General features: G+C 37.0%; 2 protein-coding genes across 8 annotated transcripts; one reads left to right on the top strand and one right to left on the bottom strand.

The window, feature by feature from the left end:
• Positions 1-7,605: 7,605 nt before the first annotated feature.
• Positions 7,606-33,341, bottom strand: LOC149936867 (uncharacterized). 3 transcript variants are annotated; one of them, XM_090153291.1, is made up of 6 exons: positions 33,314-33,341; positions 32,869-33,000; positions 17,771-18,253; positions 13,898-14,221; positions 11,864-12,074; positions 7,606-8,192 (listed from the first exon to the last, which is right to left on the bottom strand). In XM_090153291.1, exons 2-6 carry the CDS (start codon positions 32,962-32,964, stop codon positions 7,693-7,695), a joined length of 1,614 nt encoding a protein of 537 aa, XP_090009417.1. In that variant the 5' UTR covers positions 32,965-33,000; positions 33,314-33,341; the 3' UTR covers positions 7,606-7,692. The 3 variants fall into 3 exon arrangements, with proteins under 3 accessions (XP_090009417.1, XP_090009419.1, XP_090009420.1); XM_090153294.1 differs by lacking the exon at positions 7,606-8,192 and adding an exon at positions 8,794-9,260; XM_090153293.1 differs by lacking the exons at positions 32,869-33,000; positions 33,314-33,341 and adding an exon at positions 32,684-32,717.
• Positions 33,342-38,595: 5,254 nt separating this feature from the next.
• LOC149936866 (uncharacterized) lies at positions 38,596-45,619 on the top strand. 5 transcript variants are annotated; one of them, XM_090181303.1, is made up of 6 exons: positions 38,602-38,687; positions 38,827-38,894; positions 40,095-40,163; positions 41,184-41,225; positions 41,305-41,344; positions 42,004-45,619. In XM_090181303.1, the coding sequence occupies exon 6, from the start codon at positions 44,523-44,525 to the stop codon at positions 45,570-45,572; it is 1,050 nt and encodes a 349-aa protein (XP_090037429.1). In that variant the 5' UTR covers positions 38,602-38,687; positions 38,827-38,894; positions 40,095-40,163; positions 41,184-41,225; positions 41,305-41,344; positions 42,004-44,522; the 3' UTR covers positions 45,573-45,619. The 5 variants fall into 5 exon arrangements, with proteins under 5 accessions (XP_090037432.1, XP_090037429.1, XP_090037430.1 ...); XM_090181304.1 differs by lacking the exon at positions 41,305-41,344; XM_090181305.1 differs by lacking the exons at positions 41,184-41,225; positions 41,305-41,344.
• The last annotated feature ends 17,198 nt before the right edge of the window (positions 45,620-62,817 follow it).

Raw genomic sequence — 62,817 nt, 5'->3', positions numbered from 1 at the left:
CTGCGAATTTCTTCAATTACACCGCGACTACCGACGGAATTTTCGTCTTCGTTTGTGACCACAAACAGGCATCCATTCAACGAAGAGCGTCTTCTTTCGCTTGATATCAGGCACGACCCAATCGGATACGTTGCACCTTAGGTAACAAAACAAAATATTATTATTAAATTATTATTTAACAGCTTTATTGTACCCTCGGTTTCGATTATTTCAAATATTTCAATTATTCAATTCATCTAATTATCTAAATATTAAACAACAAGTATTTATCTATTTAAGAATTTTACTATTTAAGAATGTTACGACTTACGAATGTTACTATTTAAGAATTTTACTATTTAAGATTTTTACTATTTAAGAATTTTACTATTTAAGAATGTTACGACTTACGAATGTTACTATTTAAGAATTTTACTATTTAAGATTTTTACTATTTAAGAATTTTACTATTTAAGATTTTTACTATTTAAGATTTTTACTATTTATGAATTTTACTATTTAAGAATTTTACGATGTAATAATTTTACGATGTAATAATTTTACTATTTAAGAATTTTACGATGTAATAATTTTACTATTTAAGAATTTTACTATTTAAGAATTTTACTATTTAAGAATTTTACTATTTAAGAATTTTACTATTTAAGAATTTTACTATTTAAGAATTTTACTATTTAAGAATTTTACTATTTAAGAATTTTACTATTTAAGAATTTTACTATTTAAGAATTTTACTATTTAAGATTTTTACTATTTAAGATTTTTACTATTTATGAATTTTACTATTTAAGAATTTTACGATGTAATAATTTTACGATGTAATAATTTTACTATTTAAGAATTTTACGATGTAATAATTTTACTATTTAAGAATTTTACTATTTAAGAATTTTACTATTTAAGAATTTTACTATTTAAGAATTTTACTATTTAAGAATTTTACTATTTAAGAATTTTACTATTTAAGAATTTTACTATTTAAGAATTTTACTATTTAAGAATTTTACTATTTAAGAATTTTACTATTTAAGAATTTTACTATTTAAGAATTTTACTATTTAAGAATTTTACTATTTAAGAATTTTACTATTTAAGAATTTTACTATTTAAGAATTTTACTATTTAAGAATTTTACTAAGTAGATGCACATTGAGAGTCCTGGAACACGGGGTGAAGATGGAATTGAGGTGGAATTGAGGTGGAGTGAGGTGGGATTGGGGTGTATGTTAAAACCCGTAGAAAAGCAACATATGTTATTTTGCCGTAGTTTTTTCGATAGATAAGATAAGATATTGATATCATATGCATTTAAGAAATAAACTGGTAAATAAGGCGATGTCAAAAACGTCATCTGCTAACCTCGTATCACAACTTGAAGACAAAGCCTAGTAAGTAATTTTAACATGTTTTCAATAGATTTTCGTATTAAAAATATTTATTTTAGAAGATGCCTTGTATAATTGAAGGAAATTTTCTCCGTGCGAAAGGAGACTACATCGTGAAAGAATTGGCGTTTCTCTTGACGGAAACGGGGGAAAAAGCAGTCTATCATTTCAAACCCCCATTCCATTACAGGGATTTGGATGCCAAGGACAAGTGAACCAATGCGTGGATCACCCGTAATATTTGCAACCTGCATTGGGATGATGGGGAGATTGAATTCAACGATTTATCAGATGTAATGGCAGTCATTTCCACCAAATCAACGCTATTCTACACAAAAGGTTTGGAGAAAAGTATGATTTTCTCCAAACTTTTAACACAAAATGTTGTAAACTTGGAGGACAAAAATTGTCCCAAGTATAGTTCTTTAAAAACAATTGGAGAGGAATATATATGTAAAAATCATTTTGAAAATATTCATTGTTGTGCCCTGTATAAATCAAAACAATTAACAGATTTTTGCATTGAAAATATTTAATAAAACAATTAGTTTGTTTATTTTCCTATAACCCATTCACCAACGTTTAAGCTATATTCATAGACATATCTCAAGTCCATACCCATGAACTGTGAGATGGCATAGGTAAGTGTGAACGTGAATTCCGATAGGTTAAGCAAATCTAATTTGCATGGGGAGAAAAGAAATTTAGGCTTTCATTTCTTCACAAAATCCATTCAGCAATCGATTTTGGATGATATTTGTAAACACTGGAATTTTAATGACGTTTTAAAGATTATTCCTAAGAGTTGAAGCGGTTCCGATAAAATAAAATTATTTTATACTCTTTAAAATATTCTTTGGAATATTTCCTCAAATTAAAAACCCCACGATTTCACCACGTTTTGACATTTGCCAATCAAAGAAATATCAATTAGAAAGTTTCCAACAATCTTTATGAAAATTGTATCCATTCTCTCTCTCCCTCGATTGAGACAAACTTCAGCTGCTACAATGGAAGAAGTCGATATGAGTGTCACCAATCAAATTCTAAGGTTTTCGGTAATTGAAAACAAAATGTCTTTCAGAATGCTGGCGGTAGTTCTTAAAAAATATAAGAGATGGTACCGACGCAAAACGGAAGTAAACCATGAAAAACAGTTCATTGATGTCCATCTGGCGACCTTTTTGAATATAGGTCTTATTTTTCAACGTTTGGGGAAATATTCACGTAATTATATAAAGGTTAGCCCAATTCAAATATTAATAAATCTGTAAAAGTGTTCCAATAATTAATTTTTTTTATTCTATTTTTAGATCGAGGAACGTACAGTCGACGTAACCGAAGAAGAGGAGGAGGAGGTAGAGGCTCTTTTTGCTGTTTTAATGGGGAGGACCCCGCTGCAAACCCTATACCGATAAACCCTACACCTGGTACCAAAACCGTGCCGGACGCTCTGATGTTGGCCATCGAAGCGTTAAACGCCCCATCTTCATCAAGAGAGGTCCTGAAACGACCAGGTGACGTCAAAGAAAAAGCAATAAAAAAAATAAGAAAAAATATATTGAGAATAACGAACTCCAAAACAGAGTTAATGAAAACCAAATGTAAATAAAATAATAAAAATTTCTTATTTGGATTGCAATATGTTGATTTTAATTACACATACCCAAAGCGATAAATTTTAAGTATTTTTCTATTTTAGATTTTAATACGTTTGGTTTTTTAATTGAACGTCTCCAAAAAGATAGACTTTATCAATGTACTCAAATCAATTCCCGTATATAAGGTCTGCACAATTTTTTCCCATCTGTAGTCGCTATTTTGAACAGATTCAAACACATTGGTTAAGTTCTCACGATGTTTTCTTGCGTGTTATGCGCTAAAGAGTTTAGTCGGAAAGACGCGTTAAAACGTCATGTTAATGAACAACACGGGAAAGTAACATTTAATTGTGTAATTTGCGGAAAGTCTTTCACGCGGAAGGATAATCTGAAACGTCATTCGTTGATTCATCGGAGGGATAACGGAGAGGAGGTACAGACCAACGCATCAACAGCTGAGGATCTAAACACCCTATCAACATCGGACGGTATCCGTCACCCTTCTTCCTCGTCTCTCGCCACAACCACCCCACCTACTCAACCTGCTACCTCACCCACCCAATCTACCCCGTCCATCCTTCCTACCTCAACCACCCCACCTACCCAACCTCCTACCTCACCCACCCCATCTATTCCATCCATCCTTCCTACCTCAACCACCCCTCCCACTAACCAGGGTGACGATTTTATCAATTTTGATGACCTGGATTTCCCGGATGAAAATGATGAGATTTCTTTGGATGCTGAAGTGGTGGAAGCTTTGAATGGTGCAGTGACCTGTTCCCGCTATACCCCATCTGAAAATGTGATAGACCCGCACAACCTCATCCAAGAAATCGGGAGCTGTCTCATCGACTATTTGAAACACCGTTTACGTAGGAATGGTATCAAGTGGTACATTGTTATCCGAGCGTGTTTCACACGTGACGTAGCAGACGGTCAGAGCGTGGAGGTACACCCGTATTTCCGAAGTCAAACTTTTACAGCATTGACACCTGATGAGTTACCTGACCATGTTAATGTGGGTGAGAATCAGATCATCAAAGCGATGGAGGAGTTCGAGGATATGGGTTCCGGATTTAAAATTCAAAATATTGAGTTTTTTCAAGTAGATATTATTAAATATCTACCATTAGTAGCCGGAACCTATATTGAACTTCCAACTGAAATTCAGAACGGAAAAGGAGTGCTTAATGTCAAATCTACGGATGGGAAGTGTTTCCTATGGAGTGTTTTAGCACATCTGTATCCCGCTAAAGAAAATCCTCACCGTGTAACTAATTACAAACAATATGAAAATGTGATAAACTGTTCAGATATTGAGTTTCCATTTGTTTTGAATTCATTGAAATTAGAAGCATTTGAAAAAAAGAACAATTTATCCGTGAATATATTCGCATACGACGACGGTGTTTTCCCACGTCATATCAGCAACTTTAAAACGTTCAAAGAACGTCAGATAAACCTCTTATTCATAGTGAACGGAGGGATTCATCATTTTTGTTTGATTAAAAGTTTAAGCAAACTTTTATCAAAATTCACAAATCACAATAGTCAATCGTTTTACTGCCATTATTGTTTACATCGATTTACAGGTGTTAATGCCGAGTTTAACCATAAAAAACACGAATCAGAGTGTAGCGTGTATGATCCACAACGGATCAAATTACCCTTTAGAGAACCTGTATTACGGTTTAAGAAATATGAATGGAAACAGAGGGTTCCATTCGTTATCTATGCTAATTTCGAATCCATTCTCAACAGGATAAATACCTGTTAACCCAATTCGAAATTATCTTCAACAACTAAACTACAGGAACACGTTGCATGTGGTTTTAGTTATGTGGTGGTTGGACCCGGAGGTAAGAAAAGTTTCATTTAATTTTTATATTTTTACTTATTTTTTTATCTTTAAACAGAACCAAATCCTCCCGTTAGTTATCGAGGTACCGATGCTATAGACGTTTTCCTCGAAAGTTTGAAACTGGAAGAGGAGTATATTAAAGTCGAGTTGAAGAGTAACACCCCCATGAATCTTTCACCTAAGGAGATCGAAGAAACTCAGGGTTGTACTAAATGTTACATTTGCAACATTTTTTTGTTCGGATGAGGATGTACCTGTACGAGATCACTGCCATTATTCTGGTATGTAATCAACTATTTTAAGATTGAAACAAAGTTATGAAATTTTTTTAACCTAAATATAGGACGATTCCGTGGCATGGCTCACAATGCATGTAACTTAAAACTCAAAGTTGTGAAATTTATTCCTGTGGTAATGCACAACCTGCCCAGGTAATAAGTTCATAATCAAAATGTAAAACAAATTTCCGAAAAGAATAATATATATATATATATATATATATTTTTATATTTAGATACGACGCGCATTTGATCATGCAACGGATCGGTATACAAAAAGAAAGGAATCTTTCCTGTATTCCGTCAAACACAGAAAATTTCATCAGCTTCTCTTTTGGAACATTTAGATTTTTGGATTCATACCGGTTTCTACCAGATACTCTCGCAACATTAGTAACCAATATCACTAAGAAAGGACCTGACCATTTCAAGATTCTAAACCATTTTTACCCCCCGGAACAAGTGGAACTTCTATTACGTAAACAGGCTTATCCGCACGAATACATGGATAGTTTCGAGAGGTTTAACGAAACGCAGCTACCATCGCGAGAAGATTTCTACAGCTCGCTAACCGAGGATAAAATTAGTGATGAAAGCTACAAACACTCGGTACTTTAAAACTTCTAAATGATAACAATCAATCTTAATTTAACAGTCATTTATTATCACAAAAATAGGAGACTTCCATGATCTGTACGTGACAGTCGATTCTCTCCAGCTGGCCGATGTTTTCGAAAATTTTAGGAGCACTTGTATGGACGATTACGGTTTGGACCCTGCCCACGCGTTCACAAGCCCGGGATTCGCTTGGCAGGCGGCGCTGCACATGACTAAAGTTGAAATGGACTTATTTTTAGACCCTGATATGCACCTTTTTATTGAAAAGGCGATAAGGGGTGGTGTAAGTATGATAAGTCATCGATTTGCTCACGCGAATAACCCCTATATTCCGGAAACGTACGACGAAACAAAACCTAATAATTATATAATGTACTTAGATGTGACTAATCTTTACGGTTTAGCGATGTCATTCCCTTTACCGATTTCCAACTTCAGGTGGGTTTCACACCTAAACCTCTTAGCGTACACCACCCAGTATATTTTAAACTGCCCCGATGATTCCCTAGATGGTTTTATTTTAGAGGTTAATTTAAAATATCCGAATGAGCTTCACGAATTACATAACGATTACCCTTTAGCTCCAGAATCTATTAAAATTAGTGATGATATGTTTTCAGAGTACCAAATTCAAATGATGGAAGAATTAGGTATCCCAATTAAGGATACTCTCCCAAAACTGACCCCTAATTTATATGATAGAGTTAATTACGTAGTTCATTTCCGAAATTTGAAATTTTATATTTCAAAAGGAATGAAACTCGTATCGGTCAATCGTGTATTAATGTTCAGACAAAAAGCCTGGCTCAAGTCGTATATCGACTTTAATACTGAAAAACGTAAAGCCGCTACCGACGAATTTTCAAAGAACTTATATAAACTTTTGAATAACAGCGTTTTCGGAAAAACTATGGAGAATCTGCGTAAGCAGATTAATTTTTATTTGGTAAACACCCCGGAAATGGCTGTTAAGAAAGCATCGTCCCCCGCGTTTAAAAAGTTCACTATATTCCATAATGAACTGGTTGGGATAGAACATTTAAAAAAATCGCTTCTGCTTAATAGACCTATATACACAGGTTTTACTATTCTGGAGCTTTCTAAATTGATTATGTACGATTTCCATTATAATTACATAATGAGCAAATACAGGGGGTGTGTACGTCTTCTATTCACAGACACAGATTCTCTCACATATGACTTTCAAACGCAAGATATTTACAAGGACTTTGAAAAAGAGTCGGAGCGGTTTGATTTTTCAAACTACCCAACAAATCATTTTCTTTATAGTGATAAGAACAAAAAGGTGTTGGGTAAAATGAAAGATGAATTAGATGGAACCCCGATAGAGGAATTTGTTGGTTTGCGCTCAAAAGTGTATAGTATACTTTCTAAAAAGGGGGGAAAAAACTTTGAAGGGGGTTTCAAAACGTGTTGTCAAGAAATATATAAGTCACTCTGACTATCGCGCTTGTTTGTTTAACAAAACAATTTCTGTTAATTCAATGAAACGCATCATGAGCGACAAACATCTACTTTTTACAATATCCCAAAACAAGGTTTCCCTCAACCCGTGCGATAGTAAGAGATATATTTTGAGTGATGGTATTAGTACGTTGTCATACGGACATTGTCAGATAGATGCTATTGAAGAAAGATATGGTGAATAAATATTCTGGACAAACATTTTTGTAAAATATTTTGTTTTTTAATCAATATTTGTTATTTCAATAAATTTATTGAGTAATTCTTGTACATAAATTCAGATATCATACAATCGTTTGTATTTTTATTTTTACTAAATCTTTGTATTAAGAAGTTTCATTCTATTTTTCTAATAAAAGTTTTTTGTTCAGAGTACAAACAATTTTACTAATAACGATTTCACAAAACCTTTTCGCAAGAAATGATTGACCTGAATATAGGGAATTAATTACAGAATAGTTTTAATTATTTATAGCTTCTAAGAGGTGTAATTCCACCCTCAGATCCCACTCTATCATTAAACAATCATTCTGTATTTGGGAAGGGTGCTCTATTTCACAACCGTAACATTTTTTCTTTATATAAATTTGATTTTCCACATTTTCGCTAATAAGATTATAAACACGTTTAACTTCATTGAGATAGATGGAAAGTTCATCGTACACTGCAACTAGTTTATTCCATGAAGATTTGGCAATAGTTAAGCCTTCTTTACTGGGGAATAGCAACCCGTATAACGGACCAGTTCCGTGGTACATTTCTCGGATGTTGAGCATTTTCTGGCCTCGGTAATTACCCAGTTCGATTCGTCTAGTCGTCGATCCTTCGAAGAACCATGTAGATCCATTAGCAGATTTTGTGTTGAAGAATGATGTGATGTTTCCCCGCTTCATCCACAATTGGTGAAATTCGCTTCCAGTTAGGGTTATCCCACTTCTACCATCTATCACTCCAAGGCGTACTTCAGTAAATATGCAAACATGATAACAATTTTCAATTGATCTTTTAAATGTGTATGTTATCAATATCTTATCTTTCAAAAAACTACCACGAAATAGCATATGTTGATTTTCTATGGGTTTTAAAATACACCTCAATCCCACCTCACTCCACCCCCCCCCCCACCCCGTGTTCCAGCTCTCCATCAAACATTCACCACACTTTATGAATTAAAATATATTAACTAATTTTGAAAATTAATATATCTACTTTCATCGCGCAAACACTACCCCCCCACCCAGGAATCAACTATTTAGTGTTCATAAATTACATTTAAAATCGTAAATGTCGTTAGATAATATTCAACTATTTATTTTTAACAAATTACATTAAAATAATTTTATTTGTCTATAATAACATTTGCTTCGTCTTACAAACAATTTTACTTACAATAAGTTCGCAGAAATTATTTTCCAGAAACGTTTTACCAGTATACATCATATTGATTTCTGAATAATTTAAGTTACTAACAGCATCTAAAAAGTGCAAATCGACTCTTTGATACCACTCCATCATTAAACAGTCATGTTGTAATTGGGACTCGTGCGATATTTCACACCCGTAACACATGTTTCGAATAAATTTACGTAGTTGATTTTCAATATTATCACTATTAAGATTGTGAACTCGTTTAACCTCATTAAAATATACTAAAAGTTCATCATAAAGTTCAGTAAATTTCTTCCACGACAAATAAGTGATCGCAAAGCCCTCTCTGGTGGGGAATAGCGTTTCTTCAAGCGGTTCAGTCCCGTGACACATTTTTCGTATGTTGAGAATTTTCACGTTTTGAAAAATACACAGATCTATTTGGCTGGTCGTTGATCCCTCGAAAAACGACGTAGAGCATTGGGAGGACTCGGCCTGAAAGAACGACGAAATTTCTTCCCGTTTCATCCATAATTGATGTAATTCTTCTTCTGTTAGCTTAATCCCCTTTTTCCCATCTATTGTTCCGAAAACGATTTCACAATCCGGTGTAACAGTGATACCTTTAACTTGGGATATGGGAAACACTTTCAGTCCATTCCTAAATAATGTAACAGGTTTACAGTTAAAATCAAATAAAAAAAAATAACCAAATAAATATACATATATGTTAAGAGACAAATCATTTTATTATGAACAGATTTTATACTTACATTTTTTAAGGTTTTCTAGGGATTGCTTCTATTTCAGTGAAAAACTCTTCAAATGTGGTTTAAACATTGAACAAGCCCCCTCTTTTTATACCCGCAAAGTACTTAAGGATTCTATCTTATTGATTAAAATTGGTCTTAAAAAACTTTCCATTCTAAGTACCCGCATTTTAAACTGCATTGTATTACGTGTATGTGGATTTACTCGGTCCTCATCTCTCACCTAGGTTAACAAGAACATATCACTCTTTACAACTTACATCATTTCAATACATTTTCAACTTATTCCATACTATATTTAAATCGCGAGATAAAGAGAAACAAGCCGAACCTTATCAATATCTTATCTTATCTATCGAAAAAACTACCACAAAATAACATATGTTGCTTTTCTACAGGTTTTAACATACACCCCAATCCCACCTCACTCCACCTCAATTCCACCTCCACCATGGGAGAAAACACCTAACATATTGTGGATTTACTCGGTCCTCATCTCTCACCTAGGTTAACAAGAACATATCACTCTTTACAACTTACATCATTTCAATACATTTTCAACTTATTCCATACTATATTTAAATCGCGAGATAAAGAGAAACAAACCGAACCTTATCAATATCTTATCTTATCTATCGAAAAAACTACGGCAAAATAACATATGTTGCTTTTCTACGGGTTTTAACATACACCCCAATCCCACCTTACTCCACCTCAATTCCACCTCAATTCCACCTCACTCCACCTCACTCCAGCTCCACCCCGTGTTCCAGGACTCTCAATGTGCCTCTACTTTACTATTTAAGATTTTACTATTTAAGAATTTTACTATTTAAAATTTTACTATTTAAGAATTTTACTATTTAAGATTTTTACTATTTAAGAATTTTACTATTTAAGAATTTTACTATTTAAGATTTTTACTATTTAAGAATTTTACGATGTAAGAATTTTACTATTTAAGATTTTTACTATTTAAGAATTTTACTATTTAAGATTTTTACTATTTAAGAATTTTAATATTTAAGAATTTTAATATTTAAGAAGTTTACTATTTAAGATTTATATATTTAAGTTATTAAGTATATAAGTATATAAGTATATAAGTATAGAAGTATAGAAGTATAGAACTATAGAAGTATAGAAGTATTTAACTATTTAAGTACTTAAGTATTTTAGTATTTAATGATTTAAGTTAACTAACTATGATTGTAGGTGGGGACTTTCCTTCCATGTTCAAACAAACTATATCGAGGAGTTTGCTACAGCGTTATCTCCCATTTGATGTTAAAGAGCCGGATGATTTTTTAAGATTTTAAGCTACGGGTGAGATATACTATTCATATATGGATTAAAAAAAATTTCAAACCAACCATTGTATGCAGTGAAATAACGATACATAATATATATTTTGAAAAATACTATCTTAAAGTACAAGACATTACGTGCCAGTCAAGCCATTAGATTAATAAAATAATTCCTTCAACTCATAAATATACTGAAGGGTATGAGTCACTTTGAAATCTATGAATTTATTGAACGATAGCGGATGAAACTACAATTTTGAAAGCGAAGGTGACTTTTTCGCTGTGGCCAAAGTCGGCTATAGAGAACCGTGAGCTCGGAAATTTCTGCTGAATTTTGTACAATTGAAAGAGTTCTCGGAAAAAAGATATTTCAAGTGAAACTCGGACTAATTCAATAACCCTCGGTTCTACAACTTTTGCCTCCTATATAATTTTACTATTTTTGACCTTGATAATTCTCATCTCGACCTTTTAAACGGCGATGTTTAGAATTCGCAAACGCAGACCACAAATATGAATTTCTCACTAATTCCTGATAAATTTCAAATGTTGAATAGATGGAATATAAATAAAGTTAAATAATAGTCAAATCCAAAAAAAACGTTCTTCGAGTGTTCATCATTGACATATAAAAAGGGTTTATTCTCTAACGATGGCCTGATCGAGGTCAAGTGCCCTTATTAAACTTGACTCTGCTCTGTAAGTTTTTTTGTTGTAAAATTTTGGGATAACTAAGTAAATTACCCTGCCAGTACGGAGGCCTAAAAGTCTTTTAAGACTTGGCCCTATTACGACTGATAATGTATGCTTTGAATGACTATAATAAAAATTGAAAATTGAAATAAAAAAATTAGTCATTAGTAAAATGCAGTTCGACTTAATCGGTGAATTTGGTGTACGTATATTAAATACTATTATTACTCAACCAAAATATTTATAAGAAAACCTTTCTGACTGAAAAAAACTGTATTTAAAAACTTTAAATTACTTCAACGATAGAATTATATAGCTCAATTTAACAAGAAAATGTTGATATATCATTGCCTACACTCGAGCTGAGTGATTTTCACACCAAAGGATTATCCTTGAATTATTTTGATTGATTTTAATTGATTCGTTAACTTTTGAATCATCAAAAAGTTACTATATTTGTGAAAGAGGGGCCCCCTAGACTATATTTTACGTACCTGAAGTCTCTTTGTCTACAAGTATCGCTTTTGCGGTGACTTGGAACATAGTTTCCCATCTTTTTGGATCTGGGTTAGTTATTTCGTCAGAAAAAAACTTTTCCACTTCTTGAGAATCAACAGATTTGTTCAAAGAAAACTGCTCATCCCAACTTTGATATGCTGAATTTGACGAAGATATCACAATATCAGAGTCTGATCCAAGATTAAACTAAATTGGAAAAATATATAAATATTGTATATATAGTACATTTCTATAGATATTTTAAATAGATATTCGCCTGCCAGTACCTGGTGATATTATTTAAGAACGTATTGAAGTCCCTAATTGTAACATTAGCCGCTGTTACCACGTGGATGATACTTTAAGAATAGCCACGACTAGAAATTGGAACCATTGAGTTGGGAAAATTAATCTAGAGGTCCAATCAAAACGTCGGATTTCAGTATTTCGCGAAACAAGGTTTTAAAAAATAAGAATACAGCCGTCTGCTCCCAAATGACGAGAAAACGTTATCATGCTACCCGTGGCGCCGTCTATCTCTCAATGGTTCGTTCAAATAAGACGCGTTTTCCGGCAAAAATATTTTGTTTTAAAAAAAAATGGATGGCGCCACGGGTCATATGATAATGTTTTCTCGTCAGTTTAAAGGAGACGGCACATTCGTAATTTTCAAAAACTTGTTTCGCGGGGAGCAGATTTGATTGGATCTCTAGATTAATATTCCCAACTCAATGATTGGCACCCAGTGCCGTATGGAGGATAAAAAAACAATCCCAGATTAGCTGGCTAGGACATGTTTTATTCATATTGTTGAATCAAAATGACGAAAAGGTTTTCTACCGCCTTAAACCAAGATCCATTTGATAGTAAATTTAAAACATTTTAAAACATTGATATTAAAAAACAATTAACCTCTTGGACACAGGATTTGAATCTGAGTCAGTGAATAACAAAACATTTCTATGATTTTAAGAATTTTAATTTTTTCCGTCAATCAGTTTCAATCAGATATTTTCAACTTCTGTGAAAACTCTGCAAAATCTTAAGCGCACCTTAAGTTTTCTCCCCGCTATACGAACCAATACCAGTAAAAAGGTTCATTTATTTCTTTTAAAAGAACCAGTATACCAGCAGGTAACCTATAGGAACCAAAACCAGTAACAAATTGCATATATTTCTGAAAAAGAACCAGTATACCAGCAGGGAACCTATACTAACTAAACCCGGTAAAAAAGTTCATTTATTTCTGGTAAAAGAGCCTATGTACCAATAGGGAACCTATACGAACCAAAAACCAATAAAAAAACATTTATTTCTGGTAAAAGAACCAGTATACCAGCAGGGAACCTATACGAATCAACACCGGTAAAACGTTCATTTACATCTGATACGAAGCAATTACAGTAAAAAAGTTTATTAATTTCGGTTAAAAAACCAGTATACCAGCAGGGAACCTATACGAACCAAAGCCAGTAAAAAAGTTAATTTATTTTTGGTTAAAGAACCACTATACAAGCATGGATTCTATACGAATCAAAACCGGTAAAAAGTTAATTTACATCTGATAAAAAACCTATATACCAATAGGTTACCTATAGGAACCAAAGCCGGTAAATATATTCATTTACTTCTGGTAAAGGAACCTGTACACCCGCAGGGAACCAATACGAACCAAAGCCGGTAAAAAAGATCATCCACTTCTGGTAAAAGAACTAATTTAGCAGCCCTCGATATCCCACTACAAGAAATAAGCCTATGGTGTTTGTTGATTGGACTCGTTGGAGCTAGTACCACGAGACAATATAAATAATTTTTTAATAGATCATGAATTAAACCATAAATGTCTTTTTATTTGGTATTGAACAAGCTGATTTGTTTTCCCCTTAGATAGACTTGCACGTTTCAAGAACGTGCCTTAGTTTATTAATCCACGAATACCATAGTAAGTGTTTAATTAATATAAAGACTTGTGGCGAAATTTAGAGCATTACATTACATTACGATAATAAATAAAATTAAACTTGGCTTACCAGGGAGTTTTGATCTTTTAAATTCAGAAGCTGAATTTCCGCACTAGGTAACTTATTAAGATTTGATTTCGCTCTGCTTAACTCTTGTTCCAATTTATTAAGTTGGTATCGGTTGTTGTCCAGTTGATTTTTTTCTACCTGGCTAAGTCCACCGGGAGAAGTCGACTTGCTTTCAATATTTCCTACTTGGCTTTGAACGTCTTCAATTTTTTCGAGAAGAAATACTGCGTTTCTAAAATCTTTCTTTAAACCTTTATCTTTTATTTTAGAAGGATCAATTTCCGGATTTGCGATAAAAACATTCCTCTCTTTGAGATCGTTAATCTGAAAAAATATAGGAAACTATTCAATAATTTTATAACTATATAACATTTCTAGAATACAAATCGGCCCTCGAATGCTCCTAATAGAATTAAAATGTTATATACAGAGTGTTTCAAAGGTTTTTATGCAAAAAGTTTAAGGAGTTGCCTGTTTTTTCCCCATTTTCCTACGATGAGTTTAAAGAAAGCAAGAGCGCTTCAAAAGGTGGCCTACTAGCCCCTGGAAGTAGGCTGCAACAAGCACTAAACCCAGCAGCATAGAAACGCGAACATTAATGTTTGGGTTCGTGTGATAGGTAAAAATGGACTTTGTAAACAAATCGAGGTAACCAGCGTAAAAAAGTAAACTTAAACAGTATATAAAGTCCCTGCTGCTTGGTTTTGCGATTGTTGCAGCCTACTTCCAGGGGCCAGTAGGCCACACTTTGAAGCTCTCTGGCGCACTTTTTACTAGTCGTAGAAAAATGGGGGAAAAACCAGCATACTTCTGAACTCACCCCCTACAACTAATTAAAATTTTGCATATCCTTTTGAAACACCCTGTATAATGAGACTCATTTATTTATGTAAACTTTGATATTTGAACAAAGATATCTCCAATAATATTATCCCAATATTTGTTACTTAGTAGTAGAGGAATATTGTTATAGTAGAACCGGCACTGGCCGTTTATGATTTAACGCAGGAGTTCTTAAAGGTAATAATATTGAACTTGGAACGGCATCTGTTAAAACTAAATGTAGACATTGTTTATTTTTTTTTGTGAATTTGAAATCTTCATATCTTTTTTTTTTGTAAAATTAGTAAAATAGTTTTTGTTAACGTAAAAATACCACGTGACACAATGTTTTTCATTCGCAAATCGATTTAGCTCTTGACATGTAACGTTTCTAGTTATAAATAAATTTATATTACTCGAATAATAACTACAGCGTCTTTTGAATACGCCTTTGTCGACGCGAGACGTCATCGATTAAAATTTTAAATTTGTACATAAGATGGCGGCGAATCAAAACGATGTTTGTTTTCAGGGAAGTTAGCATCATGGTTAATAATTAATTTTGGTTTTTTAATTAAATTTTGCCTCCACAGGTATAGCAATAGATTTCGCTTCCAACACTACAATTTACAGGTGTGTGTAAGGGTACGTCTACGTCGAAATGGCAGTTAGATAACCCTATCTTGTTGACCTCATGTTTAACTAGGAGCAACAAACAGAGCAACCCTTACAAGGAGTACGCAACCCGTCAAGAGTCGTTCATTTTCTTGCGTACAGTTTCCATTGGATAGACGCTTTAGCGCCTGCTGCCGTCGGAAGGGGAAAATTCGGAAATTGTCTTCCCTCCCGCCCGTAAAACATTCAGTGTAAAGGCTTGTCTAATGAAATTTGTACACAACCCTGCGTTAGCGTGTTTAAAGGCTAGCTGCGTTCTCCTTTTGTTTGTTACTCCTACCTGTTTAATTGATAAATTTCCTCGAATTCTGTTAATTTTCAAAGATACATTTTGCATTCTGTATTTAATTCTGAAATTTGACCAATTCGGGTATACATCTACTTTCCCTGCAATAGCATACGTCCCGTCAACCCATAATTATTAGTGATAACAGACAAATTGTGCTTTTTCGAACGACTCCGAAAAATCTATACAATACTTAAAATGATTAATAAGAATGATGTTTCTTGTGCTTGTACAAAAATAATAGTATTTTACAACTTTGTTAAATTTGCATATTCCAAAAACTTTATTTAAACAAGTTGGCAAGCCAAAATATACCTCTCCTCGGAAGAATTGTCCCTAGTGGTATTAATTTCTCGAGATAACCCTTAAAGATATATCTCCGCAATTTAGAGTTATTTGTTAAACATATTAACCCATTTCTATCCCGCCCGGTATAAAATTTTTATTATAATTAAAATAATTGAGACGAAACGACCAATTTTAATTTATTCAGAATATCATAAGTTAAGTAGTTACAACAGTAAGTTAGACGTACTATAACAATGCACAATTGAATTAAACCCTTTTACAGAACAAGTTTATCAGTTAAATATAATACGAAGCAAATTTTAATGAAATAAATATCTACAGAGGCTTTTTGGAATTACTCGCTTACGAAATACTTGCCGCATCTTTAACGCTCATTTTATTTCAACACTCGCCCTTGATGAAGATACCGTAGATATCTGGTAGTGGACGACTCGTTCACTTCCTGTTGACGTTGTGACGCATACCACATGAAAAAGACCAATGCCGTCCAATTTCCAATATCATATAATGACTCGCACACCCAAGAAATCATTGACTGCGTTAGAAATCGTAGATATCCAAATATCCACACCAAATGTATTTACAAGAAGCAAAAACCTTACCATCAACAAAGCACAGAGAGCCACTTGACTAACCGCCAGCTTTTAAAGCAATTAACGTTAAATTATCTCCTTTGAATTAACAGAACTATATATAGGTCGTTAAGAAAGTGGACCACCCACAGGGTCTACCCTTTATCCCTCTAATCTCGGCTGACTGCGCTAAAACAAGATTTAACCTTTAAAAAATACCAGATTAGGCCTTCATAAATTCATTAATAAAAAAAGACTTTATTACCTATTATGCTTACGATGCCTGTCTTAATTTCAGTGAATCTAAGCAGCTATCGGTGGTTCTGTGGTAGAGCGCTCGACTGCCAAGCCGAATGGTCTGGGTTCGAAACCTGGGTGGCGCATTTGTTTTTAATCAATAGAGAAACGCTAAATTAGAATTTCTTCGATGCAATAATTTCAATTTCAATTCTATTTCAATTAAACCAAAATTTCGTACTCTATTAAATACGCTTCCGATAAAGCTGAAGGTCTAATTTTCAATAAGGCGTAACAAGTGTCGGTGGTTCTGTGGTAGAACGTCCGCCTGTCAATCAGGAGGTCTCGGGTTCAAATCCCGCCCGATGCGATCGCAAATTGATACTAAGACGAATACCGTGTACAACTGGTGGAAACCCTGCCATTGGACGTTGAGATGTAGCATTACACTCAGCACTCGGTTCGTCCCAAAGTCATTAAGAAGAAGTTGGAGAGAAAACGCCCATATAAACACAACAGACTCAACATGCACATCCATCAGAACACAAACACAACAAATTCAACACTCACAACCTACGCATAAACATTACAAAAACCGTAATACACCAAACCGTCACGACGGTGAGCGAAAAAACACCATCCAAACCAAACCGCAAATGCATCCGTTAACGCTCACCGTCACACGGTGGTTTTGCCAACCCTTTGAGAAACTGCGTACGCAGTGATTACACTTTGCGCCGAAAATGCGAACGCGTTCGCAGTCCTGACAGACAGACACACCCACAGACCCACCCACAGACCCACCCACAGACAGACACGGTCGTTGTATAACCCCTCCTAGGGGACTTTGTCCCCTCGGAGAGGTAAAAACATGAAGCTTAAAGTGGGTTCAGCTAGGTCATCGAAATATTTATTTATGATTTGGCCGTTTTAAATTAAACAAGTGATAAATAAACGAAAAGTGGAATTTACCTTGCTCTTCTTAAGTGCTCTTCCAATTGCAATCGAATCCGCGTCGCTTAGGCCAAAGTCTTTGAGCAAAAATTCGTATCTTTTCATTTCTTGGTCAATCTTTGTCAGATCTATCCACAGATCGAGATCGTCCAATTTCGGAATATGAAGCGTTTGGATGTTGGCAGCGACGACCAGAAAATCTGCTTTCTTGGAGTACATAACCGATACCGTCGCCATCTTCCTCGAAGTCTCGTCAATGTACTTCCACAATGTGACCTTCATTTCGCCGATAGTCATCCGTTTCAGAGAGTCGACGTTATCTTCTACTTCGTCGACACCATCGAACAAGACGATGAGATAATCTCGTATCATTTCTAACGAGCTGTTTGACATCGCTTCAATTCGCGCCTTTACGCTAACATGCCGGTCAGACTGAATCTCTGTGAGAATGGATTCCGCCAATTCTCTAGTTTCCAATTTCATCTTTCCATTATCTTCAATCTGAAAATGACAGCTATAATAAACTAACGTTTTATCTTGATGACCGCGCGCTATAGCACCGGGATATTTGTATATATATATATATATATATATATATATATATATATATATATATATATATATATATACCAGCCGGAAACTATCTGTGTAACACTTGGAACATCTAAGGAAGACTATGTTGGCGAAACAATAGGTGTGATTTACGTCTTACATTCGACTTACAAGGAGAGTACCTGAGGTGTTTATTACCAACTTTGTTCAAAGTCCGGCGTAATATGATATATGAAATTTACCAAAAGGAGACGTTGCACTAGCCATTCGAAATGCCATGGCAACCGAAAATATTTTTGACACTTAAAACAAAATAATCTCCATTTGAAAAGAATGGGATTTGAATATAACGAAATGGGCAATAGGTAAATTTCATCAAGTTTGGGTAAATTGGAACATTTTTGGGGTAAAATTGTAACACTTTTTGGGTAAAATAAGGAAAAAATCTTATTTTGGGCAAATCGAATGGGTAGTGCAACGTCTCCTTTTGGAAATTTCATATCTCATATAGGTTTACATTACGCCCGACTTTGAAAAAATCGGCAATAAACTGCTCGGGTACTCCCCTTGTTAAATTAGACCCCGCCCGTTTCTCCGGATGAACCCTTTAATATTCTTAGTGTACACGTGTGTAGTTTCCTGATACTAGGATTCAGTACAATCATAAATTTGTAATATGTGTCTTTTGAGAGAAAAATCACCCGACCTACGGAAATACTTGTTTCCAGAAAATGGCGATATAGGGTAATAATGAGAGCGCATGGTTACAAAAAACACCCGAATTGTTCGGAATTGGTATACAGCTCTGAAAATTGGTATACACGTGCCTTCAACTATACTCTCGACTACCTAATTTTTCTTTTTCAAAAAATAAAAAGTATCAGTTTCACCGCATCTCCGCAACTTTAGAAATAAAAATGGTAAATCGCGTGTAGCTCGGGTGGTAAGGTGGTAAAGTTATGGATTTTTTTATTTTAGGCTTAGTTGTGGTTGCCATGGAAACTCGATATAAAAAACATGAAATCTAAAGAAAGCGGGAAAATTGGAAAAAAAAATATATCGATGTGGTTCCATATCAAGTTTTAAGTAGCACTGTGACACGTATCACCATAAAAAATCCATAACTTTACCACCTTTACCACCCGAGTTACACGCGATTTACCATTTTTTATTTCCATAGGTGCGGAGATGCGGTGTAACTTAGAATATGTCTTTTTAAAAACACGACGATGCGCGCGGCCTCGGCAACAAGCGGGTTTTTTTGCTTTAAATATTTTATCCAGTAGGTGTTTTTGAAAAATAAAAATTAGGTAGTCGAGAGTATAGTTCAATGCGCGTGGATATCAATTTTCAGAGCTGTATACCAATTCCGAACAATTTATCACCATGCGCTCTCACAATAATGGCGAGGGGCTAACCACTTTCCAAATAATTCTGTACACCGATTACAGGCATATGAAACTGAGCACAGCCTTTGGTAATAAGTTACGTAATCACTATAGTATATGTAAAGCTTCAACATTTTACACCAACTACGTGGAGTGATCAGCTTCTCGGGAAATTGATAAATTGTTAACCTTTGGTAAAATATACATAAAAGTTGTTGGGCCGATATCGAGTAAGTGTCACATTCTACAAAATTCCAATTCAAAAAATAAGATTCATCTTAACTATAAATATTTTGAACATTGCAAGTGTGTCCTCCAGTTTCAGAATCTGAACAAAAGTGAATCGCAATCTAATTTTAAGTATAAAAGATGCCGATCCCTTGTTCATTGGGATTTTGGATACATTACTGTTTCTTTTCGTTAAAATGACGAACTGTAAGACCTTTCAAAATTTCCCAAATACGTTTTGAAATAAATAAAAAATTTGTAAGCCTTATCCTGTCAGTTTGAATTAGTCTGGCATTTAGTGTTGTTATTTGTAAATAAATTATTAGAAATAATCGAATTTACGGTGTGTTTTCCTTAAAGCAATAGAATATCGTGTATTTATAATTTTAATTAATTTTGTTATAATTTTTTTATATATATGTAGATTGTTGAAAGTGCTTTAAAATGCTTAAAGCCTACCTAATCTAAATTACAAAAAAAACTTATATTGAGGCAGAGTGAAATACAGAAATGTTAATAATACTCTCGTTTGCAATTACCTACCAAACTTGAAACTACACTTAGCGGAAATTGCGGAATTCATCTTCTAGGGATCACGCCAAGCTTCAACCAGTTGCATGGCCGTATAAACGACTATCTTAATTTAACGCAAGAACAGCGTTAGAAAAAATTGAACGGTTGCTTTGTAATAGTCCTTTAAATAAAAGATCATACATAGCCGATTATAGAGTTTGTGCTGCTACTGGACATATCTATGGTTTCTCTTTATACTGCCGAAGCTGAAATTTTCTATGCATAGATCAGGCAGCATTGTTCAACAGGGGGCAAGACAGTCAGAGAGGGGTTTATTTAAGCGCCTATTCACTTTTAAAGGTTGTCAATTTTCACAGCAGCGCCGTCTTTTGAAACCAATGCAGTGGCGGCCTAAGGGGGGGGGGCGGTCCGCCCCGGTACCAGAGCAGCAGAGGGTGCCATCGGAGAAGCTCGAGGGGGGGGGGGTGCAAATCAGAACGATTAAATTTAAAGAAGACGGACCCGTGTAAACTTCTGCACGGTCCTGGGGGTGTCATAAAACACTGCCGCCGCCCCGGGGACCCAGCCTTCTTAAGCCGCCACTGAACCAATGTCACTGAGAAATCGTGTGATATCGTAAAAGTTCACCAAAACGTTTTAAAAGGTTCAGTTAGCTCCTCCCCTTTAGTCATGGACTCGGCTATATCTTCCCGCTCCCAAAACACCTTATTCCGTAGCCCCATCCTCAAAATTACAAGTTTGTTTTTGCGTCTTTATTTTCTGCCGGTAGAGTACCGAGGAAATTTTTATTAAAATAAAACGTCGATAAATTTATAGCTATTCAGATTTACACAGAAACGAAGATAACTATTATGAAACAGTTAAACGTACTTGGTAATTTAATGTTAAATTTTTTCTTTTTAATTACGGTCTTGGTCAACTTTTAAAATGAAAGTAAGTTTGGTTTTTAAAGAAGGTTAACTAAGCTAGTTCTTCATTGCGCTATATAGACTATACTCTGCTGCAACCTTATAGAAGCGAATAAATACTAGAACAAATAACGCCCGGATATTACACGTATAACGCAATTCCAGTAGACAACGGCGGGAATTTCGATATCGTTTTATATTTAGGTGCACTTTGACGTAACAAAGGGGTTTAATGCCAGATGTATATAAGGGAGAACATCATCTTCCTACATTCCTAATGAAACATGAACCATCGCTGGATCTCACCGACTTTTCAAAATGCGCTCGGATGTTAAAATAATAGGCCTTTCTATAAAGTAACATTGGCCTTCTTGTTTTGATGTTGCTACTGCGTCACGGGAGACGTATCGATGGCGTTTTTTTTGACGAAAAGCCCTGGACATAAGGATAAATTCGACGAGGCAACCTGTTTTTAAGCATAAACTGAACTGAACTTCTACGTATTTCGTGACGAATGAGCTACATAAAAACAAGTTCAGCAAGCGTAGCTTATTTTATGGAAAGGGCTATTCGATTTTTGGCAACTTTTTATAGGGAAACTAGCTAGTTGTGTGTATCGAGGCACTTCACCCCAGTACGCCCCCAACCCCTTTTTCCCATGGGATAATTTCCGTGCCACCCTTTTCCCCATAGTTGAACCACCGCAGTAAGGCACCCTCCCCCTTTAACCCATGCGAGAAATTCCGTTTCACCCTTTTCCCCATAGTCGACCTCCCCCCCGTATGGCCCCCTCCCCCTTTCCCCATGCGTTAATTTCCATGGTACCCTTTTCCCCAAAGTAGAGCCACCCCAGTAAGGCCATTCCTCCCCTTTTCCCCCATGTGATAATTACCGGGGTACCCACCTTCCCCTTTTTCCCATGTGATAATTACCGGGGTACCCACCTCCCCCTTTTTCCCATGTGATAATTACCGGGGTACCCACCTCCCCCTTTTTGCCATGTGATGATTACCGGGGTACCCACCTCCCCCTTTTTCCCATGTGATAATTACCGGGGTACCCACCTCCCCCTTTTTGCCATGTGATGATTACCGTGGTACCCTTTTCCCCATAGTCGAACCACCGCGGTAAGGCCCACTCCTTTTTTCCCATGCGATAATTTCCATGGTACCCTTAACCACATAGTCGACCTCCCCCGTAAGGCCCCCTCCCCCTTTTCCCATGCGATAATTTCCATGGTACCCTTTTCCCCAAAGTAGAACCACCCCAGTAAGGCCCTACCTCCCCTTTTTCCCCATGTGATAATTACCGGGGTACCCCCAGTAAGGCCCACCCCCCCTTCCTCCCCCTTTTCTCCATGTGATAATTACCGTTCCTCCCCTTTTTTCTCATGTGATAATTACCGTGGTACCCCTCTCCCCCCTTTTCCCATGTGATAATTACCGTAGTACCCTTTTCCCCATAGTAGAACCACCCCAGTATGGCCCTTCCCCCTTTCCTTCCGCTTTTCCCCATGTGATAATAACCGTTCCTCCCCTTTTTTCTCATGTTTTAAGTTCAAGTTCAAGTTTATTAATTGTTATCATTAGAGTTACATTTTAAGGTTTAAGGGCCAAGTCATTAGTGACTTATAATTACCGTGGTACCCACCTCACCCTTTTTCCCATATGATAATTACCGTGGTACCCACCTCACCCTTTTTCCCATATGATAATTACCGTGGTACCCCTCTCCCCCCTTTTCCCATGTGATAATTACCGTGGTACCCTTTTCCCCATAGTTGAACCACCCCAGTAAGGCCCTTCCTCCCCCTTTTTCCCATGGAAACTCGATATAAAAAACATGAAATCTAAAGAAAGCGGGAAAATTGGAAAAAAAAATATATCGATGTGGTTCCATATCAAGTTTTAAGTAGCACTGTGACACGTATCACCATAAAAAATCCATAACTTTACCACCTTTACCACCCGAGTTACACGCGATTTACCATTTTTTATTTCCATAGGTGCGGAGATGCGGTGTAACTTAGAATATGTCTTTTTAAAAACACGACGATGCGCGCGGCCTCGGCAACAAGCGGGTTTTTTTGCTTTAAATATTTTATCCAGTAGGTGTTTTTGAAAAATAAAAATTAGGTAGTCGAGAGTATAGTTCAATGCGCGTGGATATCAATTTTCAGAGCTGTATACCAATTCCGAACAATTTATCACCATGCGCTCTCACAATAATGGCGAGGGGCTAACCACTTTCCAAATAATTCTGTACACCGATTACAGGCATATGAAACTGAGCACAGCCTTTGGTAATAAGTTACGTAATCACTATAGTATATGTAAAGCTTCAACATTTTACACCAACTACGTGGAGTGATCAGCTTCTCGGGAAATTGATAAATTGTTAACCTTTGGTAAAATATACATAAAAGTTGTTGGGCCGATATCGAGTAAGTGTCACATTCTACAAAATTCCAATTCAAAAAATAAGATTCATCTTAACTATAAATATTTTGAACATTGCAAGTGTGTCCTCCAGTTTCAGAATCTGAACAAAAGTGAATCGCAATCTAATTTTAAGTATAAAAGATGCCGATCCCTTGTTCATTGGGATTTTGGATACATTACTGTTTCTTTTCGTTAAAATGACGAACTGTAAGACCTTTCAAAATTTCCCAAATACGTTTTGAAATAAATAAAAAATTTGTAAGCCTTATCCTGTCAGTTTGAATTAGTCTGGCATTTAGTGTTGTTATTTGTAAATAATTTATTAGAAATAATCGAATTTACGGTGTGTTTTCCTTAAAGCAATAGAATATCGTGTATTTATAATTTTAATTAATTTTGTTATAATTTTTTTATATATATGTAGATTGTTGAAAGTGCTTTAAAATGCTTAAAGCCTACCTAATCTAAATTACAAAAAAAACTTATATTGAGGCAGAGTGAAATACAGAAATGTTAATAATACTCTCGTTTGCAATTACCTACCAAACTTGAAACTACACTTAGCGGAAATTGCGGAATTCATCTTCTAGGGATCACGCCAAGCTTCAACCAGTTGCATGGCCGTATAAACGACTATCTTAATTTAACGCAAGAACAGCGTTAGAAAAAATTGAACGGTTGCTTTGTAATAGTCCTTTAAATAAAAGATCATACATAGCCGATTATAGAGTTTGTGCTGCTACTGGACATATCTATGGTTTCTCTTTATACTGCCGAAGCTGAAATTTTCTATGCATAGATCAGGCAGCATTGTTCAACAGGGGGCAAGACAGTCAGAGAGGGGTTTATTTAAGCGCCTATTCACTTTTAAAGGTTGTCAATTTTCACAGCAGCGCCGTCTTTTGAAACCAATGCAGTGGCGGCCTAAGGGGGGGGGGGGCGGTCCGCCCCGGTACCAGAGCAGCAGAGGGTGCCATCGGAGAAGCTCGAGGGGGGGGGGGTGCAAATCAGAACGATTAAATTTAAAGAAGACGGACCCGTGTAAACTTCTGCACGGTCCTGGGGGTGTCATAAAACACTGCCGCCGCCCCGGGGACCCAGCCTTCTTAAGCCGCCACTGAACCAATGTCACTGAGAAATCGTGTGATATCGTAAAAGTTCACCAAAACGTTTTAAAAGGTTCAGTTAGCTCCTCCCCTTTAGTCATGGACTCGGCTATATCTTCCCGCTCCCAAAACACCTTATTCCGTAGCCCCATCCTCAAAATTACAAGTTTGTTTTTGCGTCTTTATTTTCTGCCGGTAGAGTACCGAGGAAATTTTTATTAAAATAAAACGTCGATAAATTTATAGCTATTCAGATTTACACAGAAACGAAGATAACTATTATGAAACAGTTAAACGTACTTGGTAATTTAATGTTAAATTTTTTCTTTTTAATTACGGTCTTGGTCAACTTTTAAAATGAAAGTAAGTTTGGTTTTTAAAGAAGGTTAACTAAGCTAGTTCTTCATTGCGCTATATAGACTATACTCTGCTGCAACCTTATAGAAGCGAATAAATACTAGAACAAATAACGCCCGGATATTACACGTATAACGCAATTCCAGTAGACAACGGCGGGAATTTCGATATCGTTTTATATTTAGGTGCACTTTGACGTAACAAAGGGGTTTAATGCCAGATGTATATAAGGGAGAACATCATCTTCCTACATTCCTAATGAAACATGAACCATCGCTGGATCTCACCGACTTTTCAAAATGCGCTCGGATGTTAAAATAATAGGCCTTTCTATAAAGTAACATTGGCCTTCTTGTTTTGATGTTGCTACTGCGTCACGGGAGACGTATCGATGGCGTTTTTTTTGACGAAAAGCCCTGGACATAAGGATAAATTCGACGAGGCAACCTGTTTTTAAGCATAAACTGAACTGAACTTCTACGTATTTCGTGACGAATGAGCTACATAAAAACAAGTTCAGCAAGCGTAGCTTATTTTATGGAAAGGGCTATTCGATTTTTGGCAACTTTTTATAGGGAAACTAGCTAGTTGTGTGTATCGAGGCACTTCACCCCAGTACGCCCCCAACCCCTTTTTCCCATGGGATAATTTCCGTGCCACCCTTTTCCCCATAGTTGAACCACCGCAGTAAGGCACCCTCCCCCTTTAACCCATGCGAGAAATTCCGTTTCACCCTTTTCCCCATAGTCGACCTCCCCCCCGTATGGCCCCCTCCCCCTTTCCCCATGCGTTAATTTCCATGGTACCCTTTTCCCCAAAGTAGAGCCACCCCAGTAAGGCCATTCCTCCCCTTTTCCCCCATGTGATAATTACCGGGGTACCCACCTTCCCCTTTTTCCCATGTGATAATTACCGGGGTACCCACCTCCCCCTTTTTCCCATGTGATAATTACCGGGGTACCCACCTCCCCCTTTTTGCCATGTGATGATTACCGGGGTACCCACCTCCCCCTTTTTCCCATGTGATAATTATCGGGGTACCCACCTCCCCCTTTTTGCCATGTGATGATTACCGTGGTACCCTTTTCCCCATAGTCGAACCACCGCGGTAAGGCCCACTCCTTTTTTCCCATGCGATAATTTCCATGGTACCCTTAACCACATAGTCGACCTCCCCCGTAAGGCCCCCTCCCCCTTTTCCCATGCGATAATTTCCATGGTACCCTTTTCCCCAAAGTAGAACCACCCCAGTAAGGCCCTACCTCCCCTTTTCCCCCATGTGATAATTACCGGGGTACCCCCAGTAAGGCCTACCCCCCCTTCCTCCCCCTTTTCTCCATGTGATAATTACCGTTCCTCCCCTTTTTCCCCATGTGATAATTACCGGGGTACCCCCAGTAAGGCCCACCCCCCTTCCTCCCCCTTTTCTCCATGTGATAATTACCGTTCCTCCCCTTTTTTCTCATGTGATAATTACCGTGGTACCCCTCTCCCCCCTTTTCCCATGTGATAATTACCGTAGTACCCTTTTCCCCATAGTAGAACCACCCCAGTATGGCCCTTCCCCCTTTCCTTCCGCTTTTCCCCATGTGATAATAACCGTTCCTCCCCTTTTTTCTCATGTTTTAAGTTCAAGTTCAAGTTCAAGTTTATTAATTGTTATCATTAGAGTTACATTTTAAGGTTTAAGGGCCAAGTCATTAGTGACTTATAATTACCGTGGTACCCACCTCACCCTTTTTCCCATATGATAATTACCGTGGTACCCACCTCACCCTTTTTCCCATATGATAATTACCGTGGTACCCCTCTCCCCCCTTTTCCCATGTGATAATTACCGTGGTACCCTTTTCCCCATAGTTGAACCACCCCAGTAAGGCCCTTCCTCCCCCTTTTTCCCATGTGATAATTACCGGGGTACCCTCCCCCTTTTCTCCATACGAGAATTTCCGTAGTACTCCCCTCCCCCTTTCCAACGTGAGAATTTCCGTGGTACCCTTTTCCCCCCAAAAATAACTCAAACTCGCAGTCGTACCAAACTCCCCTGTACCCCTTTAAACCCCCTGTATCCAATGGCTGATGCATAAAGGCCACGGGACTAACGTACGCCTAGAGAGCCACGGGACTTTCAAATGGGAACGACCCCGAAACCCCCCCACCCCACCCCGTTTCCGAAACTCACAGACCTTCTGAAACTACTCCATACGATCCCCCCTCCGAAATTCGCGGCGGAAAGAGAGAAAATTTCGGGTGTATCGCGAGTTGGGACAAACACGGCCAACTCTCAGGGGCGACAGATTTTGAGAAAATAGATAGTCGAACCACCTCAGTAATGAAGCGAAAGGCAGTTTCGGTTTCCCTCTGTTCCGCGGGTCGCATTTTCCTCGCCGGCCCGCCTCCACCTTCCTTACTGACTAACCAAAAGCTCGAACGACGACGACGAAGTGGTTTTTATAATATAGATTATGGTTAATAAATGAGTTAATATCCCTTTGCAGTGTTTTTTTTATTTTGTATGATCATGCGAGTAACACAAGCGGTAAATTTTTAGCCGTGGTTTTTGCGGGAAAATATCTTCCTTGGAAAACGGCCTCGATTATGTGTTGAATTTGTATTCCCTGGGAGGGTATTTCTATCGTAAGAGCACTATTAGATACTTCTGTCATTTTATACAGTGATATATTTAAAATTAATGAATATAAAAATTTTAAATCAATAATATATGTTTATTTATGGTCTACGAGTGAATTCTACCTCTATCTGATTAGAAGAATTTAAAACCACTTTTGCATAGTAAAAACGGTATTTATTTTAGAATAAACATAAAATAAAAACGTTTTTATTTTATGTTTATTCTAAAATAAATACCGTTTTTACTATGCAAAAGTGGTTTTAAATTCTTCTAATCAGATATTTAAATGCATAGGGTTGGACTAACCAAATCGAATTCTACCTCTGTAAGCGAGGTTTCTTGAGTTCAGAGTATGGGTATGGAACCAGATGTAAATGCGCAGTTTTCAAGCTTGTTTCTTAAGCGTAGTATTGCAAAGTGTATTTAGTTTTTGGCCAGGCTGCTCAATAGCACCGAAGGCTATGATGTTTCAGATACATCAAACGCCTAATTTTGTGGATTCTTAATTGCCCAAATTGATATCGCGAGCGTAAGTGCTTCTCTAATGACGTATTATTTACATTTCTAAGTTTAACGGTTTCAGAGATATCAAATTGCTCATATTACAAGCCTTCTCCTGCCGAAATTTGTATTGCAATAGCAAGGATTCGATTAAAGCTTCTAATCGATTCTCAGATAACAGGATTTTGAAAATAATTTTAATAAATCAGATATTAGATTATCGGCATTTACGATCAGATCAGTTGATATGTAACAAAATGCACACCAGATAGTGTAAATCCGAAGTTAATCTGAATTAATTGTAAGCTGACAGAGCGGAAGTGAGCTATCGATTTTACACATACCACATTGAAATTCCTTCCGGAATTTTAATCACTGTTCATTCAGATTTGCTTCCACAAGATAATATATTAACTAAAAGTGTTCAGTTAAACAAATCTAGTGAGATAAATTATAGTATGTTAGTTCAGATCGGTTAATGTCTATAATGTTTTAGATTCAATTTGAGATCCGATTGCTTGTTGGAAGAATCTATATAATAAAAAGCTGTTGGTTGGGTGGTAGGTTCAACCGTCAACCGATTTTGGAGATTTATTTCTCGGTTTTCTGACGCTTTTCATGCGCGCGTTCCGGGCGCGAGGGTCACGGGGCATTTTTTACGTACGCTACAATTCGCGTTTTCGCATCGAGTAGGCTTCGATTTCCGATTTGATTTTTAGTTTCTTTATTACAAATTTTCAAAAGTGACGCAAATGTCAGTTTCTAAAAATGCTCAAAATCTGTCGCCCCTGAGAGTTGGCCGTGTTGGTCGCAACACGCAATACAAACGAAATTTTCTCTCTTTACGCCGCGGATTTCGGAAAGGGGGAGGTGGGTACCCCGGTAATTATCACATGGGGAAAAGGGGGAGGTGGGTACAACGGTAATTATCACATGGGGGAAATGGGGAGGGGGTACCCCGGTAATTTTCACGGGGGAGGGGTACCCCGGTAATTATCACATGGAGAAAAGGGGGATGAAGGGCTTTACTGGGTTTGTTTTACTATGGGGAAAAGAGTACCACGGTAATTATCACATGGGGGAAAGAGGGAGGTGGGTACCACGTTAATTATCACATGGGTAAAATGGGGAGGGGGTACCCCGGTAATTTTCACATGGGGAAAAGGGTTAGGTGGGTACCCCGGTAATTATCACACGGGGGAAAAAGGGGAGGAAGGGCCTTACTGCGTTGGTTCGACTATGGGGTAAAGGGTGCCACGGAAATTCTCGCATGGGTAAAAGGGGGAGGGTGCCTTACTGCAGTGGATCGACTGTGGGCAGAGATGGGCAAAAAATCATTTGGCGAATAACGAATAAATTACTAAATAACAAAATATCTGATCATATTTATTCGTCGATTGACAGGGCTAAATATTTTAGGTATAGTTATTTGGCAATTAAACAAATATTTTGCCGTGGTCTTATTTGATAAATAATTTAAAACATAATATTTTCGATTATTATCTGGAAAATAATATTTTACGAATATTTCATGAACATTCATTTGTTAAATTGTTTTTTTACAAAATATTTTCAGTCATTTATTTCGCGAAATAAAAAATGGAAATACTTTCTTTAATTTAAATAACGAATAAGGATTTTAGTTAATCGAGTAAACGCAAGGTTAAAAAAATGCTTATCGCACTATAAGGAGTAAACTGTTGCGGGATATTTGACTTCTTGATAATGGCAACTTTTAACGCTAATGCCACCGACAAAGCACCTCCAGTTAGAAGCTTTGGACGCAGTGGCGTAATGAAAATTTCGAGCCCCCGCAGGATATCAAAAGGCCCCTTTATAAAAAAAATGTATTTGTTATAAAGTATTAGTAGTGTCGTAGTAAATGGAATGCAATATATAATATATCTATTTAAATTAAAAACCGCGAATTTCATTTATTAAAATTTGAAAATTAAAATATTATATTCAAAAGCTACCTTTAGATATTTTTTTACGATTTCTACCGTAGGATATTGAGTGAGATTGAATTTCAGTATTAGTTAAAGCCTGTCTTTTGTTCGTCCCGTAACCCATTTTTCTTGTAAAAATACTTAAAACGAAAGGGCCCCCTAGTTTGTGAAAATGAAACCCGACCCCCCCCCCCGCGTTCGCGGGGTCTGCAGGTCCTTAGTTATGCCACTGTTTTAACGATGCTACGGAAATTATGGGGTCGGTGGTATTAGATTAATGTTTTTATTAATTTACTGCCCTTCCGTACTTTTTGCCTTGGGTAAATGATACCCCTAGCTACCCTGGCACCCGGGGCGGTCAGTCCTCCCCCTTATTCCGCCACTGCTACAATCCTTTTCTCGTGATCTACGAATTTCAATCTTGGAATGTCATATTATCGCGTGAAAACCAAATTCACGTATCTTCGTAAGGTTTGTGTATATAGTAAAGGCAAATGATGCTTTCAAGTAAAAATTAGTAGCATTAATTAAATAATTAATTAATAGCTACAGTGGCCGGCGCTAGAACAGGCGAGCGAGGCGAGCGTCTAGGGCCTCGCACTTAGCGACACGTTTTGTGGTCCCCACACCTAAGGGAACTTTTAGGGGTCCCCTTACTTAGCGGCACTTATTGAGGTCCGTCACTTTTTGGGGTTCCCGTACTTTGCGGCACTTATTCGGGCCTCTCATTTATTCCTTCGCAAAACATGTGTGTTGTGAGAAGGGGCCTCGCTCACATGTCGCTGCCTCCCCTCCGACCGGTCTGCTGTACCTTCGCTGTGCCATTAAATAGTGACCACCATTGCTGGGTAATATTTATACTCTTTGTTAAAATAAAAATGGTGTCGACAATTGTATTTCGTCTCTGACACCAGAATTAACTTTAAGTCTTTGGAATTTGTATTGCATTTTCTTACAAATTGGCCATATATTCAGTTATTTTCCTTGAGTCTAGCCCTGTCAAATAAAAATAATTCGTTATCTACAAAATAAACGGAAGCTATTTTTGACGATCTATTTGTAAACTACGCTAACCCGAAATATCTGATGACAAAATATTTCAGTCTTCTTTATTTGCAAAATACATTTATTTCAAATGATTTAATAAAACAGATATTTTGACCTTTTTATTTATAAACTTATTTTATTAAAGAATATTTTCCTACATTTATTTAAAATATTTTTCTCTAAATAAATTAATTGTAACGTTATTTATAAATAACAACTGACAAGAAAAAATTTATTCGTTATTCGCCAAATGATTTTTTGCCCATCTCTGACTGTGGGTAAAGGGTGCCACGGAAATTATCCCATGGGAAAAAGGGGTTGAGGGGGGGGGGGGCGTACTGGAGTGTATATAATATAAACCTGATCTGACTAACTGATTAGCTTCAGTTATCTGAAAATTATAACCTGAGATTAAAAAAAATTGCACATTACCGTTTAAATCGTAAACTAATACAATTGGATGACTAGTTTCGCGATTATGCGTTTATTCTACGATGCGTTTGCATAAACGCGAAACTAGTCGTCCAATTGTTTACGATTAAAACTGTATTGTGTAAATAAAGTTGTGTTTCTAAATTTTTTTATCTGAGTTTATACACAAGTCGCTTTACATATATTTCTATAATTAAAACCTGATTATCTTGAACGGTTTATTTTATTTTAATGGACGCTTATGCTTTTTAATTTTCTTAATCCCGATCTTTGGCTGCTATTTAGTAAGAATAGTTTTATTAACTAAATAAATTTCGAATTGATGGCAGTAAATTAATTTACTCAATATATATCTAGGGGCTCGGTAAATCTCAAAATCAAATTGTTGGTTTAGCGACCGTTCTAATATAATAAAACCAACTGTTTAAGGCATCAAGGGAAAGAGGCACTGTTGAAACGTTCCATTGCCAGATTTACGATGAAAAAATCAGTAAACGCCCCAGCCACTGACGCAAACAGACCTGTGACAAACTACGGTGAGCGGGCCTCAAAGAATAAGGGGACCCTAAACTATTCTGAGGGATAAAATGGATCTCGTGATAAGTAGGCGCCCCAAAACGAGTGTTCCGTTGGGCCCAGAGACCTTAGTTACGCAGCTGGGTGCAGCTAAATAAGGTTCCGATATATATGAAAGTCTTCTTCGGGCCCTGGCCATTGTAACAGTGTACCTCGCGATTTAGGGTAGCACCCTGTACAAAAGAGTACCTAACCGAAGCTCAAGCAAGCAAATGAAATGCTAACAAGTCTCCAATGTTTTAATAATACGTCCGAACAAGGAAAAAGTAAAGTGATTTACTTTTCAGAGCAATTATTATTCCTTTTGTTTGAATTTTTGCGGATGCACTCTGACACTGCTGTAGGAAGCGATGACAAAAACACATTACTAGATAGCTTTAATTGAAATAATGAGATCATCAGTTACTTTGAAAGGTAACACCTTAAAAGGCATGTCATATATCTAAATCAAAAACATTTACGCACCACATTTCTGCCATCTGGAAAACTTGGATCTTCGCTAGTGACAAATGGTAGCCACAAAGAATTCAAAATAAAAAATAAGCAAATACTCGACTTCATTTTAGATTTCGTATATCCATAGACGAGGAAATTCACCTGCAAATGAACATAATCCTTATTACAAACCCCAACGAAAATTAGCGCATATTTATGCTTCGACAAATTTGTCAACTTTACTAAAAAGATAAATTCAATGTCCAAAATGAAACAAAAAATAATGAATGGAAAAATTTTAGTTAATAAATTGTTAAAGTCTTAGGTAACACAAGATATCAAGGGCATTTAAGTAGACGCAAAAATTACCAGGCATACTGGGTAAAATTTCTTTCGGGAAACATTTGAGCGCCATCAAACAATAGATATACGTTTAAAAATAGTCACTTGGTTCTAAAATTGCTTTAAAGTTTACCGTTGATCAGTGACTTCCAGCTTCATTAAATAAATCTTCAAAAGTTTAACCTTTAAAGAAAATTTCGTGGCAAGTTATGTATTTAAATATTTATTTTTTAAAATAGAAAAAAGTTTAATTTGTTAAACATGATTAAAGGATGACCCGGACATTAGTATTATTATTGTGATAGTGATGTTAAGTCTCTGACTAGAAAATTGTAAAAAAATGAAGACTAGAACACGTTTTAAATCGGTATACGCCTATTAGCGCAGTTCCCGTTAGCGCAGTTCCCATTTGCGCGGTTTCCCAAAAGCGCAGTTCTCAAAAGCGCAGTGTCCCAAAACCGCGGTTTCCAAATAGCGCGGTTTCCCAATAGCGCGGTTACCCAAAAGCGCAATTCCCAATAGTGCGGTTTCCCAATAGTGTGGTTCCCAATAGCGTGGTTTCCCAAAAGCGCGGTTTCCCAAAAGCACGGTTTCGATTATTAGGATATGTATATAAAAATTAATGAAAATAAACCAAAGGAAATTTAAAGGAGATTCCCACCACCCATGGTCTCGAGGTAAAGCGTCCGAGTGCGGTTTAGGAAATCCGAGTTCGAATCTCCGTTGGGGAAAGTATGTTCAAAAGTATATTTCGATAATTTCGATTAATTATCCAAGTTTCAGTGTATATAACTTTGAATATGGAATAACTAGGTTAGGTTAGCCGGGTGCGCCGCAGGCGTGTAGGCACTGTACGTTAGGTTAGGTGTTTTCAACCCATTTGTTGAGATAGGGCTTACGAAAATCATATTCTAAAAATGGATTTAGTTTATTTTTGGGAATAAAATAAGGGATTAAACTTGAAATTTTTTTGACTCTTTGTTTTTTAATGGGAAACTGTGGCGGTGGAAAATCACATGAGGCCCCACGCTTTCGGGAAAGTGCGCAAAAAGGAAACCGCGCTATTGGGAACTGCGCAAATGGGAACCGCGCTTTTGGGACACTGCGCTTTTGGGAAACCGCGCAAATGGGAACTGAGCAAATGGGAACTGCGCTAGTGGGCATAAACCTTTTAATCTAGGCTTAGTGAAGCAGCGCCTATGTTTTGACCACGGCCAATCCCGATCGCGGAAGCACATTATAGAAGTTGGTAGTGCTATGACGATTTTCCGGGAAAATCTTACCAAGTCTGCTACGACCAAAACAATTTATGCTATCGCCTATTGGAAAATGGCCAAGATCTCAGCCCTCAAGTACCCAAAATGGTATAGCGACCGCAATAACTGAATATTTCTTATCGATTATTTTTCTCAATAACGAGAACAACCACTTCAAAATCCCTCAGCCCGTGAGTGCCCAAACTGATACATTTTGTTCATAATTTAAATATAAACAACCATTAAGTTTATCCTTGAACTCCCTCCCAAGTGACCTATAGGGTCTGTCCGACGTTTTGCGCGGGACCACCTTTGCCCTAACTTTGACAACTAAGACATTCCAAACTATATCCTTCCCACCCTTGTTTTTGTATTATCATTCTGTCTTTTTTTACTATTTATGCAATTTAATCCACTATAGCTTAGCAATCGATGTATTTATTAACTAAATAAATTAAGTAAACTCCAAACCGTAAACGCTTCATTTATCAAAATCGACTTACCCAATGGAATTCAACGGAAACAAAATTCAATCACTTTCCATAGATTCTAAGCCTGATACAGAAATGCTCAGAAACAATCTATCCACATTAATGTTTAGTATTAATTTGCTCGTTTGTAAATGTTAAACTATCTCGTTTAATCGATTTCTGTCGACGGAAATCTTGACGGAATGACGACCATAACGACAAAGGCGAAAATATTTTCTTTACTTTACGCGCCTAATTTTCCGTCGAAAGAAATACGAAGTTCCAATTTGCGCTGATTTGAATATCAAGGAATATGAAGTCGGGTAAGTTATCTAAATATAAATGTCTTGTAGGCTAAAAACGGAAGACTAAATGACATAATGAAGTATTTCAGATAGTAAAGACGGAATTCAGTTTATCTCTGAACATTTAATGCATCCGCCTGGTGACAGATTTGAATTCAGTCGTTGCTATCTGCTGTAATTTATTAAAACTTCTGTTTTCAGCCTACGCCTTTTTTATAAAAACTTGTGTTACAGTGGAGCCAAGGTCGTTGCTGGGGTGCTTTACGACAAACTCGCGAATTGTAGTTGAAATATCTAAAAGTTGATTAGAAATATTAAAAGTTTGATAGTGAGATATACCAAGAAATCTTCATAAGCTGGTTTCACACTCGACGGAAAATATGCCGGAAAGACGATAATAAACGCCGAGCTGAAAATTGATTCCCATTCGATATACCGCTAACGTTCAACTTTACGCTGCTATTTTCCGTCAAGTGTGAAACCAGCTATATACAATTTATTTTTGACGTTCAAATTAACCAACGTTCCAATGTTAAACCTGGTGGCGGAAATTGTGATCCACCATAAATATGGAATTTTACACTCCCTTTAAATTAGCCTCAATACTAAATTATTTTTTTGACTGCCTTTAACACATTACCATGTTTGCTTTTATAGACAGTATACCTACAAGTAGGGATCGATCTTAAAATTAATTTGTAACGACCATACCACAATGGCTCTAGTAAACATTTGGATTAATAACAAAAATGAGGTAAAATAGTAATCAATGAGGAGTAATCGTTTATGGATTTAGAAAGTTAGAAATTCTTTTGGGTTTTGGACAGCTTATAAAATATCACTATAGAATGTTATTTACTAGGATATGATTTAATAAAAATTATTCCGCTAACAAGTCAGTGAAACTCAGGATGTGTATATTATTAGGCTGTATGAATAATGATATTAGACAAAAATTATCATTGCTTTTCCGAAGTTTGAAATAAAGGTTTTTGGCCAAGTTGTATAATAGGATTTTGGTTTTTATAACTGTTTTTCAATTTTACTGTTCATTTTTATTTACTATTCTTGGAGGCCATCACACTTAGACTATCTTCACTTAAAATAAAGGTAGGAACCACTTTTGATATATCCTATTTTCAAAGGTAAATATTAATTCTCATCAAGTTGGTATGACTAACCAACCGCTGTCCAAGAATTTACATTCAAATTGACTGACAAATAGGCCCTTAACGGGTCACGATGTGCAATAACTGGTGGCTTTACCAGGGAGTCGGGATCGGGCTCCCTCAACCCATAAGGGTGGTGGCGCACAAGGATATGTTAGCCTTGGTCAAATGTGCAACGTTCTGGCGGAGTTGGTTTCCAACTGCGCGGTGCCGGGTCTCCGAATGAGGCGCTGTGGCCCGTTGGGTCTAATTGTACTGGTCCACTTTATGGTGCCTTCACTTCCGGCCGATGGATCCCGTTCTGTGTGAGTCGAGTGTCTGTTGATGATGCTATAGCATCCACCGTTATACACACAGCTGTGAGTGAAGTGGGCAGTGTTGGTCCCATTGATGAGCCTTTTGGAGGGCTGGGTATCAGCTGTAAGTTTCTCTGGCTGCCCTTGGCTGTTCCGTCACTCGCCCGGGCTGTTGACATTAGCTAAGGGCGTTCATGATGAGACTACCGGTGATATAGGATGAATTGATATCCTAGGCACACCGCTATAACAATACTGACACAAAGAAAAATACAGGAGTTATAGCTTAATTTATCAGTCATCAGATTTCAACGATCATGAAGTAGATGTGATTAGCCTTCAATTACGGAAATTATCGGAAGTTACCATTTGGCCTTTATATCTCACTTGGTCAATTAAGGAAAGATTTAAACAAAGAAGACAGTGTATCTAAAAAAACACTGAAAATTCCATCTAGTTAGAATAATAATAAAAATGACAACAACAGAACCTATTAGATTTTTTCGAAACCTGGACAATTTATAACACCTTTGAGCCATAGCGGCGGCACCAAAGTAAAGAGAGAAAGAGAGAGAGAGAGATAGAGAGAGAGAGAGAGAGAGAGAGAGAGAGAGAGAGAGAGAGAGAGAGAGAGAGAGAGAGACAGAGAGATAGTGAGAGAGAGAGAGAGAGAGAGAGAGAGAGACAGAGAGAGATAGTGTGAGAGAGAGAGAGATAGTGTGAGTATACTTTTCTATGATAGGCTCTTCAATAAAAGACCGTCCCTTTCTACTTCCTCCTATGTGTCAAAAAGTAGATCGCTAAATCAAATATTTCCGGTTTCTCGGTTACCAAATTCGCCATGATAGCCGAAGAAGCCAACTACAATCCATACTCAAGCCAAATCGAATCATCTAGGTTCGTCGTTCACATTAGCAACACAATCTTTCCTTCATTTTAATTTTCTAAGATAAAACCGACGCGTTGACTCAAAAAATCTCGCTTAGGCCTAACACAGTAATTTTCTCCCCCACGCAAAAATTATCTTTTTGGTCTGGTACCAGTATTTCTCTTCCACATTCACCATCGTGGAATTTTTCAGTTTTACACGAACCACATAAAGAGTACCTTGCAGGTCCGGTTACAATATTTTAATATTATAATACATGATTTTATATAAGATATACTAAACCCCCTTTTAAGTCCCAAGATTTATTTCCGCCTTTGTGTTTCCGCTATGAACCATAAAATTAAAAATAGTTTGATATTTAATATAATGAATCGAGTAATCATTATCGTCTTGATCAGTATTTGCATTTACTATTTATTTTGGATTTATATTGGGGAAGCTTCATATCAGTAAGGAAGAGGTTTAGTCGGCAAGTATCACCTTGAACTTCGTTTTTTCTCAAAACGTTATATCAATTTCTCTACCTCTATATCGCCGGAGGGTTATAGTAATAATTGGAATAATTTTCCATACTTATTGTAATTGCCATTTTTTATTATTTAGATAGATTCACGTACGGCATTTTGATTGTATTCTTTTAAGGTGACATGCAACCCGTATCAACACCTCCCGTGTTTAATAAAACTGAATTCCAGGCAATCATAACATTGAGGATATACAACGACTGAGATAAAAACAAGATAGTTCTAGCTACATGTATGTGTCACGTTGGATTTTCTTGTAAAAGATTAGATACGGTAATACACGTACAAATAATTCATTTACTCGAACCATTGCAGAATTGGTATGTTTGATTGTTTCGGGAGATTTGTAGAAGACAGTTCGATGATCTGTAAGGTGTTTAGTACTGACAAGTTCTGAGAAATCCGGGTAATGAACGATCAAGTTACATTTGGATTTTAAACTAAACACCTTCAAAGCCAGACAGAGGTGAGATTGAAATGGAAAACATTACTCGTGCACAAACATAAATGTAAAAAAAAACAATATTACCGCGGACCATACAAATCAATGGAGAACACTGAATCCAAATCGCCTAGTTCCGGGGAAAGCAAAGACAGTGTAAGAGATTTTTGTCTTCTTTAGTTTAAGTTCAAGTAGAAAGTTTCTTTTTATTTACACTCTTAAATTAATGTTCACGAAGAGTATTCTCTCGTTCAGTGCTTAAATACTTATGCCGATTATAAATTCAAAATTTTAGTTATGACATCTTAAAGCTAATTAATATCAACGTAAAGAAAATTGATTCAAAGAAACCAAATCTTAAAGGTAACGACTTTAAATCTCACGAACCAAAAGGCACTAGGGGAAAGTCTGACCCTCACATAAAAACATTATCTTAGCTTTAAAACAGTTTTAGGTAGATTCGATTTTTAACCAATTTGTGTTTCAAAAGTCGAAAAGTATAAGAAAACAGCCTCTATTTACAAAACCTCAAAAGTAATTCAATACACTATAATGTCACATAATGGATCATTCAATAGAAGAACGACCTATGAAAATATATCAGTTAAATGTAATATAATTCTGTATTAAAAAAATTAAATAAATCTATGTTGCGTTCAGTTATCCTAAAGCATCAGCTATGGATTTTGGAACCATATATGACGTAAAAAATAACCTAATAGTGTTTTCCCCCTAAGACATTTTGTTATTGCATCTTACACGTTAGATCTGTTATATAAAAACCTTCATTTATAAGCGAAATTTAAGCAACCACGAAAAATCATGTAGATTTAGGATTATTTTAAGAACAAAGATTTTACGACATCACGTGTTAACTGCCTTAAAAAGAAATTTATCACGGGGAAATTGGGACGTGAATGAAAATTATATATAATTTATAATAAATATCTAAACAGCATATAAGTATTTATATATAAGTATTTGAAGGACAAATAATTTTAGATTAACGGTGTAATTGTATTTGAAATTTTTGTTGGGTTAAGGAGTTATATCTAATTCCAATTGTTTCCTTTTTTTAAGAGGAGTAGGGGTGTCGATTGTTAGCGTTATGGAATTTCTGAATGGCCGATAAATAAGAATATGAAGAATCAAGGTAGAAATTATTCCAAATTAGTGTTTTGAGAATCCATATTATTCCTTTTTGGTTAAAGGCAAAGCAAGATTATCACTAAATTCAGTAACATTATTAGTCGTAATACAATGGTATCGCTAATGGGCTACTTAGTCTACGTTTCTTGTCTAATTATTCTTAAACGGTTTAATTGAAAATGAATAACAACCGCAGTGTGTTGTTATACCTGACTTGGACTGTTTTAGGGAAACACTACATAAAAACATTTTAGCGAGAGAGATCGAAGGTAAAATGTTTTTCTAGCGTTACCGAAGTACAAAAACTAGCCATGGTTTGAGATAAATAAGGGTAACCATGAAATTTCAAAATAAATATTTTTTATTTTAATTCATTTTACTTCTGCAAGTCTCATTGCAATATAATATTTTCAGGTTTTTTCGGTATCAGCTGGATCAGATATTTTTAACGTTAGTGGTGGGTCACCTTCATTTTATAATGCTGTAAGTAAGGATACATTTCCAAATAAATGGACAAGGGTTAAGGTAGACCGTTTTTGATTTGAAATAACGCGATACTTCGGCACCTATGTCTACGAGGCGAAGAAGAAATAGTTGATTTTATAAAATGTCTTTACGCTTGGCCAACTTGTTGAAATGTTGCCCTGGTATAGTTCAGCCGATGCCTAAGAAAGAGTTCATAAGCTCTTTAGTGGGAGAGAAAACGGATCCACAGCTGAAGCGTGGAGGCAACATTTCAACAAGATGGCCAAGGTTATTTTATAAAAAGAACTATTAACTAAAAGATGGTTAGTTTCTTCTTCACTTCGAAGGCCTATGTGTAGATGTACCGTGCTATTTCACATTGAAAACGGTCTACCTTAACCCATGTTAAGTTAAAAGGAACCACCTATGGACTGCATTGTAAAGGATGATAAAATTGGCGAATAAGTAGATAAGTCCATAATGAAAAGGGATAATAAAGCTAAACCCTAAACAAATTTGAAGAAATTTAGGTGGTTCCTTTTAACTTAACATTACGTTTATACTAATCTCCACCACTCTCCCCCTATTCGGCTTTCCGTTGCTATGCAACTCGTTTTGAAATTTTTTATATTTAGGCTTAGTTTCTCTATTCGGCGTTATAGTCGCAAGCCAGATTCCCCGCACGGTACTGACGAGTCCCAAATAGGACGAAACCGGTCTACCGTTGGATTTTCTGGCTATTTTATTTTATTTAGTTTAATTTAATTATTCACTCGAAGATCTATTTGGTCCGAGTTTCGCGTTTTTGTTTGCTCGAAGACCTATCGGTACGAGCTATTAGTAGGTTTTTAAATTTCTTCAAATTTGTTTAGGGTTTAGCTTTATTATCCCATTTCATTATGGACTTATCTACTTATTTACCTTAACCCATGTCCATTAACTTGTAATATTTTGACCGTTGATGACTTGCCATTGTATAAATTTCTAAAATCAACGTCTCGTTATGCAAAGGGATTGTAATACTCTAGTTTTTTCTAGATTATAGGAGGCCAAGGAAATACAATTCACCAGCACACTACAGTAAGCTATGACGCGACTCTTCTTCATTTTAAAAGTCCAAATGAATTAACGCAGGTTTTCTGTTAATTATCTACTGTAGCTTTGTTGTTTAAGCAAAGGAAATTCGAATAAACATTAAAGTAAGCCAATCTTTCCAACAATTGACATTAATGTTAATTTTATTCAAACAAGTTATATTATTTAAAGTGAACTATTGAATTAAATATAAAAAGAAAGATTACTATTTTGACAATGTATTAAATACTTTATTTATCAGCTAAGTTACTGGCCCATGAAATCGAAAAACTTTAACCTATTATTTTTCCAAAAATCTTGAGGTGCTTTTTGAAATTCATGCACTTAATTAATGAGCATTATCTTTACGAAATATTTCCCGGTTAAACGGACTACGTTTGTACTCTTCCGTAGTACAATTTTCTAATAATAGAATAGTTTTTAAAATACTATTAGTCATCAAATGTACCAGCCATAATAATTTCAATCCGGGTCTCCAAAATTACTTCATATAATTAATAAAATAATTATTAAATAAATGTAGAAAATGTAATTCGTAGAATTTAAGAGATCTTATTAAATTTACATTATAAATTCAATTCTTAACAGTAAAACTTATATGTATTAGCAAACGCTTTTCTAATAAAAGTGACAAATTATATCACGATTTGGTCTTAAAGGCGCTTTACAATTGTTGGATACTAAACACAAGTTATAACATAGCTCTTAGTTTAAGCTTAATTTATTTTACTTTGAATAGTTCCATGTTTATTTTATTTTACAGAGGCTGGTACACCCTGGACCGGTTTGTCCCCGCAAAGACAAAACGAGTTACTCGCGAAGGAACTTATCGTCCTACAAGGAGATAACGGAAGCAAGATCAATCTGGACACCGTTCTGGGAAACCCAACTGATTTATATTTTCAAAGTATCGGCAACTTGATTGAACCATGCACTTTATACAAGCTCGAACACGACGTCAATATCAAAGTAGGAGAAGGACTGATGGCCATGGATGACGATGAACACGTTTTCATTCCTCGGGAATTCTTGAAAACTAACATTAATCACCAAAAGTTTAAGAAATATGACTCAGTTAAAACTGAAGACTTATTAAAAGGCTTGGCCTTAGCAGAAGCTCTCGTCATCTCCGACAATCCGGGAACAGGCAAGACTACAATCCTTAGGAACTTGGCGCTTGAAGTCAAAAAGATGTACCCCAATCTTTGGGTCTTGTACGTCAAATTAAGGAATTACGCCAGAGTCTTTAAAAAGTTTCTATTTGAAAAGCATAATATAAACCTGTATATTTGTTCGTCTATGAAATATACAGTTCATCAAGTCAGGGAAAATATTTCGAGATAAATCTGTTGAAATGGTGATTGGAGAAAAGCGGAGGTGTAATATTGATGTTTGACGGGTTCGACGAAATAAGCCCAAAATACAAAGAAATCGTTGTAAAGATACTAAAAGGTTTGAATAACAGTCGAGTTGACAACGTGATTGTAACTACGAGACCACATACGGCAGAAGTTTTTTAGAGAGAGCTCGAGGTATCTTCCTATCGAATGCGACCGTTCAATGAGCGAGACCAACTTAAATTTATCGTTGACCATTGGCTACGCACTTCGGATTGTCACGACGAGAAAATATTGGAGTCTAGGGCTAAGCATTTGATATATATATTATCATCTTCAATTCAAGACGAAGATCGTAAATTTATGGGAATTCCTCTTCAATGTCGTCTATTGGCTGAAATTTACAAAAATAAGATAAACTCTTCGAAGGAATTGAAAACAATTTCTTTATAAGAATTGTACCAGCAATTTACCTCCTTGAAATTTCAAGAGAAAGAGATCAAGTACGAGACAGCGGTGACTACAAGTGGCAAGGAAAATAGTGTCCTGATGAAGGTACTAGTTGAGGAGTATCATTGGGAATCTGCCTTCCTACTTTTACTCAACGAAAATGTAGTTAAGAGACTTAAGTTTCACCGTCTCAGCAAAGAAGCGAAGGGCTCTTTGTTGAAGAAGGGGGAAAGAGTAGGCATTACGAGAGGAACGGGTGAAAACCTACATTTCATACATCGAACGTTCGCTGAATTTTACATCGCAGAATTCTTCATCGAAAGGATCGAACACTTAGAAGGAGACGAATTTTGGGAAGTAGGCGACATTTTGCTGAAAACTATTTTGGGGTCCGTGGCTAGATCCTTGGATGTCGTACGCAACTTCTTCGACAGTGGCTTGAAGACTCAAAAAAATTGAAGATCAAAAGCTTTGTGTCATTCAAGGATCAATTTTGAGAGCTTGGCCAAGTGATTCGCGATCCACTTTCCACAGTTTCAAGAAACCGTTTCAACACATAAAACAAAGCACCTTTGATAACATCCTACGAGATCCCTTATAATACTAAATACAAAACGTATAGCTTCCTTTTGAAATGTTTGATATCCGACGACGGTGGTTTTCCCATGCAATTTTTCCCACTGTTAACGGAGGCCGCGCCACTAACGCGTAACTGGGAGAGCTTAACAGAATCCTATACAAACAACGAAACATTTTTTTCATTTCTTCCATCCTGTCCCAAAGTTGTTCGAGAAATCATTATGACAAACGTTATACACTGGGAAAATAACAAATCTTTGGTAGGCCACGATTCATTGCTCTATTTCATGGAATCAGTGGTGGAATTTCCTGGTATGCTAGATACATCAAAATCGTTGCTGCTGTAAAAGAATCTGTTCGAAAAATTCATTTGGTGTTCCGGCAATGGAACATTACTTCGAGAAGCTGGCGACGATGAAACCAGATTTTGGCTCCTTAACAGTTGGAATGGCACATCCAGTTGGAATTATCATTCAGCTTTAGCGAGCGCCATAGAAAATAATTAAGACGATGCAATGATATTTCTATTAGACAGAGGAGCAAAACCAAACCAACCAGACGATCCAGATTTCAGTCCTTCACTCTTTAGGGCCGTACCGAGGGGCTGATCACTACGCGTAATCGGTGTACAGAGCCGTACCTTTGACTGTACTAATGGGATAACGCGTTATCTTTGAAGTCCCTGCCTTTGGCAGTGGTAATCTAAGCGTAATCCGGTGTACAGATTTTCTAAGAGTGGTTAGTCCCTCGGGCCGTACGAGCTGGCAATTGGAAATGCTTAAAAATCCTTCTTAAAAGAAAGGCTAACATAAAACTCGAATTCGAGGAGAAAACAGCGCTGGAGTACGCGTGTAAACGAGACAGAATAGATTTGGCCGGTTGTCTCTTAGATTTCGGATGTGAAAGAAAGTACTCAATGGCGTTGTATCACGCCATAGAAAATGGAATTATTGATATGGTTAGTCTTTTATTGGACCGTGGACTTGACGTCAATCAACGTGATGGAGAGAATAAAACGCCTATCCATTGCATCGCCCAGTATTTCAATTCAAGAGATAACTCGAGCAACGACCGTAACATAGTCAAAATACTAGTGGCTAATGGCGCTGACATCGAAAGTCGCGATAGCAAAGGAAAAACTGGCGTGCACGTTGCGACAATCAAGGGAACATACGAAGGTGTCGAAACACTTTTGTCACTCGGAGCGAAAACGGGAGCTACCGATAAAGACGGTAGAACAGCCTTGCACGAAGCGACGAAACTTCGCAAGTCCTCGGAAAAGATAATTGCCATCCTCCTCCAGCACGGAGCCGATATTCGGGCTAGAGATAATAAGCAGCGAACGCCATTACACCTTGTACCATTAACAGCGGGATGCGGTACGGAAACGGCCTCCATACTTTTGGATAAAAGAGCCGAAATTGAATCGGTGAACGAAGATGGATCAACGCCATTACATTTAGCCGCGGCGCGTGGAGAAACTAAAATAATACACTTTTTTACGGAGCACGAAGCGAATATTGAAGCTGTAAATAAAGAAGGACAAACGCCTTTGCATGTTGCTGCGAGAAATGCTAAAACTGATTCAGCTTCGATATTGTTGCGAAAGGGAGCCAATACCAAGGCTAAAGATAACAGAGATCGAACTGCTCTACACGAGGCCGCTACTAGTGATATTAGCTCCAAGCAGATGGTCATCCAATTATTGATGCATGGGGCTGATGTAAGTACCATGGACGCAGTCGGGAAAACTCCCTCGCAGCTTGCTATAACGAAATGGTACCTGGAAATAAGCCAGCTGTCTTCTTCGGCGAAGAAAATGGAGGTTGAAAAGAAACGACCTACGACAAAAGATGAAATTTCGGCTGCGATTTTGGCGGATTTGGAGCTGTACAAAGACAAGCCAAGGCATACGAAAAGGCACGTTCTGGCTGACATCATTTCCGAATTATTGAAGCGCGAATAACGGCCAAATATAATTCAAATTGTATGAAAGTTAATAAATCGTTTTATATGCACTTTAAGTGCTCTTTATTTTTCATTTCTGGCTGCTTTGATGTTTGATGTAGAGATCGGCATTGGAATAAGAAATTATTCAATTATTTATTTTTATTCATAACCGACAATTATCCAAAAAATATCAGAAAAAAACCGATTATTTTTGCATGTTAAGTCGTTGTTTATTCATATAAAATGTTCGTAAATAAACAGTTAACCAAAGTTTTTATGAATAATCGAAATTTTGCCGGTTAATTGATTCTTCTTTGATGTGCCGGTAAAAATCAATTTATTCTTCACAGCAAAGAGCATTAACTTAAAAAATTACACAATTTTATGGAGACTCTACCGCCATCTCTTGATAGTACGTATAGCAACTATTTCAAAATACGTAACTATAGTACATTAGTAAAACAGGATCTGGGCTAAACAAAGCCATGTTGTGCATTGGCGAAGTAACAGTTACACTCGTGACAAAGACTTCCTAGGTTCTTCCTGGGAGGCAAGTAAAGCTTATCGGTCCTATAATTTATCTACTCGCTTAGCGTTAGATTTCTAGAGTATTACATTGGCCGTTTCTAAAATGATTGGAAAAATTGACTGAGAAAAGGATGGGCTATAGAGAGTCAGAACTTCAGAAGAGGGCCAACAAGTATGGCTGCAACTGCTCTTAGTAGTCTGGGATGTATTTTGTCAGGTCCTGGAGACTTGTATACAATAGAGTAGGATAGTCCAAAGTCGAATGTGTCGGGTTTTTCACCCGCTGTCCGATAGCAAGTAAGTCCGAAACTAGGACTTCTTCGGGTGTCAGGTTAAAATTAAATAGGGAACCGATTTTTAAATTTTGGTATTTAACTTTTTTTCTTATAATATTCATAAGTTCAATTTTCGTTTTACTCCGACTTTCTTCCAAGAGCTCAGATTTCCACAAAAGGTTAATTGGATCATTAGATTTCCGAGGTTGGGAAGCGGGTTACCCTAAGTTGTTTCCCCTCTAGCTGAGATCCAGTTTGGAGTTCCTCTTCTTTTATGTATTTTAACTCTTTGTGTTCTTATTTTAAAAGTACCGTGCTGATGCTCAAATCGTAAAAAAATTCAAATTGCTATTTTAGAAATATATTTCGTTTATTGTATTATGGAATTTGTGACCTTGTTTTGAAACAGTTTCGTGGGAATATTTTTGGGGTATTATATTTTGGTGGGTTAGGGAATAATAAGGGATAGTCACCGAGCCAAGTTGTCAAGCCTTGAAAACTAAGCCATGAAAGTCATAAAACCATTTCCGTTCCAAATTTTTATCGTGTTCATCGTAAATTTAAACTAATTGTCCGATACTATCAAGATTGCGGTAGCTCACCGAGTTTCCCTACACGTGACCCCGAGGAACGGGCGATATCAAAACCAACTCACAATTTGTCAGTGCAAAAAGTTCGTTTTCGGACGGGGACCGAGAGTGAGATATCAACAAAGTTTCCGGAATTAAAACCGAACTATTCCTCCAACGAAATAAATTTAGTGCGCTAATAATTAACGTAGTTCGTGCTATGTGCAAATACAAGTTGTCTCTTGTTCGGAATCCTTAGCGTTAGTCTTTCTCTTTGCTAACACGGTACCGACAACACTTGTTATAAGTACTATCCGAAAAATTAATATGGCTTTGCCTTAGCGTTTAGTTTTATATTTGGGAATTTGTAGATAACGGTTTATAGACTTGTTTATTTTGATATGCGAAGGGTGCATAGGTGGGCAAATATTGTGAGCAACTTCCAAAAATGAATGCTCAGAATTTTCTCTCTCGGTTGATCAATTGAGCGAGAGCGCACGCCCGATGATTTTATTTTCTTTCTCTTCAACTGAACAGGTTCAGGCTGATCGCCGATTAGTTCGCTCAGTCAGTGATTGTTCACGGCGTGGTGATCGAAATCGGCTGATCGAAGTGCTAGCCTGCTCAATTTTAAGCGCTGCGTCCTCTGGCGGCAGGATATTTCGTTCACTAGAAAGCGCTGACTGCGAGCTGATCGAGATCGCGGAGTGAAAGGCTGTAGTTTGCTCATATTGAGCGACGGGATAGTCTGTTTCGCGGAATTCACTCACAGCGCGTTGATAAATATTTATATAATTATGTTTATCAGTCGATTTGTTTTATTAAAAAAGCGCATGGAAAAAGCAAATCAACTTGAAAACATTATTAAAAAATTTTTCTCAGCGCTGGGAGGATATTCCGGAGAAACGGAATATCCCCTCGCTTAGCAGGATGAGAAATTCCTATGTGAACAAACTATTGCCTCTCTCGGCGTAATCTCGCTCAGCTCACAGTCAGCGCTTTCTAGTGAACGAACAATCCCTCCGCCAGAGGACGCATCGCTTCATATTTAGCAGGCTAGCGTGGCGATCAACCAATTTCGCTAACCACCGACCGAGCGAACTATTCGGTTCTCAGCCGGAGCTGGCTCAATTTCTCATTTACGCTGGATAAGATCAACTGACCTTATTTGAAGTGCTCGCTCGTTTCGAGATGTTTACATAAAAGAAAACTAACAATTTTTGCCCACCTCTGGAAGGGTGTTGCCACTTTGATACGAGTTGGGATGATTGGGGAATTAATAGAACAATATAGTTCTTGGAATCGTTCGGCTGTCGATGATTTTCCTATAGATTGAAATGGCCATTGGCACGGTATTCGATTCGTTCATTTAAAATCTTACCCCTAGTTTCTAAGTAAACTGAAGATCCGAGATCCTCGTTTTTGTAGACGCTAGAAGGTGTGTACGTCATAACAAGTTGGCAAGCCAAAATATACCTCTCCTCGGTAGAATTGTCCCTAGTGGTATTAATTTCTCGAGATAACCCTTAAAGATATATCTCCGCAATTTAGAGTTATTTGTTAAAAATATTAACCCATTTCTATCCCGCCCGGTATAAAATTTTAATTATAATTAAAATAATTGAGACGAAACGACCAATTTTAATTTATTCAGAATATCATAAGTTAAGTAGTTACAACAGTAAGTTAGACGTACTATAACAATGCACAATTGAATTAAACCCTTTTACAGAACAAGTTTATCAGTTAAATATAATACGAAGCAAATTTTAATGAAAGAAATATCTACAGAGGCTTTTTGGAATTACTCGCTTACGAAATACTTGCCGCATCTTTAACGCTCATTTTATTTCAACACTCGCCCTTGATGAAGATACCGTAGATATCTGGTAGTGGACGACTCGTTCACTTCCTGTTGACGTTGTGACGCATACCACATGAAAAAGACCAATGCCGTCCAATTTCCAATATCATATAATGACTCGCACACCCAAGAAATCATTGACTTCGTTAGAAATCGTAGATATCCAAATATCCACACCAAATGTATTTACAAGAAGCAAAAACCTTACCATCAACAAAGCACAGAGAGCCACTTGACTAACCGCCAGCTTTTAAAGCAATTAACGTTAAATTATCTCCTTTGAATTAACAGAACTATATATAGGTCGTTAAGAAAGTGGACCACCCACAGGGTCTACCCTTTAACCCTCTAATCTCGGCTGACTGCGCTAAAACAAGATTTAACCTTTAAAAAATACCAGATTAGGCCTTCATAAATTCATTAATAAAAAAAGACTTTATTACCTATTATGCTTACGATGTATGTCTTAATTTCAGTGAATCTAAGCAGCTATCGGTGGTTCTGTGGTAGAGCGCTCGACTGCCAAGCCGAATGGTCTGGGTTCGAAACTTGGGTGGCGCATTTGTTTTTAATCAATAGAGAAACGCTAAATTAGAATTTCTTCGATGCAATAATTTCAATTTCAATTCTATTTCAATTAAACCAAAATTTCGTACTCTATTAAATACGCTTCCGATAAAGCTGAAGGTCTAATTTTCAATAAGGCGTAACAAGTGTCGGTGGTTCTGTGGTAGAACGTCCGCCTGTCAATCATATCAGGAGGTCTCGGGTTCAAATCCCGCCCGATGCGATCGCAAATTGATACTAAGACGAATACCGTGTACAACTGGTGGAAACCCTGCCATTGGACGTTGAGAGGTAGCATTACACTCAGCACTCGGTCCGTCCCAAAGTCATTAAGAAGAAGTTGGAGAGAAAACGCCCATATAAACACAACAGACTCAACATGCACATCCATCAGAACACAAACACAACAAATTCAACACTCACAACCTACGCATAAACATTACAAAAACCGTAATACACCAAACCGTCACGACGGTGAGCGAAAAAACACCATCCAAACCAAACCGCAAATGCATCCGTTAACGCTCACCGTCACACGGTGGTTTTGCCAACCCTTTGAGAAACTGCGTACGCAGTGATTACACTTTGCACCGAAAATGCGAACGCGTTCGCAGTCCTGACAGACAGACACACCCACAGACCCACCCACAGACCCACCCACAGACAGACACGGTCGTTGTATAACCCCTCCTAGGGGACTTTGTCCCCTCGGAGAGGTAAAAATTAGCGTTACACAGGAACTTAGGGTCGTTTTTTTTGTTTAAAGCTTAGCGGTTTTTATTAGACTTTGGCTCATCGGTCAAAAAGGCTAGTGGCAGTCTTTAACCTCATATTGATTCATTTGGCAATCTTGGGAAACAAGATTGTAATAGGAAATTTCCTCAAAGTGTTGGAAGATAATGCACGTAAGTAATAATGTTAATATTAATAGAGGAAAATCTTTAATCAAATACATTTATTATTCTATAAAAACCCTAAATACCCTGGTACCCACTCGTACAAAAAATGAGAGAGCGAGAAAGCAGTTTATATTAAAATTTAAAATCAATTTAAAAATAACCGATGGTGTTTGACCCTGGGCCGGCCACATTTAGGACACATTCTTCACCTTTCCAAGGAGACTTTCAAACATCAATCACAAAATATGTGGCCGCATTCGGTCGAAACCACAAATTTATTATTCTTAATTATGTCCTTATAGATGGACAGACAAATCAGGCATTTGACCTCTGACCGAGACCATTCGCTATCTGCCCTCTCCTTAGATGTCCCTTCCCAAACAATAGACACCGACGAATCAAAATTCGATGAAGATTTTTGGACCCGCTGGGATTTCCATCACTGAATCATCCAACGGTGGTACTATTGTGACGGAATCGTCGACTCCCAGATGAGACCGTATCGAAAAATTGGCGGTGTGAACGGGACTCCCAATTCTCATTCACCGGAAGGACACAAAGCTGTTGCTTTCCCCCTAGTTCCCGCCGTTCACTGGATCCTTCTCGTTCACCCGTTCCTTTCCCCCATTGCTTTCCTCCCTTCTTAATCACCAGAATTTCTAATCACCAGATTATCTCTCTCGTTCACCAGCTGCTAGGGTTCGGCAAACGGGTAAAAGTTATTTACCGTATAAAGTGTATTTAATTTTTCCAAATTAATTTACTCAACACCAGAATGTAGTGTCGTTAATTTATGAACTATTAACTTTTTTGGCTAAGTTATCAGTTAACGGCTACTTTTGACAACAGGGTAGATAAACTGTGTTAATAATTTGAACTTTATCCTTGAAGATTAAATAAAAATGATAAATTGTTTTTTTCATAATAATTTAATATTTTATACTAAGCAAAATGTTATCAGATATAAACTACCACTTAACTTTTAAAGTAAAAAACCAACCGAGTATTTTTACAATCGTTAAAATGCAGAGATGTATAAGTAAGCTAATAATCGGTTATCGGTTTTTTTTAGTTGGTTTGTAATATACAAATTTAGACTTTAAGAAATTTTTTTTACAACGTTAATGGTTTGTACATCGAATAATTACAAAAATTTTTAACTAATGAACGTTAACCGACTTTATCGATTCCATAAGTCAGTTAGTAGAGATTGGTCAATTGTTCCGCTACGCGCTAGCGTTAACATTTCTTGATCTAAAAACTAATATCATGGCAGAACGTCCAGGTCCAGGACGAGTTAACAGAAAAATCCGTAGTTTTGTGTGGGGCATTTTAAAATTGAAGAAAGAATGGCTATTTGCAATTATTGTGAATTCCATTATTTAATTAAATAATTGAAGCAAAGATATAAGACCGATATTCCATATACACTTTTTCTTCAAATTCGTTGTCACGGCGAGCCTATCTTTCTACTATCGGCCCTTTACCGCCTCAAAACTCGAGGTCTGAGTCTGACGAGGCAAAGGGGAACCCCATTCAAATTCCCGGGGCCCATGCGGCCTGAGGGGCACGGATTTGTATATTTTCCCAAGTTTTACCTCTCTTATATACAGGGTGTTATGGTTAAGAGTACCGAAACTTTCTAAATGCATTCTATGGGTCTCTATGAGTAAAAATGTCCAATAAACAGGGGTCCTAAAGTGCTTCGTTTCAGAGATATGGGCTCCCAAAAAACTACCCCAAAAAACCGGAAACAGCCTTAAATCTGGCAAACAATATTCTTCCTTGAACCAAATTGTTTTATTAAACTATCAATTTTTTTTATCCGTGAGGCGAGAAACTTAAATAACAAGTGGCAAATGTTCATTAATGCCCTTTTAGAAGTAAAATGAGTTTGAAGACAAATAGAAGCCATTTTAATTTATTTATACGATTTTAATTATTAAATATAAAGATAGAAATTTCTTGTATTTCTTTTATTCGATCTGACACCAGTCTTTTGGGAATCTACTGCTGGTTGAATCTTTGAGCTTCTAACCCATTTTTCTTGAGCAGGTCCGTGCAATAAGCGTTCCTGGACCAATGTGCCATATTAGCTATAATATTAGACAATTTTAAAACCATTCCTTTAGAATTTTTATGACATTTGCATCTTTAGATTAAATAATTAAAATCGTATCAATAATTTAAAATGGCTTGTATTTGTCTTCAAACTCATTTTACTTCTAAAAGGACATTAATGAACTTTTGCCACTTGTTATTGAAGTTTCTCGCCTCACGGATAAAAAACAATTGATAATTTAATGAAAACAATTTGGTTCAAGGAAGAATATTGTTTGCCAGATTAAAGGCTGTGTCCGGTTTTTTGGGGTAGTTTTTTGGGAGCCCATATCTCTGAAACGAAGCACTTTAGGACCCCTGTTTATTGGACATCTTTTACTCATAGATACCCATAGAATGCATATAGACAGTTTCGGTACTCTTATCCGTAACACCATGTATTGAAGGTGATTTGGGGTTTAATTGGTGTTCATATTAAATAAACTTAAAGCCTGAAAGTGTTAATTATTTGCAAATCGTTTAGACTCAACCGTTTTCAGAAGTGATACACAAAAACCAGTAATATACAGGGTGTTAACTCAAAAACGATACAGAGCTAATTACTTAAAATATATTTTAGTTCAGAATTTGAAATTTTCAGGTTACGTAGAGCATGCAGGGGGACAAATGTCAATGAAAATTTCAATGACCTTAAACCAGGTTTCCAAGGTCATTCAAAATGTATCTCGAGAACCACTAGGATTAGAAGAATGGTTCCAATAATAAATGTGTTCCACGTCTTATTTTAAGTCTAAAAAGCTTTGATCCGATCTGATTTGGCCAATGAGAAGCCTTGGGTACAGATTCGGTGCTGTAAATCAGGTTACAGACATTTAAGGAGGTAAGGGTGGAGACCATTGGGTCCCACTGCTTGATTGAAGTTGAGGGCTCAAAGCTACCTAAAACATCCTGAGTTGTACAGCTGAAACCAGTAAGGCTGTTTCTGCCAGCAAAGATTAACGAAGGGGGATAAACAGATTGGGTGCAATGCAATGAGACGGCACTGAAATGAGCATTGAGGGCATCAGCCATTTTGTCGGGATCAGATGAGACACTGCCATTGGGAAGTTTCATTTCCTTGATATTAAATTTGGTCCTACGGAGACTGTTATTGTGGCTAAAGAATACTTTAGGGCTGGACGCTATTTGGTTTGGGAGGTGGTGCTCCAATTTTCGTTTGCGTTTTCTAGAGGCGTTGATGCGGCGTTATGGGCCTGCTTATACTTTTCGTGCGCATCTTCGACTTGGGCGGATGGCCTTCGTGAAGCTCCGTCACGCTGAGGTCTTAAACTGTCGGTATTTGGTAAATCGGACGTTGAGGTGAGAATGGCGAGAGACTCGATGCCGTCGAATGGGAATGAAGTGATCGATGCCAAAGTGCAGAACGCCAGTGAAAGCGTCCCATCAGGATTCTACTGAGATCCAGTTCATCAGCCCAAATTATGCACGAAAGGTAACAAGTGAAGCTGTCGTAATCGCTCTTAAAAAAGTCTCGACAGAGGCGGGTGGGGTGTGAAGAGGAAGGGCATGCCATGCGGAATGTTATAACATTGTGATCGCTTTTACCGAGAGGCGTATGTTGGCCATGTGGGCATCAGCGGTGAAGACCAAATCAAGGACGCTATGGCTTTGGAAGACACGACCAACCCTAGTGAAGTCGTGTACTGATTGAACAAGGTGGTGGTTAAGGACAGCGTCCAGGAAGTTCCGGGTGGGTTCATCTGCAGAAGGGAGCAGGAGATCAGATGCCCAAGATATATTCCGGCAATTAAAATCACCCAGGAGGACGGGTTCAAGGTTCAAGGAGGCGCAGTGTCCAACAATTGAGGCAATAACTGTAAGAATGGCGCTATGGTTGTTGTAAGAGGGAGAGCGATATATAACGCGAAAAGCGCATTCAGAGCGGGGAAGGCACAACGCACAGTTAGGACATCGAGGCCAGTGAGATAACGTCAACAGGTTGCGCGGTGATTGTGGAGGATAGGAAGAGGACTACGCCATCGCTCCTCGCTGTACTATGATGATTACGACGGAAAATGTTAAAATGAGGAAAGTTTATTTCACTGTCTAGGATCTTGGGTTTGAGTCCAGTTTCCGTAATAGCCACAATGCTAGAGTTAGTAGTGGCTATAATGAGAGCCATTTCGAAGCGTTTGTAGAGTGTGAGCGTGTCGGCGGTGGTGAGTAGAACGGTTAGATCATCCATATTGGGTATAGAGATTGTAATCGGTTGGGAGGTGAAGTGATTAGGGAAGGCGCCAAGTCGGGTGGGGCCAAAAGGCTTGGTCAGAGGGTCAAGTGAGCGATAAGTGGGAGGATCGTTGTGGTGGGCGATACTCGTGGAGGTCGCAGTATTTACAATATTTACAGCAGTTGACGGAGAGCGTAGAATTGAGAGATAACAAATAGATAGTCGTGGAACGAAAACTGGAGAATACGAGTTTAAAGTCATGGCTGGCGGTGACGGTAAAGTTGGCGCAGGGATATTTGAAAAAGTTAACGAAAAAGAAGTCTTCGACGAAGAAAACTTTGCGTGTTATATTCCCTTTAAGACGATAATACTGTATTTAACGAGGCCGTCTTTTTCGGATATATACCGATTTGTAGCAATTATAGGTCGTATTTCATTTTTTGGGAACTATTTTTGAACACGGGCCGTTTTTAAGAAGGGACAATAACATATTTATTGAACAATTACAGCCTTGGACCCTACCTTGAAGATTGACTTTCTACAAAATAATTATGAAAAAACTACTGTCAAATCTTTCAAGGCAATGATTTTGAACGTGTTCAATACATGCTATGAAGGAAGGTCCAATCAAGCTTCGACCGCTCAAGCTTCAACCGCTCAAGCTTCGACCGCTCAAGCTTCGACCGCTCAAGCTTCGACCGCTCAAGCTTCGACCGCTCAAGCTTCGACCGCTCAAGCTTCGACCGCTCAAGCTTCGACCGCTCAAGCTTCGACCGCTCAAGCTTCGACCGCTCAAGCTTCGACCGCTCAAGCTTCGACCGCTCAAGCTTCGACCGCTCAAGCTTCGACCGCTCAAGCTTCGACCGCCCAGCCTTTAGTCGTTGACGACAGTCAAGACACTGAGGGAATATATGCCTTTTACCCTAAGCGGCGGGCTCGGATAGTCCGTGGATCGAAGATTTTGAAATATTTAAAAGATGACCTACAACCGTCCAAAACTAACGTACTCCTACAATGGTGGTAGATTAGTATAAAAATGACAAACAAAATCTAATCTGTATTGAGCAAGACATCGAAAACTAAGTAACATGCCAACGGCGGACAAATATAATAAAAAATTACTTCGTTGCTTGCGCCATTGTGGGTGGAAATGTTTTATATATATCTGAAATAGCATGGGTGACGTCGGGTCACGTCACACTCCTAGCTCCCTATAGTCCTATACCTCCCCCTCTGAATAATGGGGTAAATTGGTGGCGATTTTCCGTCGAAGCCGTGCGATTTTCCGTTTCTTAGTTTCCTAGTGTCTTAACTTCCTAAGATTAGATAATGGTATCCAATTCCAAACAAGCGATGTTACATTGTATATTTGAAATCTTGACTATGGGAAAATGAAAAGAGTTATCCTTCAGTTGCCAAAATGTATCGAGATTACCTCGCTATACCTGCAACATCGGTTCCATCAGAAAAATTTAATTACACCAACCAGAGAAAACCTACATGCAGAAACAATCTCGGCTATGATGACGCTTAATATATTAAAAACTAAAATAAAATTGAATTGAATTGAAATTATTTATTATCGTGCGACCTAAATATTAATTACCGTTCTATCGGTTAACGGTTCACGTTTAGTTATAAAATAACAATTTTGTGCAAATTATACGACGGTCTATTCTTATCAAACCGTTAACCGATCGCCTATTTCTTACAATTAATCAAAAACTCATTTAACAACAACAACATAATATTTTTTAACGGCAGGGTAAAATAATTGTACCAATATTGAAAAACAAATCAATAGGAAATGTTTTGTTATAAATGCTTAAGTAAATTCCTTGTTAACAAACGTAAACGTACTAACACATATTGATAAAGTTAAAAAAATCGGCGCGGTACCATTTATAATTGTTTTTTTTAAATATATTTCAAAGAATAATCTCCAAAACGTTATCTTTTCTATATCAAAAGAAAAATTAACCGAAGAAAATTAACTATTTTTTTTTGGGCTAATCATAGTTAACCGGTCATTTTTACGTTAATTTTAACGGTTTGCCGAACCCTACCAGCTGCTTTCCCCCATCTCCATTCACTAGATACTTTGCCTTATCTCTCTCGTTCACCAGTTGCTTTCCCCAATCCCCATTCTCCAGAATTTGTTTTAATCGCGCAGATTTCTGGAGGATGGAATTTACCCCTCTCTACTATTAACCCCTCCCTCGTTAACCATAATTTCCACTATCGCTACCGAACCCATTAATTTCTAATCTCTAAGCAATTAAAAACAAGAAAAATACATTTCCAATTTTATTTTACTTTTAATTACATGATAGCGTAAAACAGGTTCTAATATTAGACCGACAATATAAATAACGCATTTAAATCGTATTTTATCAATATACCCATTCGCTATAAATCGCAGCAGTTTGCCAGAATTAGTTTTACCTCACCGAAATACTTCATGTACCCAAAATTGGACCGCAAATTGTTTCTTTTTAGGGGAATCTCTATGGGAGTTTAACATTACATTAAAGCTAAAAGGGCCAGTTTGGGGTCTTTGGTCCGAAATGGGGTACATAGGGCCGAAAATGGTGACTTTGGTCATGTATAGGGTACATTTGGTCTATTTTGGTCCATTTTTGGTACATAAGAAAAGCAGTTGGAAAAACGAAGAGCCTTATTTTTTTTCCACCCATCCCCAAATTTAAAGTTCTAACTTACTTATTTGTAGTGTCTAACAGCAGTATCGTCTGACATACGAGGGACAGTCACAAACGTCGTCTTCTTCAGGTACAGGTGAGAAGCTTTTATCGATGACAGTAGTTGCTTTTGGCGTAGGTGGAATGTCCCATTCTTGCGAGAGATACTTTTTCAGATGGTGAATTATCCCTAGCCGGACAGTTGGGAAAGAATCTAGCATGTTCCAATTCTGGTACGTCTCCTGATTTCCATACTTCTAATACGCCATGGCAATTGTAGCATCTGACTGCGTCGTCTTGTTGAATATAGTAGAATCCAGCGGCTGCGAGCTGTTCTTTGGTAACATTGGGGTTTCTCCAGTAACGAATGATCGTTATCTAGTTATCTTATCTCATTGTATGCCATTTCTTATTCTGATAAGTTTACGTTTCACGGATATTTAAAATATCAATCTGTCAAAACCCGTATAATACATAGAAACGTAGAATTCCTTAGTGCCGAAAATTCTCGATAGGGGTAGCCATTATCACGTTACAACGTGGTTCTTGTTATGGAACTAATGACAATAAGGTATAAACTTGGCTTATCTTTGATAAAAACGTCTCTTATTCCAAAGAACTTGTATATTTATTGAGAATGTACTTGCCCTTTTAGATATTTTGGAGGAAAAGGCCCTCAGAAATTTATGCTTATTTACTTAAATATTCCATTTCAATCTATCCTTAACCTAAGCAATGTTTATCCTTGGTATTTAAATATAGCATATGATGTTTTTTATATTGACAACATTCAGATTAATCAGAAGCGATGATATAAGAAAAAGGTTTTATTGGAATATCCATTTCAGAAGATCAACGCCCGTGAATGAATTAGACTAAATTTGGAATGATGTAATGAATAAGGGAATTGTACATATCATAAAACTGAATTGTAGGAAGATACAAGGTTACATCAAGTTAATGTGAAAAAATGGATGGAAGGTGCGGAATAAGTAAACGTTATCTGAAACACTTAACTTGGAAGAAAATCAAAATAGGGCTGATATTATTTCTACCCTCAGAACGCACATTTTAAACTTTATATACGGAGATCCCCCAAAAATCGAGAACAGTTTATGAATAGACTCGGTTCGAGTAAAAAGTACGTGTTTGTCTCCTATGAATATATTCCAAATGGGTCGAAACAAATATATTCAGTGTCCAAGTTGCGAGAAACGAATACGTAGCTATAGATTAAGAACCCATAAATGTAAACGTACATCGTGTACAACGTGCAATAAATCGTTTAAATCACAACTGAGTCGACATATTAGACGTTGCAGTCTAAACCCTCACAAAGTAAACTTAGGCAAAGTAGAAGCGGAAATTGATAAACAATGAGTCCGCGCAGAAGCCGTTGCTCGATCTGGACTACCATCGCATCGCATCTCTTTGGAAATTTGACAAGTGCTTGGGTGGAACAAATGAAAACCACTAAACGAATAAACAAATATATAGAACTTAGACCATGGCAGAAAAGTTTATTGGATCATTTAATTCTCTCAGACCGAAAAAGAATATTTGTAATAGGAAAAGATGGAAATGAAGGAAATTCGTGGATGTTAAATTACTTGAAATCCCGTAAGCCCAATTTTACACATTGTCAGCAAGTGACAGTTTCGAGGAGTGAAATGCTTTTTCAATTGAAAAACGTTTGCTCTGGTGCGAACCACTTTTTCTTTAACACCATGAGAAGTACAAAAATATGCGACGAACACTTGGCAGTATTTAATAATTTAAAAGATGGTGAAATTGTTAGTACGAAATTTAATTGTGTGAGTATTTTCCGGTTTAAGTTCTGATAGAATTGTACGATTTTATATAAAAAATAATTATTTATGTAAATATAATTTATGAAATATGTATAGTAGAAATGTTAATATAAAATTTGCATAATTGAGGACGTGTGAATATAAAAATAATAATAATAATAATAATAAATAGCTTTATTAGGATATCCAACTCAGTTTTTTAACTGCTTTCCAGTTGGGTCCACATGAACAACAATACATTTTAAAATATATAAAGAGATAATTTTAAATAAACAAGAACAAAAAATAATTAAACTATTGGAGTGTCGTGGAGTAAATTTAGTATAGAAGTACGAAACTGATTTAAAGTAGCAGAGGTGTCAATAATCACACGAGAAAGATCATTCCACAGTTTAATACCGCGGCATCGCACACTAGAATTTCGAAGCGTAGGGGCCATGAGAGGAACTTGGTAGCCATATTTGGATACTTTTGTATTGTATTGATGACGGTTAGATATTGGTTGAAAATGGTCACGAAGATATTCAGGAACTAGATTATTTTGTATTTTAAACATAAAAATGTACATGTGAAGTAGATACTCTTGTTGAGGGTTAGCCAGTTAACTGAATGACGAGCCGCCGTGGCAGAGGAGCGTCTTGATAAACCCAGGATAGTTTTAGCCGCACGGTTTTGTAACAGTTGAAGGCGATTTACATTAGCGACAGTGGCTGAATGATATAATATATCGCCGTAGTCAAATAACGGCTTGACCATCGTTTTAAAAATCAAGTTCAAAAGGGGTACATCCAAGAAGGGCTTCAAGGAACGAATGCACCATAGCCTCCGATTATCTTTGGTTGAAAGATAATCCACATGATTAGACCATGAAAGACCCTCATCCAATTGAATGCCAAGGTATTTCATTTGAGCAACACGGTCGACTTTAGATCGCGGAAGTGAGTGTATATTTTCAAATGGTCGAAGCTTGAGTTTAGAGCCAAATAACATAAAAGTCGATTTCTTAGGTTGAAGAGAAAGTTTAATTTCATCGTACCCGGCAATAATGTTACAAACATCATTGTCCATAGATGTTATTAGTGATAAAGGGTCATCAGCTATGGTGAGTGTTGCCGTGTCGTCAGCAAATAGGTGAGCCAAGCTATTAGTAAGGTAATCTGGGATGTCGTTGATATGGGCCGAGAAGAGAAGTGGGCCGAGGACACTGCCTTGAGGAACACCGATATTAATAGTACCCAAAGACGACCAAGCACCATCAACTACCACAGATTGAGTTCGATTTAAAAGATAAGAGTGTATCCAGTTTAATGCATCCGTAGAAAATGAAAGTCCACGGAGGGTAGAAAGGAGAGTGGTATGATCAACCGAGTCAAAGGCTTTGGCGATATCCAGGAATACCACTCCAACAAATTTTCCCCGTGAGAGAGCATCTATTATTTGTTCAACTAGATTAACAATACAGGTAATGGTGGAATGCTTTGGTCGAAATCCAGACTGCAGGCGGTACAGTAGTTCAGAATCAAGAAGAAAAGATAAGACTTGCTTATGAGCAAGTCGTTCGGGTATTTTAGAGACGGATTGAAGAACAGCAAGTTGACGATAATTGTTAGGGTCTGACTTGCATCCTTTACCTTTATATAAAGGACAGATTTTAGCATCTTTCCAATCAGTCGGAAAATATCCAGTTTTGAAACTAAGGTTTATGAGTTCCGTTAGAGGATCAACTAAAAGTATCGCTGCACCCTCTAGTATCTTCGCTGGTATTCCATCAGGACCAGTTGCCTTATTGGTCGATAACAACTTCAATTCCAAAAAAGTATCCTGAGAGGGGATTTCAGTAAAATGGAATGCATTTTCAACGTCCGGACCATAGGGAATCATTGCCGGATCAACCGGTGAGTTATTAGTAAAGTGAGAATTAAGGGCATTTGCGATGTCGTGGGGGTGAGTAATTATTAAGCCGGAAAAATCAAGCTGAGAAATGGATACGCGCGGTACAGATAAATGTTTCTTTAAGGATTTCCACAGTAAACGAGAGTTCCCTTTACAATCGAAAATTTCATTTCTTAAGAACGATCTTTTTGCCAATTTAATCTCATTATTAACTGCATTGCGAAGCTTTTTATATTCAATTTCATGAAATTCAGCATTAGGTCGAGATCTGCGAGCACGGTGGTGATCACGAAGGTACGCTAAATGTTTAATATGTGGAGTAAACCATTTAGGAACAGTAGTTGAACAGCGGCGTGAGAATATAGGTGCGTTGACACTTAGGGCAGTTAAAATAGAATCTTTAATACCTGTCCAACCGGCATCAATTGATATTTCTCGCTTTAGTTGAGATAGTAACGTAGAAAGGCTAGCAATAAATTTATCGGGAACAAAATCACGAAAGCATCGTGATTGAATGAATTTCGAATACTTTAAAACTTTAGGGCCTTTGCGTACACAAATAACAAGGTCATGATCTGAAATTCCAACAGGAACTACAGTAAATAGTAAACTTAAGGTTGTGTTTGTTTAATTCCCGTCTTTTTTTAGGTATATGTTCATATTATAGCCGTCCTCAGTTTTTTCTTGAATATAATTTATGGAAAATGTACTTTCATGGGTTAGGCTTAGAAATTTAGTCTTAGCTATTTACACTTTACGGGTTTTTAGGTCTAGCTTTAATTTTTTACGTATTGGAAAATGTATTTCAGCGTATTATTATAAGTAAAAGTTTAGTCTTAACAAAGTCCACCAGTTAGGAAATGATTTATGGATAGGAAAATATGTATAAATACTAAAGACAGAGGCAGAAACTAGGAGATCAGAGGAAAAAGAACCAACGCGATCGAAAATAATAAAGCCTTTAAATACGTTTTGCGTTCTTTATTGCATACTATTACCATATTTTAGTTTGGGATTACTGTATTTAGTACCATGGCGCCATCTAAACTTTGAAATAATCCTTAATTAAATATATTGATAAAAGGGCTCAAGTGATGACACTTCCCCTATTTCCGGTGACGTACCAATTCTCACGTGACTCGCTCATTTTTCTGTGCGCGCTCACCTTTAATAAGATAACTGAACTTTGACTTAGCGAGATCTTTGTTTTATTTGACGCTACATTCGGAAAGGTTTGAGTAGAAATTCTGTCTTGTTCCATGTTACATTTTCAGCCTTTTGGAGCGTTCATTGTACATACAAAGTAAGTATTTTTCATTAATGTTTATTGTATAAGACAGTATTTGAACTTTAAGGCCTATTATACTTAGTATATTAAATTTAGGTAGGAATCTGAATTAGGGTTAAAAATGATAATTACAATTTTCTTATTTGAGTTCATTTTGTGCGTTCTTTTAGTTCCTGGACCCCCTCGAGAAGAGACACGTAGCACGATTCTTTTATTTCCTATCCAACAATAATCATTTCAGTATATATCTGCAATTGCTAAAATAGTGTATTCTGCCGAGTTAATAGTTTCTAAGATTTCCTCTAGTGGGAGCCCCGAAACAGGATTAATTTTTATCAAAGTTGTATCAGAAGTAAATTTGGGCGAAGTAAGTGCAATGTATTTTCAGCTATTCTAATTTGCCTAATTTAACACGTGACGAATTTTTTATCGCCAGCCAATGAGCAGTAACCTCTATTTTTGGTTATGTTTTACAATCTCCCGTGATGTCAATTAGTTTCAGCGAATGAGAAATCAGGATTTACTTGTTGTTTCGAGTGTTATGTAATCTCTAGATATACGACACAGCGTTCTGTTA

This window comes from Leiobunum rupestre, chromosome 7 (assembly GCF_980474605.1).
Source record: "Leiobunum rupestre chromosome 7, qqLeiRupe1.1.hap1, whole genome shotgun sequence".
NCBI classification, from domain to species: Eukaryota; Metazoa; Arthropoda; class Arachnida; order Opiliones; family Sclerosomatidae; genus Leiobunum; species Leiobunum rupestre.
This window is presented reverse-complemented; position numbering and strand designations above follow the sequence as displayed.

What these genes read in the sequence shown, in the direction of transcription:
- LOC149936867 (XM_090153291.1), bottom strand. Translation starts at nt 32,964, where the DNA reads ATGAAGTCGAGTATTTGCTTATTTTTTATTTTGAATTCTTTGTGGCTA. An exon ending in TAAAAGATCAAAACTCCCTG is followed by an intron (nt 12,075 to 13,897) that starts GTAAGCCAAGTT and finishes TTTCCAATTTAG; the next exon opens with TTTAATCTTGGATCAGACTC. An exon ending in TGTAGACAAAGAGACTTCAG is followed by an intron (nt 8,193 to 11,863) that starts GTACGTAAAATA and finishes TATTTACTGAAG; the next exon opens with TACGCCTTGGAGTGATAGAT.
- LOC149936866 (XM_090181306.1), top strand. Translation starts at nt 44,523, where the DNA reads ATGGCGTTGTATCACGCCATAGAAAATGGAATTATTGATATGGTTAGT.